Source organism: Dipteris shenzhenensis, chromosome 11, assembly GCF_047967505.1.
Source record: "Dipteris shenzhenensis isolate YYH24624 ecotype China chromosome 11, Dip_SZ_1.0, whole genome shotgun sequence".
Classification (NCBI taxonomy): Eukaryota; Viridiplantae; Streptophyta; class Polypodiopsida; order Gleicheniales; family Dipteridaceae; genus Dipteris; species Dipteris shenzhenensis.
Genome location: NC_141606.1, coordinates 22,884,244 through 22,956,332, shown reverse-complemented (window position 1 = coordinate 22,956,332; position 72,089 = coordinate 22,884,244). Strand labels below are relative to the sequence as shown.

Sequence of the window (72,089 nt, the reverse complement as noted above, 5' to 3'; positions counted from 1 at the left end):
ATCACACTTGAAGATCTGCATTCCTACAGTGATTTCTCTGTCTTGACTTGAGTCTATGCATTTCCATGCAGGATGGATTGTTTCTATTGTAGGCAAGAAGATTGCAGAGACTAAGGGAAGAACCCATTGTTACTGACCTGAAATCTATCTGTAAATGTGCTGTGCTGCTGATGAGTAACCTGTGCTGAGGATGAACCTATGCTGTTGGATAGGATGCTGATGTTGCAGAGTATGGAGGTAGGGAGGCAAGAGAGTAGAGACTGGAGGGCAAGAGGCCTGAAACAGGATACCATTAATAAGTGCAAATACAAATAAGGCATCTTCTAAATCCCACACGTGTGGAATGTAGTCGTTTTTCACACGTGTGGATGGGACCCAGATCTCTTGGAGTTTGAAATTTGGCACGTGTGAAAGGTACACTTTATGCCTTGAAACTTGTGCCATTCATGATTTCATAATCAATTCCACAACCACTCTTCCCTCCCCTGCCTCCCAATCTTTCATCCCTGCCATGACCCTCGCATCTTCCATTTCCTTCTCTCTGATCCTTTCCTACCCCAGCACACTCCATCCAGACTGCAACCTACCTGAAGACTACTACCACTGCCAGATCTCTAGGTTACCTAGAGTGCAGAGTTCAAGCTAGTGAAAGAGCAGGAGATTTACCAGTGCAACTCCAACAGCATGGAAAAGGAAAAAAAAGGTCAGAATTCTAGATTGGTTTCAATGTTTTTTAACATATATTTCTTCCATCCATTGGATTTTTGATGTCCAAATGTCTTCACTCAGCTCCACCCTTCTTGTTACATTTTCAATTTATACTGTCCAAGAATGTGGTAAATCACCCAGGAATTTGATTGGAGATGGATATGAATAGAAACTAGAAATTTGCAACAAAATGCGAGGAGAGTGGTTTATAAATCTCTAAATAGCCCATATCGCATTTTGCTGCAAATTCCTGTTGTTGACACATTCCTCATGAAAAGTTTCACTCAGCTCCAACATTTCTCTTGCATATGAGATCATAGTGTCCAGGAATCACTGAGATGAACCTAGTGTTTGATTTGACATGCACATGAACAGAACTGGAGAATTTGCAATAAAATGCGGGGAGAGTAGTTTATAAATCTCTAAATAGCCCATATCACATTTTGCTGCAAATTCCTGTTGTTGACACATTCCTCATGAAAAGAGAGAAAAAATAGGCTCTCAACCAATCAGGAGTGGGCCAACGTAACGTTGAAAATTCAATAAAAGAAGATGAAAATAAGAAAAAGAAATAGTACTATATGTTCGTAGAAGCATGTCACATTAATGAGGTGATCTAATTTGAATCTTTTAAAATTTTATTTTCTGTGTAGAATTTGGTGATTCTGACACCGTAGACGCGTCTAAAACTGCCCAAAACCCCAAAAACGGCACTGGAAACGCTGGAATCGGACATCCGGAGGCTCGGAAACGGCCAAAAAAGGCCGAAGAGTGAGATTTGCAGCAAAACGCGATTTGGCACCTTTTGAGATTTGCCAATCTCAAAAGGTGCGGCAAATCTCAAAAGGTGCCAAATCGCGTTTTACTGCAAATCTCACTTTTCGGTCTTTTTTAGCCGTTTCCGAGCCTCCGGATGTCCGATTCCAGCATTTCCAGTGCCGTTTTTGGGGTTTTGGGCGGTTCCGGACGCATCTGCGGTGTCAGAATCACCAAATTCTACATAGAAAAGTGCTGCTCTTATATGAACATTGAATGTATCTTATATGAACATTGAATGTAAAGCATGTGAAAGAATATATTTATTCCTTTTCACACTGACATTTCCCACGCAAGTATCCATATTTTCTTGCTTTTGTAGAGAGAGAAAAGAGAAAATAGTGAATTTCTTACAAGGCCCCAAAATGAGCTCCCTTTTTTCCTAATATGAGTCACTCAGCTCCAGCATTTCTCTTGCATATGAGATCATAGTGTCCAGGAATCACTGAGATGAACCTAGTGTTTGATTTGACATGCACATGAACAGAACTGGAGAATTTGCAACAAAATGCGAGGAGACTACTTTATATTTTCCAAATGGTCTCCCATCGCGTTTTGCTGCAAATTCCTGTGTCTGATTTGGTTCTCACTTCTACCTCATTAATTTTCTATCTTTAGCCCTGTGGAAATCTTTCTTGATGATGAGAAATGTTTTTGCTTTGGAACAGCTGGCTCCCAGGCCCCACCTTTCAAGAGGAAGCTGGACTTTTCTGTTGCTATTATTAGACCACAGCAATCACCAGGTGAGTCATGAGATGTCATGAAGGAATTATCTGGTGATATCCAATGCATTCACTGATTGCATATGTCTTTAGATGAACAAGGGCAGGAGATTGAAGAAGAAGACACATCTGAAGCAGAGGAAAAGGAGGATGTTTCTTTGGTCACAGAAATGGCAGAGCAAGAAGAAGATATCAACCTTCAGGATGAGCGGCTACAAGTGGCTGCTCTTGACCTTGTTCAACTGAGGACAAAAACTCTGAGGGGAGCAGAGCCAGTTGAAGATTTTGATGTTCAGAGCAGCAACTATGCAGTGCCCATGCTTCCAGGTGTCTTGATTGGTGGAAAAGATTATGTTTTCCTCCATGATATAGAGTGTATGTTCAATTTGAGGGAGGACTATGCCATTTCCCTTATTGCCCAGGCTTCAAGGCTTGACAAGGAGGTTGGCATAGAGGATGACCATTCACTACTGGCTTTGGAAACAATTTTTGATCCTGTAGAGGCCCTTACATTTTGTTTCAAAGAGGCTGAAAAGTTCCAAGAGCCAGATGAAGCTGCCTTCTAGCTCACACAAGAAGTTATGAATCTCTCAGCACTATACACAAAAAAGCCTAAAGAAGAGGCTAGACAAGAGGGGAGAGGGATAAATCTTTGGAAAGATGAACTGCTTGTTGCTGATGAAAATGAGAAGGTACTTCAAATCAAATACTTTGACTTTTGCTTAACTTTGTTTTTGTAGGTTGTGTATTGTCTCACTCCAATCTTTTGATAGCTACAAATTGAGGATGACACATTCCTCTAGAGATCAAGTGGAAGCAGGCCGGTTGGGTTTCGCAAAATGTCAGGCCTAGCTCATTATATTCATGATCTAGGCAGTGCCAAGATCTTGATTTACCATAGGCAGTTGAGCAACAATGGAGAAGCCATTGTTTACTTCTTAAAATGTTTGTCCAGGGCTTTAGGTGGACATGTTCTTTCATGGCAAAAGGAAAAGATCATTTTGATAGAGAGGTTGTCTGCCATAGATATATTTGGAGACTATGTGAATAAGCAAGCCTCTAGGGCCGCTTACTTTTTGTCTTACACTTCTTATGCATTAGCATGTGGTGTTAAGGAGCCCAAATGTCTGGAGGGCTATGGAAAACACCAGCTCATAAGGTTTCGAGAGCCACCCATGATTGCATCAGGCCACACAGTCCAAGAAGAGGAACAGGTGGAGACAGCTGAACAAAAGGATACCCCTCCCAGACAAGCAACAGAGGCAAGCATTGATAAACAGACAGTCGACATCAAGCCAATAAAGAAGAAAAAGACTCCAATCAAGATCAAAAAGAGAGTTCCGATCAGCAAGCCCTGGGAGAAATAGGATTTAGTCATCAAATATAGCACAAACATTATATTAAATTTGAACTGATTTGTACAAAGTCTTTGATATCTGGTATGATCTTGTATAAATGAACAATAAGTTGAAGATGAAATGATTTGTACATTTACATAGAGTGGTGTCGTTAAATATTAAACAAACAATATATTGAAATTGTGAAAAAATTGTATTAAGTTTAGATCATATGTTTCACAAAAGAAATACTTTTCATGCATAACACCAAGAGTCACTTGTTCCACAAAAAAAATTTCTATTGAATGAGTTTGAAAACATGTGGACATAACACCAATAAGTTACAAATGAATCCTATTCATGTTTACTTGTCCATTTATGGTTTCTAAATATCTTCGATTCCCTCCATTGTCTATGTCTCTCTGCTACAATTGAATTGTCTAGAGCTTGTCTTCGTCTTTGCTTTTGGGCTAGAAGAAAAGCAAGCTTGATTTTGGAGCTAGCAACTTTTCTTTTAGCATGCAGCCTTTGTAGTATGCCTCGGTAAAACCATTGGAAGACTTCCTTCAGACTATTTGCCTCCTGACTCCCTCCATAGTGTTGTGTGTGTCTAAAAAATGCATTACGTGCCATGTAGTGAGATTTCTCCATGCCTTGGGTACACCAAATTGCTGGGCATCCATACTTTTTGACAAAATAGGGAAGGTGGTTGTATATGATATGCTATAAGACATAAGAATGCATAGTAAGTAATAAAAAAAAGAGGATCACACTTAAGTAAAAGAAAAAGACAGAGCCTTACCATGTAGTGAGTTATATTGCAGGCTGTCCATGCGTCTTTCATTGACTTCCCAAAATGTTTAATTGCCTCCTCAAAGTTCTTATAATCACTCTTTGTCCATGTTACTTTGTCACAGAACATGAAGAGTTGATCAAGAGACCTCCACACCTCTGCCTTCCTATTTCGTGCTTCCCCATCTGCCTCATGATCTTTCACAGCATTATGGACTTGCTTCCACAATCCATAATTAATCTTTGAAACTGTTCTACCTTGCCTTACTTGCTTACTGTGTTTGGGTCGAGACAAGAATCTTCTTGCCTTAAGACCATCAATAGAGGGCTTGATTGGTACCTCCTTGCCATTGGTAGACTTTTTAAAATCCTTTGTGATTTGAACATCTCCTCCATGCAGACCTATATCGGATAACACTTTTTCCAATTATTGAAGAGCATCCTTTCTATTTTTTTCGGGACGGAGTTTCCAAGCAAATCCAATATATAAAAATACCAATTTCTCAATAATTCGACATAGACCATGCAATGTGCAGATGTGAACATTACATAGTGGAATGTCCAGAATGGCCTTGAAGTTAGGGTCAACTTTATCTCTATTAGGTGCTCTCTTCCACCATTTTGAATCCATTACTTTAGCTAATTCTTTGCAGTAAAGACAAGGAGACTTTGAGTTGCCTCCTTTACTAATGTTATACATGCACTTAAGTGTTTTAAGATCCCCGGCCATGTGCCACTCTACTTGAAAATCACCTTTTCCTGCAACATGGAGATTCTCGCCTTGCACTTGTCTTTTGATTATTCTTGGTATTTCCGTGTGGTGAAACACCCAATCTAGTGTTTCATGGTCTTCGGTCTTCACCTACCAGATTATAGAAAACAAAAGTATTACTATAACAGATTTGAAAACAATGACCAAAATCAAGTATAAAACAAAAAATGATCATACCTGGAACGAGCCTAACCACCATATGTGTTTCTCTAACTGCACACTAAAATACTTCGAACTCGCTTCAGTCAATGATGTATCAATTGCTCTTGCGTATATCAACCTTGCCACATTTGGAGCAGGGTGCTCTCCTCATGAGGAACAAACCTTGTGTTGATCTTCTTCTCTTTTAAGAAGAAGATTTGGAGATCATACATGGTCCAGGCACTTTTATAAATGGGTTTTCCTGCAACATCTGTACTATGGAATTGGATGCATTCTCTATCTTCTAAATAATTCATCCATGATGCAACCAATCACAAACTACCATGAGTGACCTCATACCATGTCTTGAGGATTGTCTCTAGCATGTTAAGACCTTGATTGAGTGCACAACAATTTGAGAGCTGGGAGTGGACATTCATTGCCATGAGCATAGACATGGCCACTATTATAGGGTAGTATTTTCCCAAAATAATAGGTTGCAGGGAGCTAATCTGCTCTTCTAGCTTGAGTGATTTGAGTAATTCCTTCTCAACCTTCATCTAGTTGTCGACACAAGTCACCCTATCCACGCTTATGATGGTTGCCAAGTTTGCCAGTCTTAGAGGGTGACAATCCATGGCTTGTATGATGATCCATCACTTCTTTAAATCGTAAATAGGAGGATGTCTCAGGCAATCGACTGATGCTTATACAACGAAAACTTAGCAATATATGGAATGTTGAGACATAAATCTATTTGATGATACAAGCAATGGAATAGTTTGTGCAAACCTACAAATCCTATGGGATTCCAATGCCGTTAACAACCAACGTATTTGGTGTTTTGATTGGGATGATTATAGCATTTCTCCAAATGATTTTGTTTTTCATCATGAGAGATTTTATTGATAAGGTAATGTTTTTCAATGAGGTGTTATACTTCCGCAAGTACCCATCACTGCCCATATGATTATTCGTGTCCATGCAAAATCAAGGGAGAAGCAACTGCAACAATACATGCTCAAATCATGGACAAAGGTAGGAAGAGCATGAAGGGAGAGAGGCAAAATCAAGGCAAAGGAAGATACAACCAGCAAAATCAAAGGCCACACCAAAAGGGAAAACACTTGAGAGTCACACGTGAACTTATGCAAATTTTAGATGCATGACAACCACACGAAAGCAACTAAAAATATTTTTTGTTTCTCGAGTCAAATCTTCACTAAGAGATACACTAAGGGTAGGCCAAAAATCCTCATTTAGGGTATAACCTTTGGTTTGTAAGATGGATAAGGCTAATCTGAAAGGCAAAAGTATTTGTTTTCTTTTGAAGATCACAATTAATCATTTGGGTATTTGGTCTTTGGTTTGACTGCAACAGTTAAATGGGAGTGACTTATTTTAATTAAGGATGAGTTGGGTTAATGTGTGACTGAGAAGAGCGAAAGAAATAAACAAAGATAAATGTATGTATGTGATAAAGGTGGATTATAATATATTAAATAATTTCACAACTTCCAATATTGTTTCTTCTTATTAAAGACTTATATCTTAAAATGTTTCTTTGTATTTTATTATGTGCATGGTAAAGATGATTCAAGAAAACTATCATGTACAAATGAGAATAAAGAAAAGAGAGATTGCAGGAAAATTGAGGGAGTATTACCTTGGCTTATACTTCCCTCCTTTCTTTAACAGTCTTTAGAATTGACAAAAGAGTACAACATTTAGTTATACCCATGATTGAGATCACCTCTCTCTCTCTCTCTCTCTCTCTCTCTCTCTCTCTCTCTCTCTCTCTCTCTCTCTCTCTCTCTCTCTCTCTCTCTCTCAATTTAATCACTACAAGATATGGGCCGCTTTTCGACATAGACAACAATGCTAATACAAAGAATTTTTTAAAAATTAAGTCGAAAGGGTCGGAGTGTCCGTCAGTGTGCGAATCGCAATAGATGAGTTGGTATACGTGTTGGTGTCAGTGTCGTTAAGTGAGTCTTTCTAGTGTTAATATTAGCATTGGTATCAGTTGACACTAGAACCGTCAGTATATACAAACTCTTTTATAGAATATTAAATATTTTTTTGTGGGATAGGATGGGGCTTGTTTCAACCCCATTAAATGGTAGTATAACATGTTACAAAAGGAGATGATACATCAAAAGCATGCTACAATGTTACAAAACAGGGCTACAAAATGATTTGCACTGCAAAATGGCAAAAGTGCCAAAGTTCAAAATGGCAAATTTGTCAAAGTCTTGCACTAAAAAATGGCAAAAATGGCAAAATACAAAATGAAAAAATGTCCTATACTACCACTACTACTACTCTCCTCGCCCTCCTCGCCTACTACTGTGGTGGGCACTTTGCATAGGCCTTCTCCCTTGCCCTCCTCCAGTTCTCGGAGTCTCTCCTATTGTGCTTGAGATCTATTCTCCAAATCTACATCTCCGGATGTGTCGAAGTTGCCTCCCTAAGAACAAAACAGGTTATAAAATAAGATAAGAGCATCGATTGTAAGACAATGATGGTACTCAAATGACAACAATGAGGATTAGAGTATACGCACATGATGCTTTTCTACCTTCTTCCATTCAATTTCATGCCATGCTTATCCATCTCCCTGAACCAAGGCTTGGCTCGAATCTTGTCTGCCCTTTTGTACTCGTCATCAGTTGGAGGCTTACTAATCATAGATTCCTATGGATCCAAATTCAAGGAGTTAGATATGAATGATGAAACATTTGAATGACTGAACATATTAGATATGCAGTAGAAGATAAATATATACTTACCACCCATGCATAGTTGGTGAGCATTCCACCGCTCCCAAGGTGCAAAACACCTATGATCTACTGCATTCGCTTCACCCCCTTTGCTGAGTCACCCACCCATCTAGATTGTCCTTGAGCTCCTTCTTTGCTTTCTTCCAATCTTTGCATCTACCCACCCTGGCTTGTTCCTACTTAACCTCATAGATTCTCTCAACTTGTATCTACTACGATGCTTTAGGATCTCTCCCATGCACCTAAGCATGCAATTCCACTCATACTCGTACACGGGAGGGTTAGAAAATTGTCAAATTAGGGATTCTAAGATGGCTTTCTTATCTCTCTCGTCCTTCTCATGCCAAGGTTTCTAGATATCCTTAGCAAAGTGTGTGCTCATCAACCTCCTCATAATTCATGACCTTCATCCCTTGGTGATCTCTACAACTTCATGAAGGTCATTCACGAGGTAGTAGAGGTCCTCGGGCAAAATATAGTCCGAAGGATGTGTGTTGAAGGGAGTAGCGAAGGTAGAGGGCAAAGTGGTGGGAGTAGTGGTGGAGCTAGGCCGAGGGATGGATTGAGGGATACCGCAGTAAGGGATGCAAAGGGTGGTGCGGCCTATGAGAGGGGTGGACAAGGGACCAGACTGGAGCTACGTCTCATGAAGAGGGGGGGACTGGGAGCACTGGGAGTGTGCAAACTTGTCTACATCTGTCGTGCCACCATAGCAGCCATGACCCTTCCTACTCTTGCTAGATTTATGATGCCGACCTCTGGGTGATGATCCCTTGAAAGCTATCATAGGGGACGCTTGTTTAGTAGAAAGAGCCGTCGATGGCATCAATCTACCCCCAAACGGTGCAGGAGAGGGAACATTGGAGTTCCTTTGAGAGGAGATAAGAGAGAAGTATCTGTCTAGCTCTGCGGGGCTCATGGATATGACAAACTCCTAAGGAATCACAAAGCCATGCGATCCTAGCAAAGGAATCTACTCAAGGGTAGTCGGCTGAGGAGTCGGCTAAGTGGAATCAAAGTCCTCTGGACTATAGATTCCATGCTCTCTCTTCCTATGAGGAATCTGCTGATCACAAGGAGTCTTCTCTCTAGACGTGTGACGTGACGACGTGGCTAATTTAAGTGGATTGGACAAATAGTAGACACAAACACAAACAATACAACCAAATAAGAAGCAAAAAAACCCCAATTACTTACATGTGAAAGAAAAATAAAACGAATAAATAAATACTTTCTTAAAGAAAGAGAGGAATGATGAAAATAGAGAAAGCAAAAAGAGATGGAAGGTGGAATGAGAGAAAAGGTGGAAAAGTGAAAATACGAAAATGCAAAAAACTAGAGTTGCGAAAACACGAAAAAGTGCCTAAAAGCAAAAAAGTGGAAAGATGAAAAAGAGGAAAAGACGAAAAAGAGGAAAGGCAAAAAAGCGGAAAAGTAAAAAAGCAGAAAGGTGGAAAAGGAGAAAGATGGAAAAGAGGAAAGGTAGGAAAGCAGAAAGATGAAAAAGCGCCAAAGCAGAAAGGAAAAAAAGCAAAAAAGAGAAATAGAAGAGATGCAAAAAGCTAGAAAAGCAAAAAAAAGACCGTATTAGATAATTCGGGAAAAACACAATTCCCAGAATGGCAGTTTTGGAAGAAATTGTAGCTCCCCTCAATGAAAAAACAAGAAAAATATGTGAAAATAGACTAGACAGCCATTCATGAAGTGTGAAATATCAACTACATTCTCAAATAATAAATAGAATATCAGTGTCTAAACTACATTATCATCAACAAAATAATAAACTTTGAAACCCATTTGAGTTAGATTCATCTCGTGAGCCATAGTGATGTTCAAAAACACCTTCATAATAGCTCTCTGGAATTTCCATTGATATTGAGACTTGCTTTGTTGTGAGCATTCTCATTTAAAAATCTCCAAAACACCATTTAAAAAATGTAGAGTGTAGTTAATAACCATGAGTATTGCAATGAAAACGCATAGGCTCTTTAACTTGACCAAGTGTTTTTAGAGGAGAATGAATGCAAGATATGTAGTTGATGGAAAATCAATGGGCAATGACAAGCATTTGATGTAATTTAGGTGGCAATGACAATCATTTATTGTGCACTTTCAATGTTTAGACTGACTAGCATTATTGTAAAAGGATAACTTTACATGTCATGGTGATTACTCATTGCAAAGTAAAAAAGTACACTTTAGGATGAAAACATAACAACTTGTTGATGCACCATTGAAATCCCTGAAATAAATTATGATTCCAAAGAAACTCTCAATTTCTAGCCCCAAAGAGAATGGCACCGGAAAGAATGGCACGAGAGACACTCCTTCAAAATACATTATGAATGTAGTTATGAACATGTTTGCATATTATTCACACACAACAATTACGCACCAATTTACATAGCTGGCAAGAAAGTAGTAATTCCCATAAGTAATGATTGTATAAAGAAATACAATGTTGTTATTCAAAACTCATAGTCTACAAATAGCTCCTCTCCTACATGTATATCATCTATGGATTCAATACAAATGTGACCATATTCTGTAATATCTATGTTCATCATGGGGTCATGCCAAGGTGGAACATTAGGGGAAGATACATAACAAACATTTGGCTTTACATTGGTATTTCTATTGCTATTAATAAATCCTGCCACATTGCCATATTGAACATCACCAACAATATGCACCATATCCTTCATAGGGACAGTAGGGTCCTCTTGGATAGAGTACTTCTTTAGCCTTGGATGAACTCTACATAATTCCTTCTAGTCTCTGTAGGAGTACTTGTCACCTCCATAATGGAGAATAGTAGTCCCTCTCTTGATGGAGTCATGCACAAACAAGCCCAAGCCAGCACCTGTAATGGTTGACTCATGCACCTCGAAAGCCACATTTTTTATCCAGAACACTTCGTTGATAGGGACATGTAACTTTGGTGGTCCAAATGGATCTCGCTATGGTATGTACCTACTCAAGCTTGATTTGAACATATATCTATCTACATCACAAAAGACAAATTCAATTAGCTGCAACAATAGTTATATAGACTTGAGATAAAATCAAAAAACACTTTGACATATGTACCTTCATGGAAAATACGCATTCTGTAGTCGGTTTATGTAGCCCTTAGCAATGTATTTCTTGATATAGCGACCTTTGTACCCTAGGTCTATAGCCAATTGAGAAACTTGCATAGCATTCATGCTAGAGAGTTGCGGAGCATTCCTTAAAAGTCTTATTTGGGATGCATTGAGTTTAGGCACCTAGCCATCACCACCATGGGTTGCCCTAGGGTGTGCACCCTTTGGTTCTATATTACCACCTATAGCCCTCTCTCTTAGTTGATCTGCAAGAGGAAGATTTCTTGTTTTATATTCCATTCTTGACCATGCATGATTTTCCTCCCTCCATTCATCAATTACTTTATGGACAAGGTTGAAATCCTTATGCCCCTCCATCACAGGTAATTTTCCATACCGATTTGTCTCAATCATGCTGCGCACATCTTTAGTTTCATCGAGTTGTAGTAAGTACGGCATCAACTCTCTCAATAGAATATTATCATCCTTGTCTTGTACATTAAACGTTGAAGGAAATATGCAATTTGATGGAGGGCTAATGCAAGCCTTGTATGGGGAGTCATCAACAAGGATTGCCCTTCTAGCATCACATCCAAATGCCTTTGAGATTTTTGCTAAGGGTTTGAACATTGCCCCAACACCAACCTTGTCAGGCCTATTTATCCTCGTCTTACTGTAAGTGTAGCATCCTTGCTGAGACCATATAACAAAGAAAGGGAGGCTCTCATTTGCATAATTTTGCAGCTTTCCTACCATATCAAGTACGTTATACTCCATCGCAGTTGACCAGATACCTATATTAAATCTTTGTAGCAAGATTTTAAGAAATTTTATGCACCCAGGATGAACAACCATATAACTATTTTTGCCATGCATAATAGACGGATGTATTGGAGACTTGAATAGGCAGCAACTTAATAACAAGCCATTCAAGTCTAATATGATTGTCATTCGTGGCATATCCAAAGAAATTGTATGTGGATATAGATCCAAATTCTCCTTGAAGTTGCTGGCTTCTGACTCATCCAAATTGTCAGGTGCTATGTTTTCATACATGTTTGCAATAACAATAAGATTATCTAGTCTTGTCCCCAATGTTGAGACAATACGTTCATCCATGTTCTCTTCTAAAAGTATAGGATTCATGATATTCCTTGCAATTTTCTCCATTTTTGGGGTTATGTTTTCTTCTATACCTCCTGTATCCATCGCGTAATTGATAGTCCCCATTTTGGGTGGTATGTTGTCCTCTACATTTGATGTCTCCATATCCTTCCATGCATCATTGGTCCCTGTGGAAGTTGAGGAATATAGAAATATTTTGATTCTTTAGAGTGTATTCAACAATGTCGAAGCACAAAAGCATATGAAACTAATAAATAACAATAAAGTACGAACATTATCCATCGCCGTTCACTGATTCCATTGTCTTTTTGGGGAATAGCACTGGTGCTAATCTCTCTAAAGGTCAATTGAGAATGTAAATAGTGCAACCTTTCTCTCTAAACTCATAGAGAGAATGGCACTAGTGCCATTCTTCTCTTTGGATGGTGCTAGTACCATTTTACATATAAGGTTATGGAGAATGCCACTAGTGCCTTTCTCTATATCCTCATTGGGAGGAGAGAATACTACTAGTGCCTCCCCCCATGTCCCAAAAGAAATGTACAATGCATGATCTGAAAGAATAGATATTGTATTACTTTGGTCCAATAGATTTGTAGAAAGCACCCAAATCCAAACTTTGGTAGCATAGTTAATACTATACAATTTTTAATCTCTGTAATGCTTTCAACTAACATAGATTCAAGAAAGGAACATAACAGTATTACCATTTCCACATAACCACAAAGAGAGAATGGCACTAGTGCCATTCTCCATATGAGGTCACATAAAATGTTAATAGTACCTCTTACGTATAACCTGACATAGGGAGAATGACACTAGTACCATTCCCCATGTCATTATGTCACACAATTTTATCATACCTAATGTTTAATCTCTTTAATATAATGAGAGTATGTACAATCGAGAAAATCCATAAAAGTCATATTATTCTTAAACTGAATACACAAGGCATAAATGAGTAGCTAAAGACCTTGCTCCAAATCTTCCAATGTAATCTTTGGGATAGCTTCAAGATCTGCTTCAGTTAAAGGTCGCAAGTCTTCAACGTGATGCTCACCCTCTTTAATTCCTTCATCGATAGGTGAATAAGCTCTATGTGTCTCAAGAGGCCTCTCAATGCTAGACCAAATCTTAATATGGGGATTATTTGATGCATGTGCCACACACATAGCCTCGACCTCTGTCGCCTGTTGGGATGTCTTCACCAGTGAGATCACTTTTCTTTTGCTTGACAATGCTTGTAATGCCACACATCCATTAGTAAAGACGTCAACAACAACTTCATGTTCCCTACTATAATAGCACCTGATGCACTCCTTGATGATGCCATGCTTCACAACTGCCTCTTTTTCATACTCATCGTCCTCATCAGATAAAGAATATTGTCCTCAATTATTGTTTATGGCCTTGTGTTTTCTAACATGTGCTCAAATCCATCAAACCCATCATGTGAGCTTACAAATGACAAAAAACAGAAGGTCTCAGACAAACCCTTTTGTGCACTCTCTGATTCATGGATAACACCCACAAACCTTCTATGCCAAAATCGAGCCTCTATCATTGCTTCCTTGAGATTTACCATCTCTGTCATTGTCATAAATTATAGCAATACATACTGTGACGGATTGGCAATGGTCTCCATCAAGCCACAGAGCAACTTCTTGAAGGCATCCTTACCCCAACACATGCCTTTGGAAGATCCCTCTGAGGTGTCAAGCACACACAAGCTGATTGGAAGTTGTCCCTTGGAGTGACGTGTTAGAAAGCTCTCCCCCTCCATCTCCATGTTCACTTGAATATGCTTTTTTGGATCTCCGTTTTTTCACTTTTCCGCATGTCCTCTTAGCCATCTTTTCGCATCCCCGCTCTTCTTTTTCACTTTTAACACCGTATTAGATAAAGTGGGACAAAATTTGCATTTTGGGAATTTCAAAATTGGGTGGATTTCATTAAAATTGGGAAAGGATTCATTAAATTTGGGAAATTTTTCATGGATTGTGGGAATTTCGCCAATATTGAATATGCTATATTTGGAAATTCCAATGATTATAAAAAACTTTATTGGTTGTGAAACATTTCAATGTGTATATCAACCGAAAAAAAGCATCTGTGGCAGAGTTTGAAAATCATGTATTTGGTGGTGTTAATAAACACTGTTTGGGGACAACATGTATATTTTACTTGAGGTGTTAAGAAACACCAATTGGTGGCATTAACAAACATCGTGCATAGTGAACCACTAGAAACAAAGTAGTTGGTGAAGGGTAGCTTTTGAAAATTGTCATATTAATAATATGTAAATATCCATTGACAAGATAACAACAATTGAGAAACATCACATGAGAACACACATAACAATGGAAGCTTGGGAGATTAACAAGGAGAAAATCGACATCATTTTCTATGCTCTGATACCAAGCAAGCTCTCCTATGCTTTAATACATACACTTTATGGAATCTTAATCTTCTTGGTTCTATTTATGGCTTTTGATGTCCATGACCAGAAGACCGCATCAATACACTCCCATACCTATGGATCCAACCTATTCTCTACCTAATACTTGTTCCAACAATCAACATAGGTTGCATCATTGAGCCCCTTTCTCTTAACTGATGGTGCCCAATATTGAATTAATAATTTCATGAAGTTAGGAGATGAAGCATCCATCTCGACACCTCATACGGCAACCCCAAGCCATATGGGGTATATAGGGTCTGATGGCCTCACCAAGACAAAGTCACCTTGCTTAACATCCACCATGGGTCTAAATGCTTCCCTTGGCTTACCTTTTAGAGGCCTACAATAGTGATCATTCCATTCCTCATAGCCTTGGAACTCATTAATGCAAGCATCTATATCATCCTCTTCATCAGGTGATTGTGTTCTTGGCCAAAACTCTCTGTACACTCCTATCTCTGATATGTTTTCTTATTCGAGCTCACCAATCATGGCTTTCCAATAGTCTATCACTGGCCTAATGTAGGACTCATATGATGCATTCTTTCCACTTGCACATCTCTCCCAAAACTTAATGTAATCCTTTATGCCTGATATTACTTGCAAGTGATCTCTCACAAATTCAGCGATTAGCAGTATATCTAGACAACTTGTAGGCAGCAATGGTCAACCCCAACTATCTTTCTTCAATAGCTCAATTCCTCCTTCAATGGGCATCCAATTCGATGATTTTGGATGCACCTTGTACTGCATCATAGGTCTATCACCTTGCATGTAAAATCGAAATTGTAATGGCTTTGAATGACCAACTAGAATTTCTTGCCATCACATAGGTAGCCATCCACATAATCCTTGAAGTTAGGAACTCGTGTAAGAAGAAATGGTGCTAGTGAAGATGATGTACATTTTTTGAATGTATCCATCAGATGTGGGAAAGTGAATGTTTGTCCCACTCGCAAGCTCTCAGAGAACCTACTGAACATTGCATCAATGTCCTCATGTGTGTGCCCTACCATCAAGAAGCCCAATGGAACTATCTTGAAAATGCCCTTTGCTACAAGAAGAGAAAGGCATGCAAACAAATATCTATTTTTGTTCTCATACCCACAATTATCTAGTTAGAGTAGCAAGTTCCTTGGTAACTTTTGGAATGGTGGCTCAATAGATTACAGTGCATGTGATCAATAGGTCACCTAGTAAGAGTTTGGATGGTGGTATTCCTAAAGAGACATGGAGTGGCAAGAATCCCTCTTACTCTCATTTGTGTATATTTGGGTGTGAGGCATATGCACATGTGCAAAAAGTGCTTCGGAAGAAGCTAGATCCTAAGTCTAGGAAATGCATATTTTTGGGATATGGTGAAAGTGGAGAGATGGGCTATCATCTCTGAGATCTAAAAGCAAACAAGATCATACGAAGCCATGATGTGGTCTTCAATGAGAAAAGGGTTTCCATTTTCCAAGCCAAAACCCCCGAGCAACGAGCGGACAAAAGGTGGGAGGGGTCAAAATATATAGGCTCAAGTCATTTTTGGGGAGCAAAAAATTCCAAAATATTTCAAGGAATATGTAAGTAAATATGAAATATTGATAAATAGATATAGAATAAATATACCTTTATATAATATACATATATAATGTCCAAGTGGTGACTTATTTTATGACTTTCAAAAATCCTTTCTTTTCCTTTCACCATTGATTGGATCCTGAAATTTTGAGTAGATATCCTCTTTAAAATCCTCAGGATGACCTAAGAAAAATATATAATACCTTTTTAATAGACCCTCTAAATGTATTTTGCTAGAGGAATATGGTTTGAAGAGCTTGCCCCAACCCTATTCCACCAGTGGAATACCCTTGGAGAGCCTCTGCAGAAGGGGTCATAACTTTTGCTCCTTAGCTCAGCTTGAGGAGAATAAAAAGGAAAAAATTTTAAAATTTCATGATCTATTCAATGGTAGGCTTAAAATTATACTTTTTATAGTTATAAAAGAGAAATTTTGAAAATTGCAAGATGTATATGAGAGTTACAACTTCTCACTAATTCATATTATGGTAGGAAGGCATTTAGTAGAGACCACATTTCCTTAAAAGTACTTAGGTTTGAGAATTGGGAATATTTTGAAATACCTTCCTTGCCTTCCCATATTTGATAATGTATTAGAGATTAATTTATGATCGATTATAATTGCTTCAAGTATGAGGTTTCCAATATATTTTTCCTACTCATCCAAGGAATATGCTATACATTGTTATATGATTGCTTCAAATATGGGATTGCTAAAGATTAGGGAAACTCCTTTAAATTTATTGAATTACCATAATCCTCAAAAGAGGGTATGGTAGGGAGGTATTTATAGGAGTTTCTATAGTGTTCACTATTTCTTCATATATAGATGACATTCTCTAAAATGAGGGTTATAATAAAAAATAAGTAAGTATATGGTTCCATAAATGAGAAATTAAAAAAGAATTGTATATTCCTTTGAGAAATTTATATACAAGCATGGTTGGTGTCAAAAATTATCTCTCGGACTTTTCTGCTCGTAGGTTTTTACTCGAAAACTATGCACATCCCATATGTTGATAGGCAGCAAGCTATCCATGCACCGAATGTGCAAGAAATGCTGCCACCAGCAGGTACTCCCATAGGTACACAATCAAGGGCAGATGATGGATCATCTATTGTGGAAATGATGAGCCAAATGTGGCTGATATGCAGGCAAGATAGCAAGCTGAAATTCCCTTGAGAAGATCAACTAGAATGTCTAGACCGCTTGATAAATTTATTCCAACAGCATACTATGTGATTCTTGTGGGGAGCTTTCTTGCTATAGGGAGGCTATGATGCGCAAGGATCAGTGCAAGTGGGAGTATGCTATGCAATCAAAGATGAGTTCACTCATGAACTCATGAAGAATAAGAGTTGGGACTTGGTTTCTTTGCCACATGGAAAGAAAGCATTGCCATGTAAATTGGTCTACAAGATGAAGGTCATAGGTGATGATGTGCCTAAGTACAAGGCCCGTTTGGTTGCTAAAGGGTTCAAGCAAGAGAAGGGTGTAGACTTTGATGAGATCTTCTCTTCGGTTGTGAATATGACCACACTTAGATGCGTACTTGGACTTGTGGCAGTAGAGGATATGCAGCTTATGCAGATGGATGTCAAGACATAGTTCTTGCATGGGGATTTGCATGACGAAATTTACATGTTACAGTAACCAGAAGGCTTTGAAGAAAAGGGAAAAGAGCATTTGGTTTGCAAGCTGAAAAAGAGTCTCTATGACCTTAAGCCAGTGCCTAGAGAATGTATCAAAAGTTTGATGCTTTTATTCGGTCATCCCAAGGTTTTAGAAGAAGTGATATTGATCACTACCTCTACATTAAAAGGGCTAAGGATAATAGTCTGATACTCCTAGCACTTTATGTGGATGATATGCTATTGGCTAGCAAGAACACTTATGAGCTAGATACATTGAAGGCCAAGTTTCATGAGGCCTTTGACATGAAGGATTTGGGACCTACAGGTCATAATCTTAGTACTATGCACATCACACGTGATCGGAGGAGGAAACTTCTTTGGCTTTCACAGAAGGAGTATGTTACAAAAGTGTTGTAGTGTTTCAATATGGAGGAGGGGAAAGCAGTAAGTACTCCTTTTCCTCCATATCTGAAACTGAGTTAGCTAGATAGTCCCAAATCAGATGAGAAGAGGGCTATTCGCACCAAATGTGCATTATTGGCCTCGTGGGCACACTCTCAGTTTCAAAATCTTCGTAGCTGATCAAATCCGGTTTAAGGTTTCGGAGACCACGCAACTACCACATGTGGGTGTGCAGGTGCCCGCCTTGAGCTGGGTCTCGAGTCTAAGCCCCCAGGGTAGCTCACGACTTTATCTTGGGCACTTTCAATTTCAATACAACGCAAAAGAGGGAACAAAAAAACACTCATCTCAGGCTGGGCTCACGCTATGTATGCTATGATAGCTACTAGACCGGACATTGCATTTGCAGTGTGAGCTGTTAGCTGATATATGGCTAATCCAGGAAAGAGGCATTGGGAGGCAGTTAAGTGCATCATGAGGTACATGAAGGGTACCAAGGAGATATGCATCTGCTTTGGTACAGGAGAGATGCATGTACTTGATACACAAATTCAGACACTTCTAGTTCTGTGTTCACCTTTGTAGGTGGTGCAGTGTCATGGATGTCTCGACACAAAAGTGTGTTGCTTTGTCTACCACAGAGGCCGAGTGTGTTGCAGCCATAAAGGGTTGCAAGGAGGCTATATGGCTTGATTGGCTAGTGGGAGATTTGGGGATTTATATAGGTGTACCGACATTGCATAGTGATTCCATGTGTGCTATTATTCAGCTAGCGCAGAATCCAATCTTTCATGCAAAGACTAAACACATTGAGGTCAGGTACCATTTTGTCAGGGAGGTACTTGAGGACAAACGCATAGAGCTTGTCAAGGTTCATATAGATGATATGTTAGATATCAATGCTCCACTCTCGTGTAACTACGCGGGAACCAGCTAACTCTACTTGTAAGCCCTTCATATGAGGAGAAGGCATTTGAGTAGCTCGGTTATCCGGTAGGTCCTGGTTTGGACACTAGATGGGGTCCATGTGTGGCCTGATGGCTAGACGGCTTCAGATAGAGTTGGAACACTACCAACTAGGCTACATGCAAGTGCGGGAAGGCATCCCTTGACTGACCGCATTGAGGGTAGATGGAGCATTTCTCGAGGCAGCCCACTCTCAGGTTGCAGGGCCCATTTGGAGCGCCTGAGATGATCCGGGATGGCTCTAGGCCGAACAATAACCATAGGTTAGTTGCTCTGTTTTGCATAGCAGTTCTATCGTATGGTTGGTGGCCTATTTCAAGACCGACCCCTAGTCGACCATTTTGGGTGGACTGGGTCGGTCACCCAATTGAGCCTAACCGACTACGACTGGTGGCTATATAAGAGCAAGCCCATGAAGCCCATTTCATCACTGGCTACAGCAACCCTGATTCCTTAGCATCTAGCCTCCGTCTTCTACTATTTCCAGCATGCCATCGAAGCTTCTTTCACAGGAGCGCACGGTTGGGAGGTAGCGCCATCTATTGTATCAGTTCTACAATAATCAAATTTTGTATTCTCCATACTATCTTATTTTCTCTCTTGTGTACGAGATCCTGTTATCTGTTGAGCACAGACATTGTATTATTTTCTTACATGGTATCAAAGCCTGGACTCTAGCAAGAAGATTTGGTAGTGTATTTTCTGTTTGCGAGCAGATTGTGAGAGATGGACTAGCCCACAAGACTACGAATCCCACCATTCAGCGAAAGCAAAAAGTTGGGCAGCTCTAACTATCCACTCTGGAAGTTTAAGATGAAGACCATCCTAAGCACATACGAGCTTTGGGAAACTACTACTGGGGTGGACGTGAGGCCGGTTGCAAGTGGATCCAGCCAATGCAGGAAAATAGATAGTACCAACTGCGGATGAGATTCTCGAATGGACAAGAAGAAATGCAAATGCACTATGTTCTATTGTCTGTAGTGTTAGTGATTCCGTCATGGCGTTAATTTAACATGTCACCACAGCGGAGGAGGCATAGACGGTCTTGAAAAATCAGTACGAGACCATGAATCAGATGTGGATTCAGAATCTGGAGACTTAACTCGTGAACGAGAAGTTGTCTGAGTCTGAAGCGGTAGAGAAGTTCATCACCAGGGTGAAGAATCTGCGCGATCAGATGACTACGATTGGCATCACCATCACCAGTGAGAATCTAGCACGAAGGTGCATACGGATTCTCCCACCAAAGTACGATGGTCTTGCTATGGCGTTGAATACATAGAACAAAAATTTGCCCCTCAACTTTGAGGATTTCAGTGCGATGCTTCTGGAGGAGGAGATGCATCAAAAGACGAGGACTGGAGAAGATTCGGCTTTCTGGACCGGATCAAAGAAAGGTAAGGGTAAGGACTCTGGTAACCCATCTTCTTCTGATGATAAAAAGAGAGAGAAGAAGATCAAGTGCTTCTATTGCAACAAGGCAAGGCACAAGCAGAATGAGTGCCAAAGGAAGATTGCAGATGAGAAGAACGGAGTAAAGAAAGAGTCCAGCAATAGCGCGCAAGCAGTACCAGTAGAGTTGTTCATCGCAATTGAGGAGATTTGCAGGGAGGCAGTTTATGTACCTGCGGATGAACCGTGGATCATTGACAATGGTGCATCATGCCACATGACCAGTCAGAAGGATTGGTATACCTCTCTATAGCCAGTAGGGAATGACATCCTGGTAGTAGTCGGCAATGATGCAAAATGTCCAGCAACAGGAAAAGGTACGATTGCTCTCAAGTAAAATGGAGTTGTAAAATAGTTCTCTGATGTTCTTTATGTGCCAGATATCAAGAGGAACTTGTTGTCCATTTCTGCGATCACGGATCGGGACCTCAAAGTTCAATTCGATAAGAATGGTGCACAAATCTTGGATCTTCAAGGAAAGGTCGTTGGTAAGGTACATGGCGCAACAACATTTATGAACTCTCAGCTTTCAGTGCTCGAGCGGATGTGAAGAACACTAAGCTGTGGCATGAGAGGTTTGGTCATCTAAACCTTAGTTCTTTGAAGGAGATGCATAAAAGTGGAATGATTGCAGACCTACCTGAAATTTCAGATGTACCCGATGTATGTGAAGCTTGCATGATGGGGCAAGCAGCATCGGCAGCCCTTTCCTAAAGAGGCCAGCAGGGCAAAGGCTCCTCTAGAGCTCGTTCACACGGACCTCTGCGAAAAGATGGAGACGGAAGCTTTGGGTGGTTCCTACTACATCATGACGCTGATCGACGACTATAGTAGAAGGATATGGATATACTTCCTGAAGACTAAAGACGAGGCTATTAGTAGGTTCAAGGAATGGCATGTAATGGTCGAGAAAGAATCAGGGAGGAAGGTGAAGAAGTTGAGATCAGACAGAGGTGGAGAGTTCACATCAATTGAATTCGAAAGTTATTACAAAAGTCACGGGATCAAGAGGTAGAAACCCCCGCCACATACATCACAACAAAATGGAGTAGCAGAATGCAAGATGTGCGTCATCTACGAAATGGGTTGGGGTATCATGAAAGGGAAAGATTTGCCAAAGACTTTTTGGGTTGAAGCATGTAACACTATAGTTTACATCCTGAATCGTAGCTACACGAAGGCTGTGAACGGGATGACTCCACTGCAACCCTTTTCTGGTAAGAAACCTTCAGCTGCACATTTCAGAGTTTTTGGATGTGACTGTTTTGTGCATGTCCTTGATGCTACCAGGACCAAATGGGAACCGAAGAGCCGGAAGTGTATTTTCTTGGGCTACAGTGAAGAGGCGAAGGGTTACCGTCTCTATAACCCTGTTACCAAGAAGGTAATTGTAAGTCGCGATGTGGTCTTCTCAGAATAGCTGCATTAATTGGAGGAGGATGCTTCCTTACTAGACAACCAAGACCAGGATATCCATCCAGTACCGCCAACAATAGCAGACCCAACTCCCCCAAGGGTGCTTGGGAGGATTCAAGACAAAGAAGATGAAGAAGAGCCTGCAGAACCACAACGGCAATGACCATTCCCGAAGTGGGTAAAGCAGCTTTTGGATGACAAAGAACCTCCAACCATTGAGGAACCATCTGAACACTGCCGGCGGTCCAAGAGATTAGAGGAGCAAAGAAGGGCACAGGAACACTTGGTCAACTATGCTTTGATGACAGAAGTGATCCATGCTGATAAACCCAAGTGTCTTGAAGAGGCACAGGGGGCGATGATAGCTGGATTGAGGCTATGTAGTCGGAGTATGGCTCCATAATGAAGAACAACACTTGGGACCTTGTGGATCGATCACTAAAATGCAAGGTAATTGAAACCAAGTGGGTGTACAAGACCAAGTACAAGTCCGACGGCACGTTGGATAAGTACAAGGATCAGTTCTTGGCAAAAGGATTTGCACAGGTACATGGTTTTGATTATCAAGATACTTTTGCTCCCACAGCTCGACTAACCACAATTCGCAGTGTTCTGGCTTTAGCTACCCAGGGAAGTTGGCCCATGTTTCAGATGGATGTGAAAGCCGCCTTTCTGAATGGAGATCTCAAGGAGGAGGTATACGTGGAACAACCACCAGGTTTTGAGATCCCCGGTTTAGAAGGTAAAGTTTGCAAACTGAAGAAGGCACTTTACGGGCTGAAACAGGCCCCACGAGTGTGGTACTAGTGAATTGATGCCTACTTTCTGCAAAACAGGTTCAAGAGGGGCCCATCTGATGCAAATTTATATATCTTCAGAGAAGGAGGTAGGTGTATGATCGTGGTCCTTTATGTGGATGACCTTGTCATAATAAGGAACCACGAAGAGAAGATCTCGCAAACAAAGCATTTGCTAGGAAGAGAGTTTGAAATGACAGACCTCGGACTGATGCATTTCTATTTAGGGATTGAAGTTTGGCAGGAGCCGAACAGATCTTCATTTCACAGCTGAAGTATGCTGGAGAGATACTAAAGGGATTTGGCATGGCTGAGTGCAAGACAGTTGGTACCCCTATGGAGGTTGACGCGAAGCTCTCAAACGAGGATTCATCACCACTGGTGGACGAAGCGAAGTATAGAAGGCTTGTGGGTAGCTTGATTTACCTATGCAACACACGGTCAGACATCAGTTTTGCAACTGGTGTACTAAGCAGGTTTTCCAATAAGCCCCAGGAGAACCATTAGAGGGCAGGGATGCGGGTGCTGAAATACATCAAAGGCACACTTGATTATGGCATCACCTATACCAAGGGTGACATCTTGACCAGATTCTGTGACTTGGATTGGGCAGGAGATGTGGACAATAGGAGATCAGTGACAAGTTACTGTTTCTCACTTGGATCTGGAGCTGTGTCATGGGTCAACAAGAAGCAACCCATAGTTGCTCTTTCTTCTACCGAGGCTGAGTACAAATCTGCATGCTTTGCTTCTTGCGAGGCAGTGTGGTTGAGAAGGATCTTGGGGGACATGGGTGCAGTGCAGAACAAGCCTATGCAGTTATCATGTGACAACCAGAGTTGCATGGCGATTGCAAAGAACCCGGTGTTCCACGCTCGCACAAAACACATTGAGATTCAATATCACTTTGTACGGGAGCTCATCATAGATGGAGAGGTCGACTTGGTGTACTGTCTGACTACAGAGAATGCTGCGGACATCTTCATGAACGCTCTTGGAAGAGACTTGCTAGAAAGGAATCTTCATCGACTTGGCATTGGGCCAAAAAAGTAAGTTCACTTGCGGGTGGACATTGAGGGGGGGTGTTAGATATCTATGCTCCACTCTCATGTAACTATGCAGGAACTAGCTAACTCTACTTGTAAGCCCCCCATATGAGGAGAAGTCATTTGAGTAGCTCGATTATCTAGTAGGTCTTGGTTTGGACACCAGATGGGGGCCATGTGTGGCCTGATGGCTGGACGGCTTCAGATAGAGTTGGCACACCACCAACTAGGCTACATGCAAGTGCGGGAAGGCATCCCTTGACTGACCGCACTGAGGGTAGATGGAGCATTTCCTGAGGTAGCCCACTCTTAGGTTGCGGGGCCTGTTTGGAGCCTCAGATGATCCCGGATGGTGGCTCTGGGCCGAACGGTGACCATAGGTTTGTTGCTCTGTTTTGCGCACCGGTTCTATCATATGGTCGGTGGCCTATTTCGGGACCGACCCCCAATCGACTATTTTGGGTGGACTGGGTGGTCACCCAATTGAGCCTAACTAACTACGGTTGGTGGCTATATAAGAGCAAGCTCGTGAAGCCCATTTCATCACTGGCTACAGCAACCTGATTCCTTAGCATCCAGCCTCCGTCTTCTACTGTTTCCAGCATGCCATCACAGCTTCTTTCACAGGAGTGCACGGTTGGGAGGCAGCACCATCTATTGTATCAGTTCTATAGTAATTAAATTTTTTATTCTCCATACTATCTTGTTTTCTCTCTTGCGTACGAGATCCTGTTATCTATTGAGCATAGACGTTGTATTATTTTCTTACATGATAACCTTGCAGATATGATGACGAAGAGTCTACCTCATTAGCGGTTTGAGTATTGTCATGTATTGATGGGCATTGGATAGTATGTCCATTGGTTGTTCTCCCTTAAAGGCACAGTGGCCTTTAAGTGTGGTAGGTTGTGGGATTTAAAGCTAGAGGACCTTAACACCAGTTATGCACAATACTCAAACACACATATATATGAATGAAATAGAAGATTAGGGTGTTATAAACCCACCAAAACTTGTGTGGACCTCTCTTTTGGCTCTCCCTCTCTATCACCTTCTTCCATTCCGCTTCCATTATTAAGATCTCTCACTTGATGTCCTCAAGGCCATTTCTACACACCAGGCATCCCAGCAAGTCTTATTTGGGCTAACCACCTCCCTTTAATCAAATAGGCAGCTTTTTTGAAAAAAAATTAACTCACACACCACGTATTCATTATTTCTACAAAATAAATGTGAAGTCGTTTTACAAATATTGCAATTGCAAGCAAGTAACTTAACTTTCAATATTAGAAATGAGAGTTGAGTGTTTGCCGCACAAGATACACAATTTGTTTTAATGCTTGATCATTCAATGACACTTTTTTGTTGGTGAAGTAGCATTGGCAACATGGTCATGGAGAGAAGAGAGGGCTAGTAGAGCTTCTTTCATGCTTGACACGAGGCCTTCCCATGCAACAAGGGTGGGTCTCACCCTAAAGAGACAGAGAGTATCCAGTGAATTGTCATCCCTCCTAGTGAAGTGATGAGTGCAACGAATAGCAAAATGAAAGAAACCCCAAATGAGGTGGAGTTGGTAAAGGAAACACAGCCCAAGGATGAAGACAAGTAGGAGCAAGACCTCGCCTCCTATGCTGTAATGTTGGCAAAAAGGTTCTACAGTGGCTTTGAGCCATTGGAGAAAAATGAAGCGTACTCCTTCCTACAGGTCGAGGTGGAAAGATGGGCTAGAGGCATGCAATGCAAGGAGAGGTTTGAGGTCAGCCATAAGCATAACACGGTCTGTGACCTTTAGGTTGAGGATGTCCTCCCATTTTGCTATATCTATTTTTTATGGGTAGGGTCCCATCCATGGAAGAACAGGCACAGTTCCTTCTCTTTGAGTGTGATCTACCTATGACTAGATACTCGGTAAAATTTTTGGGGAAAGGCTTCTTCATTATTAGGTGTATCTTTGAAGAAATTAGGAATGAGCTTGTCAGGAAGTCCTTTGTGTTTTTAGGGTCCTCAGTGCTGGTGGTGCCATGGAGTCCGTGTTTCAGTATTGATGATTTCATATTTCATGATTGCCCCATTTGGATCGAATTCCCAAACATGCCTCCCTAGTTGGGAGATGCCATGGAGCGTATCGCAGCCATGCTTGGGAAAATTCTCCTAGTACCCCCAACCTTTCATGCTCCAATGGCCCAAAAGTGAGTTTGATCCAACCTACTCCTGACTTTGTTCATATCAGATTTCTAGAGGGGATGGTACTGGCTCAGCAAGAGGTTTTTGGTCCGTACCCTGACGCATGCTTCGTTTGCAGGAAACTCGGACACTTTACAAGGAGCTGCCCATGGAGAATTGCCAACTCAAATCTAGCCACAGGAGAGAAAGAGGTGGTGGAAGTCTCATCACTTGAATAGCCCCAAAGTGTGGATAGTGCCATGCATACAAATGAAAAGCTTGAAAAGATGGTGGAAGAGCAAGCTGTACAAATGCTATCACCCCAGATGTCAAGTCAGATGAAGTGGCATTTGAATGCCCATTGCGGGAGGTTTGGCTTGTGGTGGGAAAAAGAGGAAAAGCCACAACCCAGAGCTACATGGCTGGGACGAGCGGTGCCTCTCTACCACCCCCTAGCGATGGATCCAAAGGGTGTATCCATGGTGCTGCAGAGGATGAAGAAGTTCAAGAGGTGGAAATGCTAGAGGCCTATCATCTAAAAAGGTTGTTGGGAAATAAAGATAAAGAAAAGGTCGTGCAAGATAAAGATGAAGCTAGGGAGCTATCCCAAACCTTCAAAAGAGGCCTAGTAAAAGAAATCAAGGAGGAGGTGGCTTGATAAGCCACTTCAATCAGAGACAATCGATTTAACTTCTTTTGAGATGCACGCAAACCAAATGCACAATGAGAAGGTGAAGGGATGTAGTGGAGGTAGCAAGGTTAGGAATCTCTCAGTATTGTCATGGGAACCTTAGAGGGGTGTGTGATCATAATAAGCAAAAAGGTTGCCTTAGGATTTTTGGTAGAGTCAAACCCACGGTGATATTACTACAAGAAGTGAAATGTGGTGCCATTGTGGTATTCATGCAACAATATAGGGTATGAATCTTTTATTAATTGTCCAAGTAGGGGGAAAGGTGGGACTGTAATTTTAGTGCAGAAGGAGTGTAAAGCCAAGCAAGTGTTTAGGTTGGAAGAGGGATGGGCAATAGCCATTGTAGTCATAGTTGAAGGTTTTGATTTTCGAGTAGTGAACGTGTACAACCCTAAGACCTCTAACAATAGAACTACCTACTGGTCAACTCTTAATTCCAAAATGGATGGCAACAATAGGCTTCTAGGAGGTGATTAGAAGTTCATCGAGGAGGAACAATACAAGAGTCACCATGTGGCCACACCTTCATGCACAGAGCGAGAAGCATGGGACGAATTCTCCATGGCATTCGGATTGGTGTTCTACACCAAGATTGGTCCAATAGGGTTGAAAGACTTCTCATGGTCTAACCAAAGGAAGGGTGCAGAGTTCAAGGTAGCAGGAAGGCTCGACATATTCTATGCCTCAGAGGAGGGGTGGTGGATGAAGGGGCCAATGAAAGGTGAAAATGTTTCGAGGACCAATCTTTCAGACCATACCCCAATTCTCTAGAGATTCTATGTTCCAAGATGCATGGGATGCTCACTTGACATCCCTTTGAAATTCAACAAAGAGCTCTTGGCATTGAGAGACTTCAAATCAGCTATGTGGAGAGTGTGGTGTAAGGCAATGATGCAAGTGCAAGACCCATGTAAGAGGTGGGACAAGGGGATACGGGAGGTCATGAAGCTAATCAAGGCCAGTCAGAAGTGGCATCGAAATCAGAGAAGTAGTTTGGAGACGACTTTAAGCTAGAAGGTTTAGGCCCTAAGGTCAACCATGGCGGCGAGCCTAGCGGACATGGTACTATCTAGGCTTCTAGTGGAGACAAAGACAGATCATGAGTAGTTAGAGCTCCAATCTATGCAAGCAGCTTGAATTAAAAGCAAACAGCTCTGGCTGTCAGTAGTAGGCGACTACCCATCTAAATTCTTCTTTTAATCCATTAAATGGAAGGAGATGACGGAGAACATTGATAGAGTGCAGAGGAATAAGGAGATCTAATTACTGAATTTTGGTATGTGGCGTAGACTATCTTGCACGAACTGGGGGCGATAGTCAGTGAACTTGCAAACAGAGACAAAGAGTGGCAGCATGACTTCAATGAGCTGTGACCAAAGACTTGTAGTGCAAGGTGTCCAAGTACCAAAGAGAATCCATATCCAAGCCTCTCACTGCGAGAATTAAAAGAAGCATTAGATAATCTGGAAAACAACAAGTCTCCAGGCCCGCGATGGGCCGATAGGCGAATTCTTCAGAGTATTCTGGCCCCTCATTGAACATGATCTGGTGGAGCTCGCCAATTCAGCACCTGCTGCCAAGGGCCAACTATTAAAAGATGTGAATGTGGGCTTGATGAAGCTATTCCCAAAAATACAGAGTAGGCTTAAAGTTGGCAAGTGGTGTCCTATCACAATGCTCAATATATCCTACAAAATAATCACCAAAGCTCTATTGCTCCAAATTAGGGATATCTGCTCCAGCGTGGTGGATCCATAGCAAAATGGGTTTTTCAACGGAAGAGACATCTTTGAAAATATCCTTGTTGGCTCTTTCCCACGGCTTTCGTAGGAAGAGTAGGGTATTCTTAGTATGCAAGGTTCTGAGGCTTTTTGTCACCTACAAATATATTGGGGTTGTCGTTTGTAGTATACATGTAGCTTAGGACCTTGAGTCGTATTCCATGGTGAGAGATGTAGGCTTAAGTGTGGTAAGCAAACATAGTGCATGCATGTGTGAAAGGAACCTACATCATCATGGTTGAGGTAATGAAGGCTTTCGCCTTCATTGGGGGTTGCAAGGTTTAGGAGGAGTTTAAGGGTTAGAAGGAGGTTCCAAGGTTTAGAAGGAGGTTCAAGGGTTTGAAGGATATTCCAAGATTTAGAAGGAGGTTCAATGGTTTGAAGGAGATTCCAAGGTTTAGAGAGAGGTTCCAAAGTTTAGAAGGAGGTTCCAAGGTTTAAAAGGAGTTCCAGGGTTAGAAGGAGGATCCAAGGTTCAGGGTAGAGTACATGGTGGAGAGCTCGTCTCCCTCATAGATCATGGAGGTTAAGGGTTAAGGAACTAAGGGTTTAGGGGGAGCATAGGAGTGGGAGAGGAAGAAGGTGTAAGAGCATGGGGGGAAAGAAGAGAGAGGAGGAGGAGGAGGAGGGAGGAGGAGAGGGAGAGGATGGGTTGCAAGGTTGGAGGAGACAAGAGGAGAAGTTGCAAGGTTAGGACATGCTTTTGGACATGGAGTGCAAGGAAGCATGGACACTTGAGACAATTTCTTGCAATACCAAAGTGGAACTCAACACAATGCCCCAAATAGTGTGGGCTTCAATCCATTATGGGGTATTTATACACGTTGGAGAGCTTCTCTCTCTACATGTATGAATTGTAAGACATTCTCTCTCTACATGTAGAACTTGCATATAGAAGTTGCAAGTTGCATGTAGGAGTTGCATGTAGAACTCGCATGTTGCATGTTGCATGTAGGAGTTGCATTTAGAACTTGCATGTAGGACTTGCATGTACGAGTTGCATGTAGAACTTGCATGTAGGACTTGCATGTAGAACATACATGTAGTTGTTGCATGTAGAACTCACATGTAGAAGTTGCATGTAGGAATCGTATGTAGAACTTGCATGTAGAACATACAAGTTGGATTTCTAAGAGGGATTATTTCTAGCCTTATGCAAGTACAAGCAGAGCTTTGTCGCTACTCTACACACACATTTTGTACTACCTAATTCCATGTTTGCACAAAGACAACATACTCTCGGATCCATTTGATTACTGGTCCTCGGGTTATGGCTTATTTTGATTTCAGAGTTGGGATGCCATGTGAGTAACCCAGTGGCTGTTGAGCTTATGACATGCGAGTCATTACTACTGTAATGCTTTTGCACCATACAATTTGTGGTCTATAGTCAGGAAGCTTATCTACTCTTAAGGAGGGGTAGACTTAGCTTTGAATTTCAAAGGGGATCTCGTTGCTAAGGCTGCAGTCTCTGTCATCAAATCTTCTTGGGAAGAGGTTTAGCAGGGGTCTCATTGTTAAGGTTGGCATTTCTTGCTTTCTTGCATACATGTTGGATGCAATTGCACCCATATCATTGAGCTTGAAGATAAGTTTATATGCAAGTCTGATATTTTTGCATTTAGGAGACGGGTGTGATGTTTGGCAGGGGTCTCGTTGTTGCTGAGGCTGTTTGCCAATTCATCTTGAGTTTTGGCATAGCTTCTTATCTTGTTTGTGAATTCATTGCATGCTTTGAGAGTATGGAATGAAAGTTTGTGATACTATTATTGATGCAATCTATTATGTGCCTATGCAAAATCGTGTGAATGCATGTGATGTGTCGATTAGGTAGGGACTAACTATATGCTTATTTGTGGGATTTAATAGGGAAACCAAGACTCAATCATCCCTAATATGAAATTGATTAGGTCTTCCTAAATGTGCAAAAACATGCATAAGCTAGTGAGTGTGCGTGTAACAATCTGATATATGTGCAAAAATGTGCATATGCTAGTGAGTGTGCATGTAACAATCTAGTGCAAACTATATGTGCAAAAACGTGCATATGCTAGTGAGTGCCCATGTAACAATCTAGTGCAAACTATTGAAGACTTGGGGTTCCCAAAACTTCAGCATTGTCAGGGATGGCTTGCGTGATGATGTTGTATTGCTTCAATCGGCTCCTGTTTATGCTTGTGTTGAATTGGACTCCATCCAATGTTTCTAGCAGCATAGCTTGAACTTTAGATTCTTTTAGTGGTCTTGGCATTACTATGGGGACACTACCACTTGTGTAATTCTTGAAGTACTCCAGCACTTCTTGAAGATCGGCCTCTGATGGTGTTGAACTAGCCTGACATGTGCCATATGTACTGGGTGGCATAGTTTCATTTACCGATTTGTTAGGCTCTTTTTTACTTTCTTTTTTTGAAGTCTCTTGATTGAGTTTCATCCGCACATGTGGCTTATATTTTCAAAACTTCTTACATTGGGAACTGTGTGGTAACTTTTCCACTGGTAAGGTGTTTCTTAGTAAGGGTTCATTTGCTGTGCATACTCCTTCTAGTCCCTCAGGGGACCATTCAAGAGGTGGTGGTTCTGATTCTGAGGGAGCTAGCTTTGCAAGATACAATTCAACAATCCTTGTTTGGACTCGTTTGAATTCATTGAAGTGTGCAGCCTTGGCTTTTCTACGATTTCCTCCAGCATTCTTGCAGGGCATTCTTGCAGGATCTTCTCCTATTATTCAACTTTGAAGGTTCAACTTTTAGGGAGCTCGACTGCCATTAGGGCATGCAGAATGGCTAAGTCATTATCAAAGATTTGATCTTTAATTTTAGCATTCTCAACCTCAGTTTCAAGGTCCCAAGGAAAATCTGAGTCATCATTGGTATGGGTACCTTCTTTAGGTTCATTATCCCATAGAGGTCAGCCATAAAGAATGGCACCTCTAGATTGATTGGTTCTTCATGTGTGAGTGGAGGATCTAACTATAGCACCTTCGCATCTATCTGCGAGAGAAGATGGGGTCTAATAAATGGCAGTTGTCAATGGTTGCCAATGACTGTATCCAGTTATTTAAATTGCTTTGGGAATCACCCGCTATGGCATGCTATTGCAAGGGAGCTGATTTGCTTCAGATTGTCGTTGAAGATGTGTGCTCTAGGCACAATTGGTTTTATAGCTCCTATTCCCACATTCACCCTGACTGTGGTGTTGTGATTCTAGATTGTCAGTCTATCAGTTCCCTAGTCATGGAGGACTGATGCTTCCCATAACCAAGGACATCCCAGTAAGATTTGATAGGATTTTTTGGGGAGATCCAAGATTGTGAATCGAAGGCAAAAGCGCACTCCTGCGACCTTTGTGGACATGCCATTTACTATTCCCAAGGGTTTAGCCTGTGAATCATCGGCGGTAAGGTGTATGCTAAAATTAGCCTTTTGCATTGGTGGGAGACCCCATTCTTCATAGAGCTCCTTTGATAGGACATTTACACCTGCCCCTGGCTTGGACTTCATTATATGCCTTGTGGATCAAAGGCACAGTAATGTTGCATATGTCCCCTCTCTCACCCATCTACATAGGGATATCTTCGATGCCGTTCATAGGTGGAGAGGGATTTGTGAGTTCAATCCATCCTTTGAAACTCTCCCAGAGATTGGGACAATTTCGTAGGAGGATTCTGATGGGAATTGACATAAGGCAACTCAAGATGCTAGAGAGTGCGGCTCCTTCAAGTAATGTGGTGGTACATTATGTTGTGGAGTTTGTTGTTGGAAGAAAGGCTCGAGTACAGTATCAATACTTTGTGGGGCCAAGTCATGGATTGGGTCTTGAGCTTGTTTCTCAGCTTCAAATTGAGCTTGTTCCTTTTGTACCCATTGTTGAAGTGCTTGAAAACGAGCCTTCTCCACTTCTACATTTGGGTATGCAGCTTCTTTTATTTGAGGCTCGGGAGCTGATGTGGATGAGCTTCGCTGCTCATTGCTTGGCAGAGGTGGAGGCACTTGTGCTTTCTTTTTAAGAAGTCGCTTTGGTTGGATTGGAATGTTAGGGTCCTTGGTTGCCTCTTTCTGTTGGCGTGTAATTACATTCACAGGTTGTGATATTATGCTTACTGGCCCGAGGCTTTGATGGTCCAGCCCAATGATGCCGATTGGGACGTCAGGCTTAACCTCTGTTTGTTGTGGGACTTTATTTTTCATGGTACAATCCATACAGGCGTGTCCTATGCCACAATCTCTGCAGAGTGGTTGGAAAGTAGTGGGGCTACCACGATGAGGGCACTTTGCAATTCGGTGATTTTCTCCACAACCGTAGCACTTGATATTGGTGCTTGATATGTGTTGGGATGTACTTGATTTGTATAAAAAGTAATCGTGGCTGTCCCAACTTTATAACCTGCTCACCGTGGGAAAAACCTCCCACTCCAAGGGATATGGGCTGTCCCTGCATAGAATTCAGAGGTATCAGTGCACTTACACCCTCCTGGAACACCACTCTCCTGCTATCCACAGTCCTGGGCTGTCTAAACATAGCATCCTCTCTGAAATAGACATTATGGCTGCGTATCAACTCTCTAGTTGAAGAATCGCATAACCTATAGTCCCTATTGGACTCACTGTATCCAAGGAAGATACACCTCCTCGATCGGGAACCATGAGCATAAGCCTCACAAACCAAACACACGTAAATGCTCATAACATGGTGCCCTGCCTGTCAAGAAGTCAAATGGCACTCTACCATTCATAGATCTCCTGGGTGACCTGTTAAGCAAGTATGCAGCTGTCTTACATGCCTCAGGCCAATAGCATTCGGTAAGACTTGCATACCGTAGCATGCTACCAATCTTGTCCAATAGAATCCGATTTATGCCTTCTGCTAAGGCATCGTGAGCAGAAAGATGAGGAGTGGTTAACATCCTCCTGATACCAAGTGTATCACATAGATGCTGAAATCTAGAAGAGGTAAACTCTGCATCGCCATCAGTCATCAAGCTCAATAGCTTCTTTCCTGACTGATTTTCAGCATTACCCAAGAAGCGCTGAAATGTATCATATACATCATGCTTCTGCCGAATCGGATATACCCATATGTACTTTGTAGCAGCATCAATAAATGTCACAAAGTAAGAGGCACCACCCAGTGAAACGGTAGGCATAGGCCCACAAACTGCACTATGAACCAACTGTAATGGCTCAACATACCTCTCACTGACTGTCTTCCTCACAAAGGAGGATCCTGACTGCTGACCATCATCACAATTATGACATAAAATTTGAGAGACATCCATAACAGGAATGTATCTCAATGTTGTAAGGGCTTCCATACCTGCAGTAGACATATGTCCAAGTCTGGCATACCATAAACTAACTGATGGCTGCTTACTAATCATAAGCATCTTATCCTGGACACCTGATACATGCAATACATAAGAGAATCCAACCCGTGATCCCCTAGCCATAACCAGATTGCCTCTAGCAATCTTCCATGCATGATCACCCAAAGAGATATGATAACCTGCCTCAACCAACTGTCCAGTACTGATCTTGCTTGTAGCAAGTCCTGGTATATGTCTAACCCTCTGTAGAACAAGAATAGAGCCACTAGGCATAACAAGGTGGATATCCCCATAACCATAGACATCCATAGAATGATCAATGCCCATCAAACTACTCTCCACAATGCATTCCTGATATGCACTGAACCATGACCTATGAGGGGTCATATGACATGAAGCACATGGATCTAACATCCAATCACCGAGAATGGGTACATCAGTGGCCAAGAAGGAGGTGTCAGACATAGACAAAAGAATGCCTTCATCACTGCTACTATCAGTGGAAACCCTGGCATCCACGCCTTGAAGCTCATTATGCTTCTTCTCCTTCTTCCTGTCATTCTTAACCTTGCTCTTCTTCTTGTATTTTCTCAGCCATTTCCAGCAATACTTTTTCATGTGGCCATACTTTCCACAATAGAAACATCTAACACAAGTCCGAGAGCTAGACTTGCTCCTGGAATTCCCCCTTGAACATGACCTGTTTCTACCAATTGATCGACCTTTGGAGTAGTGCATATCAAGGCTGTATTTCAGCCCATCATGCTGTAACATAACACTGTCATGGTCATACATCCGGCATATATGAGTGTAGAACTCATATGCATGGCAATCTACACCCTGTACACCATCCTGTACCTGCAAGTAGACTGACTTTGAGAGTGATGACTGAATGATAGAGCATGCTTGCTCATCCATGTCATCCCAATCACTCTGTTTAATGCTATTAGGCTTGACACCTTTGCATTGAATGGGCTTATGCTGCCTCTTCTGCACTAACACATCATAAATCTGCTCTTTCCAATACTGAAAGTTTGATCCATCCAACCTCTCAATATTAAAGAGGGCACTACCAGCAGTAGATGCCATATCTGTGGCACAATAGCTCACAACCAAAGAGCAGTATAGTGCAATAGGCAACCCAAATGACCAAAAAATATAGTGTTGTCCAGACCAATTAGGTCTCCGAATAAACTGGCTGATCCAATGCTCAAAAGCACTCAGCCATAAAGAGGCATAAACAAGAATATATGCAGCCCAGTAACCTGCCAATGCCTGGCAATCCAAGTAAGAAATGCACTGAACCAAATGAGCAATGCCTGCTCAACCAGTGGCAATAGGAGCCCAGCTCAACTATCCATAAACATCAGTGCAGCATCCACCAATGCAAATCCATAATGCATCGAAATGGCATTTACTGCATCACCAATGCATCACCTCAAGCGCACAATTGTTTGGCAACAAAATCAAGCATTCACCACTTGCCAAATGTGCCAAAGTGACTTGCCAAAATGCCAATAATGCCCTTGGACTGAAGTGAGATCCCAATCACTTTCTGTAATTTACTGTGAGTTCCCAATTCACTGTTGTGCAAGAGAAATCCCTACAACAATACCTCACAGGCACTTTGGGCAAAATAACACGCTGTCCCTGTTTTTGAACAGCGATATCTTTTCACTGAAAGACCTGATGCCAAAGCTGTAAACAGCAAAGTTGTAGCTGTAGAAAGATCTACAACTTCTCAGTTGACTTCAAGAGCCAAATCCTTCTGGATTCTCAGATATTCTCACCTGAAAAACAGCTTCCTGCACATTGGTCACAAATACACAGCAGACTGCAACTTTTTGTGGTCTTGCAGAGGCTGTAACTCATGCAGCTTATACCGGATCAACTTGCTTCCAAAAGCAAAGTTGTAGTATGTTCTGTGAACTACAACTTTCCAGTTCGGCACAAAGTGCAATTCCGCACCAGGAAAGAGATATTCAGTCCTGAAAATGACTGTTTTGTCATAAAAACAGCAACAGCAGCTTCCTTGAATGTTTGCTGCCCTTTACAGCACTCATCTGCTCTGGCAAAAAAAACAGCCCCAAAAATGGTCAAAATACATCCAGCAGATCACCCAGCATGTCAACTGCAACACCAGCAAAATGGCAAGTACAATGCCCAACCAAATCAGCCCCAAGAATGCTCATAGATCAGCAATTAAATAGCCCAAAAGCACTGGCAAAACAGCCCCGAAATGTGCTCCAAATGATGGTAATCTGACAGGATCTCAATACATCACCGTACCACTGTATGTATCCAACATAGGCAAATAACCATGCATCCAACAAACTGTCAATGCATCTCAACCAGGCATGTACCACTGTCAAAGCATGTGTCACTGCCACTGCCAAAGTGATGTATCTGCAAAAAAGATATGCAACCCACTGACTAAATGTAACGGAATGTTCACAAGGCGTACTTCTGCAAAATGTCCCGCAAAGAGACCAAAATCAGCCAATGCTCAGCTCCAAGACCTCAAATGCAACACCGGCTATCCCCAAGCATTCAACTGCATCAAACATGCAATCCAGAGGCTCCCCAACAGCTCCCAGATGATCCCAGATGAGCTAGAGACAATGGCAAAGAACTATGCCAAGACTGGAACATCTCCAAAGACTGAGGCAGCTCCAGCTTCATCAATGTGAAGCCTCCACAGGAATACATGCTCCAAGCGCCCTCTCGGCACAGCCACGTTCAAGAAGGTGACTCAATAGAGCAAACAGCTCTACAATGGTTCCTCGGCATCGTCAACTCTTCTCTCCATGCAGCTTGCATCGTCCAACGCCATCTCATTTTTGGCACCCTGAAAGCAACCATGACTCACAATCGCCACGAATGGGCTCACAAGACAAGCGAAGTCCCATGATCCAAACAGAACAAGCAATAAGAGTGCCTCTCTAAGTCACAACACAATAGTCAGGCTCCCAGCCACCGAGACACTTCAGCGCCTCAAACTTCAAACAAGCGCCCATGCGACTCAGTCGATCTCAAAGGAGTTTGCAGTAGCAAACATGCCTAGAGTGGCTTCAGCTTCTCCAATGAGCTGCAAGAAAGCGGCCGCCATGACGATTCCTAAGCCGGCCTCTATGCAACAGTAGCTCCATTGATGGAACTACAACGAGCACCTAACGCAAGACTCCCGGCTCAACCCACAGTGCACCTTCAACGCCTTCATAGCATCTTCAATGTCAATGCTTCTCTACCATGACGAACGAGCTCCACGAGCTCCACCATCGCCATAGCCACCACTCCCAACAAATAGCTCCTTCCATGCCCGTGCTCTACGGCCATCAGCCTCCCGACAGCTCCATTGCTAAGCTTAGAGAGCTCCTCGTAGATCGAACGCCATGGGCTCTGATACCAGTTGTGGGAGAGGAGAGCACACACAAAGGGATAGGGAGACACCAAAAGTGGTGGAGCAAAAGCTACTCCAGCTTATTCCTCTATCATATATATATGAGTATACATGGGCACTGTACAAGTGGGTGGGCACACTGCCCTTTACCCCAACAGGACTTAGGTAGTACAGAATGTGTGTAGAGTAGTGGCAAAGCTCCACTTGTACTTGCATAATGCTAGAAATAATCCCTCTTAGAAATCCAACTTGCATGTTCTACATGCAAGTTCTACATGCGATTCCTACATGCAACTCCTACATGCGAGTTCTACATGCAACTTCCACATGCAAGTCCTACATGCAAGTTCTACATGCGAGTTCGACATGCATGTTCTACATGCAACTCCTACATGCAACTCCTATATGCAACTTCTACATGATGCGATTCCTACATGCGAGTTCTAAATGCAACTCCTACATGCAACATGCAACATGCGAGTTCTACATGCAACTCCCACATGCAACTTCTATATGCAAGTTCTACATGTAGAGAGAGAATGTATTACAATTCCTACATGCAGAGAGAGAAGCTCTCCAACTTGTATAAGTACCCCATAATGGAATGAAGCCCACACTCTTTGGGGCATTGTGTTGAGTTTTACTTTGGTATTCCAAGCAATTGTCTCAAGTGTCCATGCTTCCTTGCACTCCACATCCAAAAGCTTATCCTAACCTTGCAACTCCTCCAACCTTGCAACCCATCCTCTCCCTCTCCTCCTCCCTCCTCTCTCTTCTTTCCCCCCATGCTCTTACACCTTCTTCCTCTCCCACTCCTATGCTCCCCCTAAACCCTTAGTTCCTCAATCCTTAACCTCCATGATCTACGAGGGAGATGAGTTCTCCACCATGTACTCTACCCGGAATCTTGGATCCTCCTTCTAACCCTGGAACTCCTTCTAAACCTTGGAACCTCTTTCTAAACTCTGGAACCTCTCTCTAAACCTCGAAATCTCCTTCAAACCCTTGAACCTCCTTTTAAAGCTTGGAATCTCCTTCAAACCCTTGAACCTCCTTCTAAACCTTGGAACCTCCTTCTAACCCTTAAACTCCTCCTAAACCCTACAACCCCCAATGAAGGCCAAAGCCCTCAATACCTCAACCATGATGATGCACATTCCTTTCACACATGCATGCACTATGTTTGCTTACCACACTTAAGCCTACGTCTTTCACTGAAATACGACTTGAGGTCCTAAGCTACACATATACTACAAACGATAGCCTCAATATATTTGTAGGTGACAAAAAGCCTCGGAACCCTACAAACTGAGAATACCCTGCTCTTCCTGAGAAAGCCGTGGGAAAGAACCAACATTTGGCACTGTGTCTCTATGCCAACAATCCTTAACGTCTCCACAGCCTTGGATTTGGCCTCAACATCTAGTCAAAATGTTCTCCTGTTAGGGTTGTTGTAGCGTGAATACATCCTTTGTCATTAAAAATAGCTTTGGCACCATCCCAGCTTGGATAAAAGATCTAAACATACAAGTGGTGTGACATGGAAAAGTGATCAGATACCTAGGATTGGGAGTAGGCCTTGGGAGTAGGCCTTACTCTTAGACAGCGATTTGACTGCTTTAAATCAAAAATAAAAGAGAAACTAAGAATTGGAACAGTACCGTTCTTCCACTTGGGAGCCCTGCAGGGTTTGATGTGTTTCATGTTTCTCAGCAATGGCTGAGCCCAATCACACCCTAGGTTTAAAAGGGCTTTGATAATCCAAGTAGCAAAGAGCTTTTTAGCTACAATTGATATATCTATAACTCCTAACCCCTCTTTTTCCCTGGGTATAATGCAGTAGCTCCATCTTACCTTTGAAATCTTGTTGCTACCAAGTTTATTTCCTATTTAAGAATGCCAAGATTTTATTCATGTGAATTAACATAGAGTGACGTGGATAACAACTATGTGCTAGCATTAAATCCTGGCTTCCACAGCTTGAATGAATTGTACCAACTTTCATTTGGTTATGATGGCACCAAGTGAGTTGGCACACCTCTTTGTCTTGGGCATGATATTACGAAAAAGGACGTTGGTAACCTTGAAGAATACACTTGAGGGACTTATAATGCGAGATCTAGTACCCTTGATCCTGTTGTACATACTTAATTGTATCCATTTGCAATGGGAACTGGAATATGAATTCTCTTCAAGCTTACTTAACTTAGAAATTGTCTTATGGATTTTACCATTGCAAAAATTGACAAGAAACTGTTCTCTTGGATTCTTAAAATGCAACTAGAGTAGGAAAATGCATTTCTCTTTGCTACATCCTTAAATAATAACTTAATTGAGAACACAGTCTTGATGAAGAAATGGTTGCCAGGGGCCGTCCGAATCTTTGACTAAGATTGTGGAATAGTGGAGATGTAGATTCACTGAAGTAATAAGTCACACACACATCTGTGTGCATGTGTGTCTCTATATGTGTGCATGCACATGCACACATGCATGTGCGTACGCATTCACATGCACGCACACACACACACACACACACACACACACATAAAGAGAGAGAGAGAGAGAGCAACAAATAAGAAAGCATGAAATGAAAGGGTCTTCCAACATTATACAAAAAATAAAGGTTTTTGCACCAACCATATTGAAACTAGTCCGAAAATCTCCATTAGGACATTCCTTTTCTACCAATGTACGAAATGCAAATATCTAGTGCAATTTACATTTCACCAGCCTATGCCATGGTAGAATTTGCATAAGGTCAATATCTTAACAATAGACCATCTAAATAATAAATATTGCATGTTCACATGATTGTGAATTATTTGATTCTTTGAAAATATGACCCAAGGGTGGACTACCATAGCAATTTCGTCTAAGAGGCATAACTAGACTTGCATTAGCACTTTGGGTATTGACATGGTCTAATTGTGGTGGAGCACTGTGGCTTCTTTGGAAGAAATCAAACTTGATCCATCAATTGGTAGCCAGGGACGTTTCTTGACATTATTGATCATGAAAATGAGATGGCATGATGCTAATGCTTGAAACACCATATCTTAAAAATAAAAAAGGTACGCTTGTCTGCTTGTAACATGCATCTATTTTTCCTTTTCAGCATCCTTGCAAGAAGCTTACCAATTTTTTTCCTTTATACTATTTCATTGTGAAAACGTGAATTTATAACTTATTGCTCATAAGTAGGCTGGTATTGGTTGATTCTTTGTTCGAACAATTATGTCTAGCATTGCAAAGATTTCTTCTTTAATTACTTCTTTGATGGAAGGCTTATGTGAAGATATTCTACAAGTATGCTTCACTATGAAAGGCTTTTGCTAGATTTCAATTGATAAAACATGTACTAGAGGGTAGATATTCTTTAATTGAAGATTGGTGATGTAGAATGAATGTGTGAGCATGAAAGTGGAATATTTCCTTGAGTTGATAATTTTTCAAGGATCTTTTCTAAAAGATAACCTAAAATTGCACTATAGCAATTGTACTCAAAGGTTATCAAGGCTAAATCTTTGTGGAGCATCAAGAATCCTAATATTAAGGAGTGATTTTTCTAGATATCAAGAATCCTACTACTGAGGAGTGTTTTTCACAAACTTATAAATGATTCAAGATAAGGTTTTGTAAATCTAAAACTATTGATCTTGTGGGATCACATTCACGTGCTTTCTTTTTTAAAGAAAATATTAGCATAAATGACCAAATTTGCTTGAACGAAAGTTGATGAAGCTACTTTGAGCTTGTAGTTTCCAAAGATTAGGGATGACTTTTAATCTAGATGGTTGATGAGTTTTATCAAAATGGTGCATCATAGAACCAAAAGGCATGGGACATAGCACCCATGCATCATATTTGATGTTAGGAGCTTGATAAATTCTTATAGAAGCTTGGGAGAAATTCCTTGCAACTATAATCATTGTTCATGAGAAACTTTTTCTAGATTAGATGTGAATTGGCAAAGATATGTAGATTCAAACCTATGACAAATTTTCATACATGAACTAGTTTCCAATCCATTGGAAGTTGTGGTTTGAAGTTGACAAAACTATGTTGGTGGTGGACAAGAGGACTCAAAAGCTTTAATCAGTATGGTTTGACAATGAAGAGCTGACCACTTGCTACACCTCTAAAGGATATCATTGAGTCGTGAGTGGCATGGATCACCAATTTCTTTTCCTTTTAGATTAATTGATCACATGAAATAAACACGAGCATATTCACAATGTTCTTTATGAATGTGTATAGGCTTAATCCTCACTCTAACTAACACTCTAATATTGATGGTATGTTCTTGCCAAAATTTTCATTTTAAAGGGTATGAAGAAAGAATTTTCCTTTGTAAACGATATGAATCTCTATGGTAAGACTTTTGCATGGAAAGGACTTAAGGATTATTGAATAAGCTTGATGACGGTCTGCCCTTCTCAAGGTCCAAATAGCCTCACAATATGGAAAATTGGAATGGGTATTCTATGGTCTTAATCATGGAAAAGCATGTAAGTTTTGGAGCCAAGAAGGATGTATGCAAGTATTAAAGCTAGGGATAGGGCATGTTATTATGCACGGCAAGGAATTCCATGTGAGTTGGGATTAAAGGCAATCAGGTATTGTGCCCCAAGCAAGGTTCATGCAAAGTAGATGAAAGTCAAAGGATTTTTGCGAGCTAATGTAAGCAAGGCCAATGAGTGACTTAGGAGACCATGTAAACAATTTAATAATGAAAGATTATTTTTTTATTCCAATTGAAATGCCTTCTATTAAGTTGGACAAAGACCCTAGGAGCAAATTCTCATGGCAAGAGTACTTGAGCATAGCATCAAAAACGAAATTCCCTGAGCATGTAAAAAAATTTATCATCAAGAAAAGCCACTAAGGCTCTAATGTTGAGGCTAAAAATGCCACCTCAAAGCTATAGGGGCTCTGAGAAAAAAGGGGAGCCACCACTTTTTAAGGAAGATAGTCCACCTAGCAAACACACAGTGGAAGGACCTCGCATGCTCAAACAAATCACCATTAGAGTGTGTACAATGTCTATCCAAATACTGGCCAAAGTGTGAGATGGGTGGACTTAGGAGGCAACAAGTCCCCTTATTTGAATGTTTGATTCTTCGATGGAGATGATACTTTACACAAGATTTTTCCTTGTTTTCACCACACATCATGCATGAGGTTCAAAAACATGCGTCAAGATGCATCATTCAAAGGTGGTGTCTTTGATGGATACATTACTTTACATGGCCCTCAATATCACCCAAATAAGGCTTGTGCAAAGTACAATGCCCATTGGATATCATTTGCGTCGTGGGGGATGCAATTTTCCTTATTTCTCATCACCCATCTCAAGGTAAAATGCATGCCCAAACATGTAAATGATATCCCATGGGCAAGGTACTTTGCATAGGCCAAAAAGTAGGTAAGATTAAGGCGAGTGCAAAAAATCATACCTCTCGAAGGTTGGATAAGGGTTTAGAGTATAGGGTTTCGAGTATAGGGTTTAGCGCTAAAGCTATAAGGATAAGGATATTAGGTGTAGGGTATAGGGTTTAGGGTTTAGGGTATAGAGAGTAGGGTTTATCCTATAGGGATTAGGGTTTAGGGTTGAAGCTATAGGGATTAGGGTTTAGGGTATAGGGTTTAGGCTTTAGGGTTTAGGGTAAAGGGATTAGAGTTTAGGCTATACAGAGTAGGGTTTAAGGTTGAGGATCTAGAGTATAAGGATTAGGGTTTAAGGTATAGGGCGTAAGTTATAGGGATTAAGGTTTAGGGTATAGGATAAGTTTAGGGTATAAGACATAGGGTTTAGGGTTTGGGATTCAATTTATGGTATAGGTTTTAAGGTTTAGGCTATAGGGATTAGGGTATAGGGTATAGGAATTAGGGTCTAGGCTATAGGGATAAAGCTATAGGGATTAGGGTATATGGTGTAGAATCTAGGATGTAGGATTTAAGCATGGTAAAGCTATTTGCAAAGTTTTATGACCATGTCTTATATATAATCTCTACAAAAGGGGTCAGAAAGGAAGATAGACTATAATCTGTGTTCGCACAAGGATTTATTTTATTTTTATTTTGAAAAACTAAAATTTAAAAATCACACGATTGTGGGAGGATAGGGAAAAAATGCAATTGATGGAATGGAGGAGAGGGGAAGGGAAGGGAGTGCAGATGTGGTGGTAAGGAAAGCAAGGGGAGGGGAGGGAGGGGAGGGAGGGTAGGGAGAGAAGGGGGAAGGTAAGGGAGGGGAGAGGAGGGGAGAGGGGGAGGAAGGGGGGAAGGGTGCAAGGAAGGGCAGGGAGGGGCAGAGGAAGGGAAAGGAAGGAGAGGGGGGGGAGTGGAGGGGAAAGAGAGAGAGGAGAGGGAGGCATGGGGTGGAGGAAGGGGGAGCGTGAAGTTTGAATTCTAGAGGGGGAAGTTTGAAATTTTTTAGGGCTATATATTGAATCTCACCTCTCCCATAACTCATTTTCGATCAACCCCTCCCTTCTCCAGCTACTTCCCCTCCCCCTCTCTCTCTCCTTCTCCCTCTCCCTCTCCCTCTCCCTCTCCGTCTCCCTTTCCTTTGTCCTCCCTCTCCCTTCCCATTCTCCTCCTAATGTGTGAGTAATCTCTCATTGTCCTATGGCATTTCATTGAAACCCTTAAGCACAAGCCAAGCTATCAATGCGAATGGGGGTCACATTTCAATGACTTCATTATGGGTTGATTTCTAATTCTCTTACAATCCTTTGATGATTGAGCAACACTATTACAATCCATCTGTTATAGTAAGTTCATCATCTATCTTAGATTTTTTGTTCAAGTACTTCTAAACATAATATGTATTTGTGAATATGGCCTCCTTCAATTTGACTGTCACCACATATCCATGTGAGCCTGGCTTTGTTAACATGGCCTCAGTCAATTAGAATTTCATCACATATCCATAATACCTACTCTCATTCTTGTTTAAGGCTAAATCTATGTACTTGATCATGATAAGATCTAATGAGCATGCCACCCTATACTATGAAATTGGATGTGGTGGTGACACATCCTATGCACGTTCATTTCTAACTAGTGGTGACATGAATTCTCTCTGATGCTTCTCAAATCTAGTTTTAAAATGTGGATGGACAATCCATTTTTAAGCAATTTCTAACTATAATCACTCTTTTTCTTTGAAGAATCTTCAAGTAATGCACACTATAAATCATGCCAAGATCTTACTACTTTTCTGCTAGTAATGGAAACAATAAAAATTAAAGGGAACTATATTTGTATTTACTTTGTCCACAAAGATTTAAAATTTTAGTCTCTTTTTCAAAACTTGTTAAAATGAAAATATATCTTTTGCATTTTATTTTTCAAGCTATTTTCTAAAAAACGTTTGAAGGGATGAACTCCACCTTGAAGGACAAATTGATGTATGTGTGTGTGTGTGCTTATGGTCTAGGAATCCTATGCAAGGAGTGTGTGCGTAGGTGTGCTAGAAGGTTCTAGTGACTTGGCAAGTTAGGTATGTCAGGTTAGTGTGATGTGTGGATTTGGAGTGATCATAGGAGGTGACTAAGTGAGATAATCATGGAGATGATTGTGGATCTGGGATCCACCAACATAGTTGCCTATATATGTAACCACTCATGAATAAAGAAGTGTTCATTGTGTTTCATCTTTGCTTCATCGTTCCATCTATGAACCAACATGTTGTATCAGAGCTTGCTGAGAATCCTAGTGCCTAGGAAGAGAATCCACAAGATTCTTTAAAGATTCCCTCTTATTCCCCAAATGGAGTTTCCTTCCACCTTCCTTCCTGAAATGCCTTAAGCCTATTCTCCACCTACAAGCCACCATTGCTCCTACCCTTTTAGCTATAGTTTCCCCTCATTAGGGCACACTTACACTTGGGAGGAATTGATGAAATAGAGCTTCTACAACTCGTGCCGATTCTTTCTTCATCCTGCACCATTTCTATCGGAATTGAGCTTGCTAGAGATACCATTCCTAAAATGATTTGAGGTGTACTTAGGTGACCCTATGGGCTACCTATTGGTGAAATCTAATGCAAATGGTCAAGAGAATGAGGAGAAACTGAAGAAAAACCAGTCAGCTTTAGAGAAGACATGGCTTTCATAGTTGAAGAAGATGTTGTTGCCTCGGGTAGTGTGACATGCCATTTTGCCTGAGATTTTGTACTGAGCCTTCTCCTCTTATGTACCTTTGATTGTGTAGCAAAATCCCTAAGCTTGATGCTATGTGGAGTGAGGTATCAATCCTCCAATGTTCCTCTATTTTCTGCAAGCATTTCTAGACTTTCCTTGAAGTTTGATGCTACACTAAATGCTAAGGTGATGCTTGAGGAGTTAAAGCACAGTTCAGAGATTTAGAGACTGCTTTTTCAGTTCTGAGAATGCTCTTTGAAGTTCAGTTTGATGCATTTTTGAGATATCTTGTTGACTAGTTGACTAGTTGATTAGTGAGGTTGACTATGACAAGAGCGTACATGAAGAAAGAGTATATCATGACTTACATGATGGTTTCCAATCTTGACCTCCTCTTTTACAAGATTAGACACTGCCCTTGCATGAAAATTATTAAGACCCTCTTCAATCCATATGATTCACAAAATATTTTTAAGGCTTGGACACTCGAAAAAGGTAAAGGACTACAAAGATCTTGTATTGCAGAATATGGACAAGATGCATTAAAGAGTGTGGAGAAGGACAAAGAGAAAAAGAGTTACATCAACATTGATATGTTTGTGCTCTTGGAAACTATGAAGACCAGGAAGAAAGAACCAGACCAAGATGCTGCAAAGAACTCTATCAATGAGGAGACTTTCATCCAGGAGGGCATTGGCCTTGCCTTCTAGTTTTATGTTGTGTGTTTGAGTCAATAATGGTTCTCTGCCATGGATAGTCCATCCTTAAATGATTGCTGGTCTTTTTGAGTTCTTACCTTGTAGGACTAGAGGTGGGCAAGCCATGAAGTTTCCCATGGACTATTGCTAGGGTTGAGGTCATAGATTTGTGGGGGGGAATGAAGGACAAATTGATGTATGTGTGTGTGTGTGCCTATGGGCTAGGAGTCCTATGCAAGGAGTGTGTGAGTGTAGGTGTGCTAGAAGGTCCTACTGACTTGGGAAGCTAGGTATGTCAGGTTGGTGTGATGTGAGGATTTGGAGTGATCATATGAGGTGATTGATTGAGATAATCATGGAGATCATTGTGGATCTGGGATCTACCAACATCGCAATTGCCTATATATGTAACCACTCATGAATAAAGAAGTGTTCATTGTGTTTCATATTTGCTTCATTGTTCCATCTATGAACCAACACACCCAACATGAGTAGGAGACTCAAAAGTCCTTGAGAACGCCTTAAAAATGCAATGTTAATAGCTAATGTGAGCCCATCCAATCATGTTAATAGCTAAGGTGATCCCATCTAATCATGATACAACACATTATGGGTTGCATTCTCATTAGTGGATATCCTACCACACTTGGCATATGCAGGGGAGAACCATTATATCCACAAGGTCTTTTATTTCTTGTTGTACAATCTAGTCCCAAAGGTTGAGATTGTGCATGCTTGTCCAAGTAGAGTAACAGTGGCTATCTTGGAGAGATAAGTAGACTATGATTCAAGGGACAAGTTGACTACAACACCTTTAGCATATGAAAGCTTTATACTGATAATGGATTCTTTGCACAAAGAGCTCCATGAAAGGCCAAGAGAATGAATATGCACCAAATAGAGAGTTGATTTCACAAGTCTCACACCCTTCATCTTTGTTCTTTGTTATTTCATCGTATTACTTTTGTCATGATACTCTGAAAAGGGTGATAATTTTTTTTGGGAAAAAAAAGGTGATTTAATAAAGATGATGGGTGGGAGTTTTATTTTCCTTCAACAACACTTGTAAGAATTAGAAATCAATGCTCCACTCTTATATAGTTTGTAGCTACTGGGGCTAACTCAATTTTGAAAGCCCACCTTTATGAGGAGAAGGCTTGAGTAGCATGGATGCCCAATAGGTCCTACCTAGTTTAAACACTGGGATGGAAGTGTGGCCTGATCCTCAAAGGTACAAGTGTTAGCTAGGGACCAGGGCATCACCTTCACATGGGGGTCCTTGGGGGGTAGGAAACCCCTTTGGCAATTGTTCAAATACAGGATCCCCTGACCTAACGATATGGGTTCCCTAATAAGGGTGATGCCCTGGTCCCCAGCTAACACTTGTACTTTTGAGCACACTAACATAAGCTTGGCGAGTGACGACTGAGCACCAATCGAAAACTGACCTCCCAATAGGTCATACATAATGGTAAGATGCATAAACCATAGGAACTCACTTTTTATCACCCTTGTATTTGCCCAACATAACAACTCCATCCTCCAGGAAGAAGTTGTCATGTACCAATTTGAATGCTAGAATTTTATTCTCATTCTCTATACTCTCTCTCTCTCTCTCTCTCTCTCTCTCTCTCTCTCTCTCTCTCTCTCTCTCTCTCTCTCTCTCTCTCTCTCTCTATGTGTGTGTGTATGTATGTGTGCATGTGTGCATGTGTTTGTGTTTGTGTGTGTGTGTGTGTGTGTGTGTGTGTGTGTGTGTGTGCATACGTGTGTGTTTGTGTGTGTTTAAAATATAAAACGTTTTAACAACACGGCACCCAAAGCTCAGATAAGGGTGGATAAAAATTTATTTATTACATGGGTGTTCATAAAACAAAAGTTGGTACAAATGTGTAAACAAACATAAAAATTCCGCCGGTGAAGTCCTAACAAGCATCTTATTTACTGAAGAGGAGAATCTGCATACCCGCCACCATCCAACAAGAAAACATGATAAGAACCAGTTTTAACTTTAGCTGGGAAGATAAGTGTCATAGACCCTCCTCCCTTGTTACAGTCGAGAAGATGGATTTGCATGGTTACGGGAGGTAAAGGATAGCTACGATGTGTGTGTCTTGCGCGGGTAGCAAGCCGCACAACAGAGTTGGCCCCAGTGTGGGAGGTGCAAGAAGCGAGGCACCATGGAGTAGTGAGACGACCGTGCATGGTTAGGACAGTAGTGTGTAGAGCACTAAGAGCAGTCGTGCTAAGAGTTACGACACATGTGTGCCACGGGAAGTGAAGGAGCTGCAGCAAGAGGACCGAGCTTTTCGAAGTCAGTGCAACAGTTGAGGTGAGGGAAGCTTGGAGAAATAGCAACACAAAAGGCGGGAGTGCAGAAAGTACGGGAGCTCTAGGGCGACCCAACCAATTCGGACAGGCAGAGGGGAGGAAAGAGAGCAGAAGGAATAGGTTTGTGAGGGAGTACGTCCAGTGAGGGGGTTTAAATAGAAGGGTCTGATAAGTCGGTGGAATTTAGATAGTCGAGGAAATATCAAGGGTAAAAAAACCTTGAAGTGCACACCAAAAAAGTCAGGGGATGGGGAGGACGGGTTTTGTTAAGAACTAAATAGGGGTTTAAATAGGAGGTCAAGGGTTGTCTTAAAAAAAGGATAGAAGGTTTTAGTAAATAAATGAATTAATACAAAATAAAGAAAGCAAAAATAATATTAAAGATAGCTTCTTTTTTTTTAATTAAGAAAGAGCATAAGAGGATGACAAGGATAAATTATAAATGAAAATTTTGGGGAAAATAGCAAAAAATTACAAGAAAAACTCAAGGAAATTTGGTGACATTTTTAGAAAGGAGAAGTACTAATGAAAAATAGAAAATTTTAGAAAAGAAATTAAATGAGAAAAAGAATTGTAATGAAATTAGGCTATAAAAAGAAAAAATTAGAGGAAAAATAGGAAAATATTTAGAAAAAAGTTAAGAATTTAGGAAAAAAATAAAAAATTAGGGACAATAGGAAAAATTAGGGGGAAATGGGAAATTTGGAAAAGAGGGAATTTAATAGGAAGGTAAATTTAAAAAATAGAAAAATAAAATTGAACAATGAAAAGAAAATAAGGGATAAGGGGAAAAAATTTAAACAAGGAAAGTGAGGGGAGTTTAATGAAAGCAAAATTTACAAAATTAAAAATTAAACAAACAAATGAGGGGGGTAAGGTGGGAATATAAGGGATCCAGGGTTTAAAAAGGGAGGAAGGGGTAGGAAGTGTGTGTGTGTGTGTGTGTTTATGTGTGTGTTAATCCTCTATGCTACCTCAATGTCTTCGCCTCCCAGCATCTTAGCCCAGCTTCCTCTTAGCCTCTCAGCTCACCCACCTCTTAGTGTCTCATCCCACTGCCTCTCAACCTACTCGCCTTCTCTACCTCTCAACTCACCCAATTTCTCTTAGCCTCTCTGCCTTCTCCGTCTCTCAGCCTTTTCTTTGCGAACAGCAATCGGCAACTAGCAACAGCAATCTATAGTTCATCGTATCATTTCATGCCACCACCAAGAGTACTAGCCTAGGTCATATAAAAAGCTTTCACCTCAATTGAGTTCTTAGTTTCTACTCGAGTTCCAAATTGGTAGGTCATAGTAGCTCTTTGTTTTGTCTTCTAATTCAATTGAGTTCAGATATCCCAATAGTGGGATACGATTGTGTGTAGTCCATCATGGAGTTTCCAAGGTAAAAACATTTGTCACCTCAACTTGACTCGTAGAATTTCAATTGTTGTAGCTTTTGGATTGACTCCTAGCACAAAGACATATCAAAGAATGAAGAGCATTTCAAATCCACAAGAGCATATTTATTACCTATAACTTGAAGTTCAATAGATGAAGCTCTGGCTTGCAGCTCTAGAAAGGAGAGTTCATGATATGAAGTGCAATGGAAATCAAGAAGTCATCCATTAGGTACCAATGCCTCTAAAGTGTAGGAAATGCTCACCACTCAAGTGAAATTAATGAAGCAAGAGATGATTTTGCTGATGTAAACAACAAAGTAAGCAAATTTTATCTTTACATGAAAGTGAAAGAGTGAGAATCTAGAATTAATATAATGATATTATGCATTGGGGGGTTGAGCCTTCATGATGCTAAGGGCGAAAACATAGATGATGTAATCATATGCCTTACTAAGGAAATACCACAATTTGAATGGGACGATAATGATATATGTGACATCATTCAAAATGGTACACAAGCACAAAATGGGATGATAATGAGAAAACAAAAGAGAAGGAAAAACGAGGTAACAAAAACTTTTTGAAAAACAAAAGGAAGACATACTTAGCAACAAAAACAACACTTATGTCGTCATCAGTGCCCAAGTATTTTTTATTATACTGGGTTTCTAAAGACCCGTGGAGTTTCTTGGGCAAACTAGTGCTTACTAAAATACGTCAAATAAACAAGAGAGAAAGAAAACAAGAACGGAAGAAGGTGACTAAGAAAATTTAAACAAGCAAATCAAGAAACGAAATGTTCCAAAAAACAGGAAGAAAATTCTCTCTCTCTCTCTCTCTCTCTCTCTCTCTCTCTCTCTCTCTCTCTCTCTCTCTCTCTCTCTCTCTCTCTCTCTCTCTCTATCTCTCTCATTTAAAACATAAAGAACCAAAACGGCCCCTAATACTTATGTACCACTTCATACAAAGATGCAAAATTACATTCCTAACTTAGAAAGCACATACTCAATCAAACTCTCTTTTGAAACTAAAAGAAAAATAAGCTATTCAGCTTCCCGCTTTTTGTTTTCAGCTTATGTTCAATCATTCTAAACATGCCTAAGGCTGATACACCATAGATAAAAGACTTCATATCTAAGATTTTGTGTACTTTTTTCATTGTTTTTCTTTGATTATACCTCTTGTGTATTAGTAAAGTGATAAATTTGCTACATTACAAAGGGGGGAAAATCTATGGAATTGGGAAGAGGCAACTCCATATTTTTCCAAATCAAAAAAAACTTATTCAATGTGAGGCATTTACATAATGTGTAAACCACTATATTCAGGTTGTTCATGTTTATCATATATATCAACTGCTTATCCTACGATAGATTGAGAAAGTCTAAGATCTAAGAAATTGAGACATTATCCTATCGTGGGATGTCCATGGAACTTTAAGAAAATATTGAACTAAAATCAAGGCTGCAACTATCGATTTAAAGGAATCGACTTGTTTTTTATAGTGAGATCACTACTCTATAGTTATTTTGCATTCTCAGTTTGTTAGGGTGCTAGTTATTTCCTTAATTGCAAAGGAGATGATATCTCTTTATGCCCATTTATAGGATCTACTAAAATTGGACTACTATTTATGCAACTTGAGGATTCTAGGAGAGGAAGTCTAGAAGGATAGATCTTGAGCTCAATAGATTATAGAGGTCCTCAAAACCAAGTTTTGGGCTCAAATGTTTCAAGTTTCAAGTTCAATTGTTTGGGTTTTGAGTTTAAGTGCTTCACATTTTAGGTTCCAGGTTCACTTGTTCAAGTTCTAGGTTCGAGGCTTCACTTGTTCTGGGTTTCGAATTCACCCAATCCTTCAAGATCCTTGTTTCATGTTCCTCATTCATCTATTTTTGAGTTCTAGTTTTTGGGTTTACGCGTTCCAAATCTTGGGTTCACTTGTTGTAGATCTGTGTTCCAAGTTTCAGCTTCACTTGTTCCAAGTTTTAGGCTTTGTTAATAAATTATGTCTACTATCTTCGGCATGTCTTGCAACTGCGTCAGGAATGTAGGTCCGCTTGTTCCAAGTTTCGGCTTCAATTATTGTTCCAAATTTTAGGTTTTACTAAATTCTAGCTCACCAATTCCAAGTTTCAAATTCTCAATTCCTTTATTCTTAGTTTTGGGGTCCGAGCTCACACTCGCTTTGGGTTTTGAACGTTGGGTTTGGGTTCACGTTTTTTTGAGTTCTAAGTTACTGGTTCGATTTCACTTGTTCCGAGTTTTGGGTTCACTTACTTATTTTGGGTCTTAGGTTTCAGGCTCTTTCTCTCACCCCCTCTCTCTCATTTCGTTTCATGCTGTCACCAAGCACCTTTCACAAATGTAAGCCCACAGTTTAACCACCTTTTACCTCACTTCACAGGTTTAGTTTAGTCCACTCCTCCCTAACCCCGAGTTGGGTACCCGAACCCAACTTGGGGGTTAGCTCTTACAAGGGGGGTGCCTAGGGCATGATGGAATTTCCCAAGGTCAAGACCTTCACCTCGACTTCAACGAGCAATGTCTCTTACTTGACCATTGCAGCCCTCCCATCGCTTGCCTCCTATGCAAAGATTCAAATGCGGAGAATCATTTCGAACCCGCAAGAGCAAATCTATGATGTGCAGTAGAAAATACAAGAGCTCAAGCTCCAACACATAGCTCTTGGAAGGAAGGTACACACAACATGGAGACCAGTGGAAAATAGGAAATGGTGGCAAAAGTACTTCACAAATACAATGTATCTCTACTAGCACCACAATTGGTCTCCACAGTCAAAGAGATGATCACTAGTCAAGTTCATTCTATCAAAGAAGAGGAATGCTAGCAACAAACTAAATAAAGCTAATCTTTATATGGAAGTAAAAGAGCAAGAATCTAGAGTGAAAATAAGAACAATCTTACAGATTGGGGGGTTTAAAGATGGTTGCCTTCATGAGATGATGAGGAGAAAGACATAGATGATGTAATCATATGCCTTAAGTAGAAAGTTCTGCAAATTGAATGGGATGTAAATGATATATGCAATGTCAGTCAAACTGGCACACAAGCACAAGTCTACTTTAGAGGGAGGGTAGCAAGAGTTAAGGTCCTCAAGCAAACACATAAACTAAAGGGTACAAGATTAGCTCAAACAACGAACACGCAAAGCAAGAAATTGGGCAATTTACCGAGATGGGCAAGCATTGATTAGGGACTTCAATTCCAATCCAAAGACTCTCTTAAACTGATGTTATAAAGGCCACCTTGTAGTTGTATTAGAATGCAATTAAGCCCCATAATAACTCGGGAGGAGCTAGCTTTGTGCATGGTTATCCAGATGTAGTAAGTCACTTTTTGGTTGTTTGTACTATGTCTCATAGACCCATGAGGTCTTCTGCATATGTTAATAGATCTCTCTCTCTCTCTCTCTCTCTCTCTCTCTCTCTCTGTCTCTCTCTCTCTCACACACACACACACACATTTCAACTAACCCATGTCCAAACCAAATTTTGGGGGAGACAATCCAAATGTTTGAAAAATAGCAAGTCGCAAATTATCAAAAGTTTTGAGGAAGATGATCCACATATTTGCATAGTTGTCAAGTCACAACTGACCATGACACCCTCAAACACCATACTACTACATACCTCATATGCTACCCATGGCCCTAAGTCCTTGTCTACACTTTTAAGCTATATTTTATCAATCACTTTTCCCTTCTCATAAACATCTCCATTACCTTAGTCTATAAGCGACATGAAGTCTAGTACTTCTTTTGCACTTTTGTTCTCATAGGCCGTCCTAGTAGGAGAATCTACAAAAAGTTGGTAGGAATACACATTACTTGCCTTCTCTTATTCACATTAAGCCACCATCAACTTCAACAATTGCTCTCACAACTTCTAATTTTCTTAGCTTGCCTTACCCATATCCCCATAATTGTCACCTGCTCCCCATATAGATGAAAGCCAAGAACTCCACATCTACTCAAATTCCCTAAATCTAATTCACACTGGTAATAACTGGAGTTTCAAACATGAGCCTCGTTTCTCAAAGTCCCCATGATTTTTAGACGTGTGTCATTAACCCAAAGTTGTCCGTCCTTTTTTCTTCTATCATCACTAGATTATACACCCTTCATTTTCTTCCACATTCTATAAGGTCAACCTATTCTTCTCTTCCACATCTTTTCTACCCCTCATTTTCTTCAACCTATTCATTGCTTGAGGTGCCCCAAAAGGTAGGAAATCCTTAAAATATTCAAGTCTCACTTCCTCTCAAAGGCATGCTCTGTCGACACCTACAAGGCAACAATGACTTCATAGTCTAATGTCTATTCCCAATGGGAGGTTGCAAGTCCCCTAGAGCCACCACAATCATATGTCAACCTGAAAACTTCTCTTCTAAATCGTGCCTACTACTATTGCTCATTTGCCCCATTGCCCCAAAGAGCCTTGCCTAAATGTCTACTTGGAAATTCTAAGCTTTCTTCATATCTTTGCTCAAATGTCAATTAGCTATGTCAACAATTATTCTTCTTATTAGCATGGAACTTGAAAGCTAGCGTGCCACATGAAATCTTGAGCGAGATTTTCAATTGCTTTTCCAAGTTCACACAAACCTAATGAAGCCCTAGGGTAAACATAGCTCACCCACCATCACCACTTGTTCAAGCTTGATGAATATTGGAGCCCAAGTAGAAGCCTCTCTTTACACAGTTATTACAATCCTTCACATTGATCTTCTATCCCCTTTCTTTCAACAAACCACTACCAAGCAAAAAAACTCATTGAAACATGTTTTTCTATGGTTTGTTCTAAACAAATCTACATGTAGATGCAAACGTTTAATCCTATAAATGTCCTATCCCAAAACTCCTCCAAAGTCATAGCTTCATAGGTTGTTTGACCAGCCTAGAGACCATTTACGTCCATTGTTATGCCAACTATATCAATTTGTCTCGACATACCCGCTAACCCATGCCTAGGCATTCAAGGTACTTTCCAATCAACAACTAGGCCAATGTGCAGTCCAATCTGTCTAGTTTGGTCCCTTGAGGTTGGTTGGGTGGGGTGTGGTTGCTTCCCCTTATCTTGGGTACTCTGAATAACGCCTGAGGGTCTACTCTTTGCACTAGGCCTAGATAGATAATGTCCTATTGGACAAAACAACAACTAATCTAGGAAATAAAAACTGTTATTCAAATAATTCAAATGCATAATAAATATATCTAATACACACATGGGTACAGTGGAGGAAGGTGACAATAGCTAAAGACTTTTCAATGAATTTTTTTTCCCACAATAAAGCAAAGCAAAGCAGTCCAGAGAAAAGCACCATAGTGGTAACCAGTGTCAGCTCATAACAATTTTGACAAACCTGGATGATTAAAACCCCTTCGTAAATATCTTTTTGCTTCCCCACCTTCCACAAATAACATGGGATAAACAAAAATAAGAGAGAAAAAAATTGCAATGTGCTATATATGAATTTTCCAAGAAAATGGTGTCCTCTCCGGCCAAAATCAATGCAGACTTTTGCATTAAGAAGCCTGGTCAATATGACCACAACCAATACTCAAGGTTCTGCTAAGCGCCCTTGAATTGTGCCAAAAGAGCAACTGGCCACAGGAGGACAGCCCTGATCTTCTACAACATTGTCCAGGGAAACCCTCCATAATCTTCTTGAATGTTGACTTTAGATACCACAACAGTTTGAAATTGGGTGTGGAGCATAATTTATGCACATCATCTTTGTGCATTTTTGGACCTAGCTTCCAGAATCTTTTCTACCTCCTCCCAGTTATGAACGCGTGTGATCAATGGATGATTGGGACCCTCAGGAGTTTTACTCCAAGGATAGCTATTATTATAATCAAATAAAAGGACCTCGATGCCATTTGTAGCACAGTCCAAGGCATACCCTGGGTTGTCGTCCACCAAAACCTGTGCACCAACGCACCTGCATTGCTCACTATGCTTCATATTTTCATTCCATCATGCATACATAGAATACAATCTACAACTGCATTTAAACAGGCCACCATCCTGGATTTTTCCAGCTCTAGCACAATCAGCCACATACAGAGCCAACAATGTAAGAGCCAAAGCTTGGGGGGGTCCCCTGACAATGCCATTCCTATACCAGCAGGAAACGAATAATATAACAGTCATCGTTAAACTTCAGAGACATGATTTGTGCTTCAAGAGAAGAGCTTCCTGTAACGACTTGTATTAATACTATACAGACACATGGAATATACCAACTGATCTACACTTTAGGTTCAACAGAGAAAGAAAAGAAGAGTGATAAGGAAAAGAAGACACGTCTATAAAACAACCAACAGTCCTGAATTAAAAAACAAACCCTGTCCAACTCCATGAACATATCCACAAGTTAGGGAATTCCTCTGCAATTTTTTCGCATTTGATGCCTAAGATCACAGCCATTTCTAAAGACAGTCTCCTGGCTATTATACATTACAAATAATTTGTATGTCTATTCAGCCCGACGCGTCTTATGTCTGAGAATTCTTTTGAATCTTTCAATGGAGATTCTGAAATGGGAAAAAAAGCGTCCAAAACATATTCGACTTCTACCCTCTAAATCAAGCATTTTGAATGTAAAAAGACCAATGAGAATTGGAGATAGACAAATGCTGCATGGTAATGATCCATGTAGCATACAACTTTATAATGTCCAGTTTGCTTGACAGGAGCTCTCAGTGGGGCAGCTCTCACTGGGGTAGCCATTTCTAAGCTATCTTACATGTAATCATAGAACTTGAATGTGTAGAACAAAATAGGAGCTTTTATTATCATAGGAAAGAAAACCACAAAGACAGGAGTGAAGAAGGTGGCAAAGAGAGAGAGAGTTAGCAGAAGAGATCATAAAACGTGACTAGAAATTAGTATAGTAATATTCAAGTTCTCCCCAATACAGATGAAGGCACTCGCACACATTTCTAAGGAAATATATACATCTGGATAAATCCCAAATTCATCCTACAAGAAAAACAAACAGTTCAGCTTTAACCTCATTGCAATCACCCACTCAGTGAAAAACCCTACCCTTCATCACGCATGACAATGACTAGCTATTATGACAGGCCCAATGGCATGGGTGTAGACTCTTGAAAACACACATGCTCCCACATACACTCGCCCACATAAACATAAGCACACATTTATCCAACAAACACCTATTGAGAGGGATGAGCTTATATATATATACCTTTGTAAGACTAGAATAAGTCCAATCATACAAATTTAGATTTTTTGTTGTTCTAAAGATCAAAAATCTACAAAGAATATAAAAGAGAAAATGAAAGAGAAGAAAAAAGAGGTAAACAAAAACTTTTATGACAAACAAAAGGAAGACATACTTATGTTGTCGTCAGTGCCCAAGCATAAGAAGCTATACTGGGTTTCTAAAGACCCGCGGAGTCTCTTGGGCAAACCCAGTGCTTACTAAAATACGTCAATAAAACGAGAATGAAAACAAGAAATAAAGAAGAAACGAAGCAGGTGACTAAGCAAAAATAAACAAGCAAGTCAAGAAACAAAATCTTTCAAAAAACTAGAAACTCTCTCTCTTATTTAAAACATAAAAAGCTAAATGGCCCTTTACACTCATGTATCGTTTCTACAAAGAGGCAAAAATACATTTCTAACTTAGAAAGCACAAGCATACTCAAACAAACTCTCTTTTGAAACCAAAAGAAAAACGGGCTATTCAGCTCCCCGCTTTTTGTTTTCAGCTTATGTTCAATCATTCTAAACATACCTAAGGCCGATACACCATAGATAAAAGACTTCATATCTAAGAATGTGCGAACTTTTTTCATTATTTTCCTTGGATTATACCTCTTGTGTAATAGTAAAGTGATCAAATTACTACATTGATTGATAAAAGACTCCTTAGTTGTACAAAGGCGAGAAAATCTATGGAATTGGGAAGAAATGACTCCATATTTTGCCAAATCAGAAATGTTTGAGTCAATGTGAGGCACTTTTATAATGTGTAAACCACTATATTCAGGTTGTTCATGTTTATCGTATATATCAACCTCTAATCCTATGGTAGATTGAGAAAGTCTAAGATCTAAGAAAACACAAGAATCCCCTCTTGAAGTGCAGTTCAGTTCACAAGAGTCACGAGGATAGATTCCTTCTCCAAAAGCTCTAGCATCTTTGTACATAAAGTCTTTGAGCTTATATGTCAAGATAATGAAGCACCCATATTCTTCACATAAGGAAAAATCCGATCAAGTAAAGTGTACTATGCTCAAATTTTCTCGAGAGTTGGTCTGTTATTTTTGTCATGACTTGTTGGTTGATAGGGCCATCACCTTTGTGCTACCATGTTCTTTGGACACCATAATGCAAGATGCTCTTCTATTGGAAGCCGAAGTAACACTCACAAACATCCATAACCCGTGGCATGCTGCCTACAGGCTGAAATGCCAGCAATTACCGCATCCTCAAAAGACAACGCAGGTCAAAAAAATGCAGAGTTGTCTCGTCGGTCAAGAAGTCAACACGACTTCTAGTCGACGTTGAATTCTGACCGACCAAGGTCAACGGTCGCCATTGACCATCGGACCAGGTCGGCCAGTCTGCCCTGGGCAACCCCTTGGCCCCTTCATTCATCCACTCTTGCAGGCTGTTCAGGGCTTCAGTTCTCAGCAGCAACCTTAGGGAACAGCAGCACTTCGAGCCAGGTTCAGGAAGCAGCAGATCTGCCCCCATCCTTGGCACCTACAGGTCCATCCACAGGCTCCCGTCCGGGTTCAAGCAGCAGCAGGGTTCTGCATCAGAGCAGCCCCTTTATTCCTTCAATTCTCAGGTTCCCTCATCCCGGTTCAGTCCGGTACAGAAGCACACAGGTACTGCCCCATAGCAGCCCTCAGTTCCAGCCCTACAGTGGGCAGACAGATATTCATAATTGTTTCCCTCTTCATAGGCCCTTTATATTCCCTCCAATACTGTACTACAATCGTGCGCATACAATAACTTTTCTCTAAACTGCTCTAGCAGTCTCTATATGTACTATGACAATGTCATAACAATTAGAATCACTTTGCATAAACCGTATACCCAAGTCATGCAAAAGCTCCAAATATGACATTTCAAATGTCAACTGCACTTTAGCTTTGCAATCTGCAATTTTCTTTCCATAGGTGCCTGTCAGCAGCATATTATCCACATAAAATAATGATCAGCAAATCCCTTCCATCCTTCTTGATAAGAAGGTGCTTTCAATAGGACTACTGCAAAGACTCTAGCTGGTCCAATATGCATCTAGCACACAAGAGCCTATACCTAAATAAGTCCAGGCACATGCCCAAACTCATCCTCTAAAAACACAACATAGTGCAGTTTCACTCTCATGATAGTCACTCATAAGGTTGAAAACCATAAACTCCATCACGCATGTGAGGGAAAGAGAGAGAGGGAGTGGAACAATGGAGACAGAGAGAGGGAGACACAAGAAGTGTGGGTGTGTAAAAGTGTTGAGCCACACCACAAACTCATAGAGTTTTATTAGGATTAGGGATTCACCCTATGACCAGTCATAGGTATCATAACTTTTATAAAAAAAAGGGTGGCAATGTGCCTTTACCCCAACAACCTCCCACCTAAAGGCCAATGTGCCTAAAGGGGAGAAAAGAATAAAAAATCACAGCAATATACAGTTACTGTATACAAGACCATAAAATAAGAATGGTCTCATCCTAATCCCATGATGTGGCGACAATGTGCAAACCGCTCTGTAGGCAAGCTCTTAGTGAGCAAATCTGCAGGATTATCATCAGTATGCACCTTCACAAGCTCAAGCCGCTTGTCTTCCAGTACCTCCCTGATGAAATGGTATTTCACATCTATGTGCTTGGTCTTCTGATGAAAGACCGGATTCTTTGCCAACATGATAGCACTCTGACTATCACAATGCAAAACTGGCATATCTCCTGTAATGCCCAAATCTCCCACCAGCCGAGTAAGCCATATTGCTTCCTTGCAAGCCTCAGTGGCTGCAACATATTCAGCTTCAGTGGTTGACAGTGCAATGCATTTCTGCAACCGAGACACCCATGATATAGCACCTCCTGCAAATGTGAAAATATAACCGGTAGTAGACTTCCGGTTATCTGCATTCCCTGCATATTCTGAATCTGTAAAACCATGCACCAATGCATCCTGCCTACCATAGCATATGCACAAGTCGTTGGTACCCTTGAGATACCTTAAGACGCCTTTCACTGCTTCCCAGTGCCGCTTGCCTGGATTTGCCATATACCTGCTGATGACTCCCACCGCAAAAGCAATATCCGGACGAGTGGCAACCATGGCATACATCAAAGAACCAACTGCAGATGCATACGGAACCTTGGCCATTTCAGCCTTATCATCATCTGATCTAGGGCTGTCCTTACTGCTGAGTTTTAAATGTGGAGGCAACGGGGTACTAATAGACTTCCCCCCCTCCATTTTAAACCTCTGCAGTACTTTGTCAATGTACTCCTTCTGTGACAGAAACAAAAGTCCCTTGGACCTGTCACGAATAATCTGCATACCAAGAATGTGGTTTGCATCACCCAAGTCTTTCATGTCAAAAGACTTATGCAGTTGTTTCTTCAAAGCACTAATCTCCTGCTGAGATTTGCTGGCAATCAGCATGTCATCTACATATAGAATGAGTAGCATCAAACTGCCATCCTTTGCCCGTTTGGTGTACAAGCAGTGATCGGTCTCACACCTATGATACCCTTGGGACTGCATGAAGGCATCAAACTTCTTGTACCATTCTCTTGGCGCCTGCTTGAGTCCATACAAGCTCCTCTTGAGCTTACACACAAGCTGCTCTTTCCCTTTAACAGCATATCCCTCTGGCTGACTCATGTAGATCTCATCATGGAGATCTCCGTGAATGAAGAAAAGCAGTCTTCACATCCATCTGACATAAATCCATGTCCTCATGAGCAACAAGAGCTAACACTGCTCTCAAAGTAGTCATCTTGACTACAGGGGAAAAGATCTCATCAAAGTCAATGCCCTTCTCCTGCTTAAATCCCTTGGCAACCAATCTGGCCTTATACCTCGGTAAAGCATTTGAATCCACTTTGACTTTGTAAACCCACTTGCACGGCAAAACCTTTCTGCCTGGAGGTAGCTGCACCAAGTCCCATGTATCATTTTGAAGTAGGGAGTCCATTTCTGACTGCATGGCTTGCTCCCACTTCTTTTTCTCTGTTCTTCCCATAGCTTCCTTGAAGCTGGAAGGCTCACCACAATCTGTCAGCATGATAAAATCAGCCACATTATTGGCTCCTGGAACAAACCTCTCAGGAGGCCGTTGTACACGGGTGCTCCTCCTAACAAAATGTTCCGTAATAGGCTGCTGTCTAGCCTGTTCGTCATGCATGACGGGTGGCTGTACCACCATATTTGGCTGTCCTACAGCGCCATTTGCTGGCATATCCAGTGGTGCATCATTGGCAAAATTGCCTGGCTGATTTTCAGCCTGTATACCCTCTTGAACAAGGTTATCTACAGCAGCCTGCTGCTGCATATTAATGGGCATTCTTTGCTGTCCGACATCATCATAAACAACCCTCCTGTATTCCACAGGTTGCACGGGTTCTTTGTGTACACAATCCTCTTTAAAGATGACGTCATTGCTGCGTATAATCTTCCGTTTGACAGGATCCCATAACCTGTACCCCATTTCACCTTCGTCACCGTAACCCATGAAGATGCATCTGAAAGACTTTGGCTCCAGTTTGGTGCGCAGTTCTTTGCGTACGTGAGCAAAGCACTCGCAGCCAAACACACGTAAGTGCTTGTATGAAGGTGGCTTGCCAGACCACACCTCCTCTGGCACTTTCAGCTCCAAAGCCTTGTTCGGCGACCTGTTAATTAGGTGAACTGCTGTTTGCACGGCTTCTGCCCAAAAGCCATGGGGCAATGCAGCATAAGACAACATACATCGAACTTTCTCCTGAATAGTTCGATTCATCCGCTCACTCACACCATTTTGAGATGCATTATGAGGGGCTGTGAGTTCCTGTTTAATGCCCTTAGCTTCGCAAAACTGTACAAAAGCATGTGACACATACTCACCCCCATTATCGGATCTGAGGCATTTCAGCCTGCGTCCTGTCCGATTCTCAACCTGAGCGACAAACTTCTTGAAAGCATCTAAGGCATCGCTCTTATGCTTCAAGAAATAGACCCACACTTTGCGTGTGGCATCATCAATAAAAGTAATGATATACTTTGCACCTCCTAGTGATAGCTGTGGCATCTCACACAAATCAGTGTGCACTAGATCAAGCGGTGATCTATTCTGGGGAGTTCTCCTCTTATGAGGAGTCATAGAATGCTTTCCAAAAATGCAATGATCACAAGTAGGCAAATCTGAAAATGAAAGAGACGGCAGATAACCCAAACGTGACAGTTCTTGCATTCCTAACAAACATGTGTCCCAACCGGCTATGCCACAATGAAACCTTCGGCAGCTCGGTTATGGCAACAACATGATTACCTACACTGGAAACATAAAGAGGGTACAAGATATCACTCTTATAACCCTCAGCCACTACAACCTGGCCATCAGTAATCACCCATTTGGAATCCCCAAATGTGGTGTGGTAACCACTGTCATCCAACAAGCCAGTGCTAATCAGATTTTTCTTGATTTGCGGCACATGGCGAACACCATCAAGCATAAATATGCGTCCATCAGGGAATACTATATGTATACTGCCAATCCCTGCAATCTGACATGCATAGTTTTTCCCAAGGTGAACAACTCCATGACTACCTGTGTAGGAAGTAAACCACTCCCTATGAGGAGTAACATGAAAAAAAGCACCTGAATCCAAGAGCCAGGTATGCATGTCAAGGCCATCAACAACCAATGTATGTGCAATTACAGCAGAAGAGCATAAAACATCATGTCTGTCACTGTCACTGTCCTCTGCTGCAACATTCACTGCATCCAAGTCATCTGCCTTGGCCTTGCCTTTGCCTTTGCTTCCACTGCCTGCATCCTTTGTATCAGCCTTCTTGGCTTTCTGATCCCGTATAAACTTGAAGCACTTAGACTTCACATGTCCCTTCTTGCCACAGTAAAAGCATTCAATATCCTTTTTGCCACGAGACTGACTGCGGGATTTGGACTTGCCAGCAGATCTCCCCTTCTGCTGAGTCCTACCTCTTTCCTGTACCTGCAAAGCATTGGAAGACTTGCTGCCCATATTATTCTTCCTGCTCATCTCCTCCATAAGGAGAGAGCTCTCCACATCAGCATACATAAGAGTGACATTTGAATTTGACAGAGTGGTCTTGAAAGTGTCCCAACTCTCAGGGAGGGTACACAACAAGAAAGTAGCCTTGAACTCCTCATCAAGGTTCAATCCCTGTGCAATAAGCTGTGTAAAGATGGCATTGAACTCACTCAAGTGTGAGGTCATAGCTGTACCTTCCTTCATGCGAAGGTCGACAAGCTTCTTCAACCAATAAACCTTACTGGCTGAACTCTTTTGGGCATACAACTCTTCTAGCCTCTGCCATAGGCCATAAGAGGTCTTTTCAGCCTGAACATTGAACACAAGAGAATCAGTGAGAGTAAGCATGATAGCAGCTCTTGTGGACAAATCAAGCTCCTCCCACTCATCATCTGCCATCCCAGATGGCTTGACACCCTTCACCCTTATGGGCTTAGAAATCTTCTTTAGCAGAAGTACATTCAAACACTGTTCTGCCCATAATGCATAATTGTGTGCCCCTTCCAATTTCTTTATGTTCACTATTGAAGATTCACTTCCCCCTGATGCCATATCAGATAAGGAAAGTGCCTGACTCCCTGTAAGTCAAAAAATGACTAAATAAAATTCTGATTTCTCAGAAAACCTGCTCTATCAAGAGCCAGGAGCACTCACAATAGTGCTCTTTTTTTACTGTCAAAAAATCTGCAGCAAAACAGAAAAATTTTCCCTCCAGTCACTGTACCTTCTGACACACTGTACCGTGCTCAAATAGGCATAAAACAGTAACTTCAGAATGCTGCAGCTGTTCCACAAGTGCTTTATCAGTGCATCATCATCTGACGAAGCACAAAACACTGCTGTCCTGGACACTTCTTCCACCTCAAATGAGGTATTGCACTGATTTTATATGCATAAAGCGCTTGTCATACACTGTTTTGTCCACTGAAGAAGGCTCCAAACACCTCAGCCTGTCACAAACCTGCAACAAAGTATGGGACAAATCCCAAGCAATCACCCTTCTGCCAAGGGGATAAAAGGCATCTGAAGGTCTCAAACAGTAACTCAAGTGCTCACAAGCAAAATCTGGGCAAAAGCCCCTTGATTTGACACCTGTACCAAGTGAAAAACACCTCAACACTGAGGTAGCATACAAAATACAGCGCTCTCCTGGCACTTTCACCTGACAATGTAATGCATAAACGGCCCTGTGTACACAGTAACAACACAGATCCCAACGTACAAACACTGAAGAGAAAATCTTTTGAGCACTATCAACGATGGACAGTTAGGGACCGAGTAAACTCGATGCGCCCTTACCAAGCGTGACTCAACTGAGATTTTCAAAGTGTCGTACACAGAATGTGACCTGCAAGAAATGTCACTGAATACACTGCGGAAAACAAGACCAATGTGGGCACCCTTGCTCCGCACTGCCTCAAGGCATACACTGCATACACTTCCAGGCAAAAGCCTTTTGAAATTGTCACCCGAAAACTGAGATTTGCACTACCTTTTGATTAGCTTTCTCCTCTAGTGCTAGCCTTTGTCATGGCTGAGTCTGCCCTTCACCTACGAAATGCCGATAGAAACTCAGTATGAAGACTTTGTATAAATGGATGCTCAAGTATGTGTGGGTGTGTGGATTTGTATGTGTGAGAGATATGTTTATACTATGGTCTGCACCCACTGTTGGGCGTTGATGACGTCAGTGGGGATGTCATAGTAGCTAGTCCTTGCTATGTGTGATCAAGTTTATGGTTTTCAACCTTATGAGTGACTATCATGAGATTGAAACTGCACTATATTGTGTTTTTAGAGGATAAGTTTGGGCATGTTCCTGGACTCATCTAGGTAGATAGTATACGGTGCATGTGAATGGTGTGCTTGCATTGGCTTTCTATTTTGTTCAAATTTCATATGTATACATCGTCAGTGGGGATGTCATAGTAGCTAGTCCTTGCTATGCGTTGTTGGGGTAAAGGCACATTGCCACCCTTTTTTTTTAAAAAGTTATGACACCTATGACTGTCTTAAGACAGTCATAGGGTGAATCCCTAATCCTAATAAAACTCTTATGAGTTTTTGGTGTGGCTCAACACTTTTACACACCCACACTTCTTGTGTCTCCCTCTCTCTGTCTCCATTGTTCCACTCCCTCTCTCTCTTTCCCTCACAAGTGGTATCAGAGCCTCTACCCCTCCCTCCCCCTCCCCTCGGGCCTCGTGCCCTCAGCAGCGGCAGCAGCAAGCAGCGAGCAGCGCGCACGCAGCGCGCAGGAGCAGGTCGCGCGCGGGCAGCTACAGCTGCAACAGCAGCTAGCTGCTGCTAGCTGCTACCCGCTACCAGGCGGGCGCAGCCAGCGCACGCGCACCGCACTGCACCGGCCGTGCGCAGCCAGCGCGCGCAGCGCCGGCCGCGCAACCAGGCTGCACACAAGCAGCTGTACTGGAGCGACCAGTACAGCCAGCCGTACCGACTGTACGGAAGCCGTACAGGCCGTCGTACCGGCTGTACGGTCGCGTGACCAGCAGCAGCCGGCTGCACACAGGCAGCCGACCTCCATCAGCGGGCGAGGACGAGTGCAAAACCTTCGACATTTTTTTTGGGATCTGTGCCCTCGCAGGTACAGGGTACAGCAGGTACCCTGCGCAGGTACAGAAGGTACAGCAGGCACAGATTTTTGTTTTGGGGGAAGAAAGAAAAGAGAGAGCACTCTGCTCTGCATTCCCGGAATTTTTTGCAGTTCTAAAACTGTGTGTTTGAGGTACAGCAAGTACACTCGTGTCCCTCGTGCTTGAGGTGACTAGTGCCACAGTGTGTGGTGGTTGCACAGTTATTTTGTTTCGGGAAGGTCAGATGCCTTAATTTGCAGAGGGCTTTTATGCTATTAGAAAGAATTATCACAAAATCAGCAGGCCGCAACATGGACAAAAACTTCACAAGGTAGTTTGCACCGTCTACTAGCCTGTTACATGACTATTGTATCAACTTCGTCAAAAAACTAATGAAAGTTTCAAAATCACAAAATTGTATAGTATGACTATACTAATATCAAAGTTGATCAATACAAGATACCTGCAAATCTCAGATTTTGAACGAGCTTCACCCTCCAATGCAAAATGGTTTCCAAAATGGACCTCCTTAAAGATGCCAGAATAGTGTCTCTCAATCCAAGCAAGAGTTGCTTCCTTTATGATGTTCTGCCGAGATCTACATAAGATAGTCATGTAATTAGGAAAACCATCATTCACAAACATACGTGTTGCACAAAATCTTAGTATATGGAAACTTACGTCACAACATAAAGGTGGCAATATGACGCTATTTGCAACAATGATTGGTAAGCTCCAGGAATTGGAAGTATGCCTTTATCAAAGTGTTCAGACTCAAAGAAGGCATGGACTCGTAGGTCCGCTGCAACACAATATGTAGATGAGTATGCAACTCAATGGCTAACCTAGATCTTACATGCACAAGAACGCACTAAGATCAGTTTTTATTTTAAAGAATTCAATGTATGTAAGTACGCTGACCTTAAAATATATAAACGTGAGAATAAAAATCCAATAACAAACACAATTGCCGGTCAATGAACTTAACGTTGAGAAAAGCAAATAGTAGAGATATATCATTGCCTAGAAGTAAGAAGCATGAGGACAAAATGTCTAGATGCATAAAGACTTCTAACTTCAATTAGCACTAACAGATTTAAGGTCCATAACGTTTATCAAGCTTAAATGTTTTCCAAACTCAACTCCATTTGACGAAAGATATCAAAAAGATCAAGATGGGGAATAAAGAGCTACGATCTTTTTATATACATTTCCTACCAATGGCAAGAAGATGAGTTTGGCACCAAGAACATAGCTCACCTAACTTTGGTACCAAGAACATAGCTCACCTGAGCTTGGACTTCAGGTGATTTGGTGGTTAGCATTAATAAAAGGTATTGAGAGTATAGGTTAAGCATTCGGGCAAAGGCTGGATCACATGTCATTGATAGTGTTAATCTATTAGAGCAAAAGAATGCAGTGGAAGCCTAACCCCAGAGTTAGTTAAGTGGCCCACGAACTCACACAATGGTATACTTGGGAATCCAAACCTTCTTTCCTTATTGTGTACTTAGATATATGTCCTTGTCTGCTGCAGTTAGCCACCTCCCTTGCTGCACCAGTACCTCCTGGATTACCTGCTGCTCCAAACTACTCATTGAATGGATGATGAATGAGCCATCTAAGGCTCCTTCTTATAGGAGCCACAAGGCCCCCAAAACAGCCGACCGGTCAGGCCCAAATTGGCCAACCCAGTCAGCCCTTGACTCAGTCTCTAGAACTGACTGGCTGGTCTGTGAACCAGCCCCAATTTCAGCACCGCCTGGCCATGTGGCATCTAGCCACTAGCCCAAGCCTTTACCTCTCTGACCCAGCTATGTTCCAGGCCAAACCTCTGCCAAGCCGTCGCCTCTTTGCTCCAGGTGTCCTGCCTCTGTTCTGGCCCAATTCCTGCCCTGGAACCTCTTCCTAGCTCCATACAATCTGCTGCAGCATTCGTACATATCCATACATAAGCGCCTACCATCCGTACTGCAGGGTCCTGGGACGCTGACTTCATGCACCAGCCTGTCAAACCTGCACAGATCTGCCCCATACTGTCCCTGACTGACAAGTGGCAGTTCCATTCAGTTTCAGTCTTCCAGGGAAGCTCCAAACTGCCAGGTACTTTCTTGGATGTCACATGGCAGCCCATATGCTGCCCATGTCGCAGCCCCATGCTTTGTCTTCTCTGTGAGCTTGCTGCCCACATGAGAGCCTATGTGCTGCCTAATGCGGCAGCCCTCTCTCTTGTTTGTTATGTGTAAGTTTGCTGCCCACATGACAGCCAATGTGGTGCCCATGTGGCAGCCCCAACCTACGCTGGTCCACCTCCCCCATGCTGTTCTTATATGGGGGCTCACAACTGGGAAGGTGACCATCTAATTTCCAACATAATCTTAGGAAAATACATCCAATGTGATGGAAGAAATAAATGTCACACAATGGTAAAGTTAAGAGTGACTAGCTCAATTACATTAATGTCACCCCCAACAACACAGTTTCATTTCCATAGGTAGCTTACAATCACGATAGCTTCTTTTCAAGGGCTTTCAAATGAGTGCCCCTCTTATATAGTTTCGATTCTCGACCAAAGGAATATTTACCAAAAATATTACTTTAAATCCTCTAAGCATTGTTCATTCTCATCACGAGTAGCAAAGGTCACAATATTGTTTTTTTAATCAAAGCCAATATCGCTAAACTATCAGTTAGCTCTTCCTAAACTAAGAGGCTTAGCACATGGATGGGAACAGCATGGTTTTAGGATGGGATTCTATTCATCATCATCACTTCCATCCTAGACTAAGTAGTCTAGATGGAAATAGCCACTTTTTCTCCCATCTTGGACCATGTGTTCTGATTCCCGCCTCTTAAACAAATGAAATGATGCCATGTGTCCTCTCCCACCTAACCCATCCTTAGTTCCTTTGCACCGTGTGGCAAGGGAATAGGATAGAAATACATTTGAATATGGATGGGACCACTTTTTCCCACTCCCATCCTATTTCCTCACATGTGCTAAGACCCTAACATTCTCGTTCTCTTATGGAGTAGCAGTTGTCACCTAAATAAGACCAAGAGTCTTCAATCTCTTCATTTCTATAAAAGCAATGGCAAAATCATATGTGAGGAAACATTCACCAAAGGTTATTAATGGATGACACAGCTGAAACGTCGGATGGCATACCTTCTACCCGAGAACATCCCCAAACCTGGAAACAAAAAACCCACATTCAATTTTGTTTCTTTCTAGCAATAAGAAGCAGAAATACGAGTTATCAGATATGCAAAATCGTCCAATTCTGAGACAATCTAACAAACTAAACGGCCATCGGCCACCATGTTCGTCTAATGCGATTCTGTGAACCACATCTATACGCCTCCTCTTCCTAACTTTCGATTCTCGCAAGGACCTCAAGTAATCTCACCTCCGTGAAGTTGTACACATGGTATTCGGAAACAGAATGCTCGTGAAAGTACCGCTCGGCCACAAATGTGTTCAAGGCTGTGAGAAAACTGCCAAGCACTGCAAAAAGAAAGAGGATGCAATCCATAAGCAATAGAGCGTTCGCAGATAGCTTGCAAGAGAGTGTCACTAGAAATGAGCTACTCAGTTCGCGTTTCATGAACTTTCGGGTTGAGAAGCAGCCTGACCAAGACGGATCAAAATGTGCCTGCATCAGGTGCATTGCCTATGGTGTCGCAAGGCGTGGTTGCTAACCTTCATCGATGTCAACAGCCACAGTCAACTGAGGCTGTTTCGCTCTTTTTTTTGAGCGAATAAGGCTGCTACTACATGCTTCTGCGGATCCGATAGCACCATGCTGAATGTGATCCAGGAGAGCCGTCCCACCGGGCGAGCTCAGACGAGGCAGAGGGTTTTGGTGTGACAAAAGATGGCGAAGTGCATGGTTAGGCTTGGGGGGTGGCAATTGGGCATTCTCAGGTGGATATCGTGGAGGGGGGGGAAGGAAAGGCGAGTAAGAATTGGGGAAAGAAGAAATTGTGGAGTGATTGGTTCTGGAAAGAAGAAGGGAAAGGAGATGTTGAGGCGGGATTGGGAAGGAGAGGAGGGAAGACGAAAACCGTCTACTAAGGAAATGCGATCCGCAACACATCGTTGCGGAGCAAAAGAGAGTTTGTAGAGCTGAGAAATGAAGCCAAAAGGGGTCATACTAGGTCATACAACCCCATGCAACTTCCCAAGAGGACATAATATTTCAAAATTGCGAGCGCATCCATGCTTGGATCCATGGATTCATCGTTGGTCTCGTTTGCACACAGGAAAGCTAGGGCATTCTCCAGAATTCTACCTTGATCACCTCGTATAGGGGCGTTTTTTTGGCACTTCCGAGAGAGGAGTGCACAAGATATATCAAAGTGGGAGGGGGGAGGCGAATCATAGCATATGATGGATGGATGGATGGATGGTTGGTTGGTGACACACAAGAAAATTAAGACATTCTCGAGATTCTATCTTGGTCACCTTGTATGGGGACGTTTTTCCCACTTTCAATTTCAGTACAATGGGAGTGAATTAGATTCACCGGGCCTACCCTAAGTCTTTAAATTTGGATGTTAGTGCACATATAAATAATTGAATGGTCACTCCAGTAGTTTGTTCCATACCAATTGTCTTCAGTTTTTGCATTAGTCCTAATGTGATCTAAATTGGATCCATATATTGTTGTTGGAACGTTAATGTGTTGTTTCATTTGATGTTGTTCCATGAAGTTATTTAGAGTTGATAGTTCTTTTCTTTTCTTTTAGTAGTCGATGTTGAAATCACCTAAAATATATGTTATTGTTTTTTTTCTTTATATTTTGTAGAAGTTTTGCTATGTTATTTAATAAGTCTTTTGTTTTTGCATTTGGTTTTTTGTAAATGTCAATGGTTGCTACTTGTTTGTGCGTTGATGTTTTGAAAGTGGTTAGCAATGCTTCTGTCATGTTTTCATTAATGTAGAATTCTTGTATAAGATGAAGTTTGTTGGTGTAATGCGTTGCAATTCCTGCACCCTCATTCTCGTAAATGCTTATGAAAATTTTTAGTTTTGTTTATTTTTTTTGGTTGTCATGTGTCTCTTGAATACATAGTATTGTTGCTTCCATTATGCTTTCTGTGTTAATAATGTCATTGATATGTGTATCCAATCCCTTGTGTTGATTGACTGAATGTTTATATGTTTTAATTTTAGTTCTTTAATGTTTATTTGATCAAACTTCCATTGTCTATGGTTTCTTAATCTTTTGATCTCATCTAACACATTGTTGCCCACTTTGATGTGTTTGTTTTGGAGTTTGTTGATTAAGTACATTTGTTCAAGGTTTCTTATTCTTGATAGCGTTGTGTAGACTAGTCCATGTGATTTTATTTGTGATGGGTCAAATGCTAGTGAATTCATTGATAGTCCTTGTGAACTATGTGTTGTTCGGTAGATGCTGGCTGAGTAGGAAATTGTGTTCTCGGTATAGTTAGGTATGTCTCCATCATAAAGTTCTCTGCTTTTGTAGCGTGTATTTTTTCATGTCTTTTCATCTGCAAATTTTATCCATGCAATGGCTGGTTTTTTTCCCATGTTTAAGTGCATGAATGCTACGTCTGCACCATTAACAATTCCATCCATTACATCAAAGTTTCCTGAGCAAATCTCAACAATCATGCCAACTTTAAGTGATACTTTTGTATGTAAGCCTGCTGTACACTTTGGGTCATTTGGCATTTTTCTTGTTTTGCTACATGTTTTGTGCCTTTTGTTTATTGCTTGCAGAAGATGTTCTTTACCATCGAGTAATTGGAAAACATCATCATTGTGTTTATCCTTTAATGCATTTGTGTAGAAAGTGTGGTATTGATTTTTTATCTTGTGGTTTTCTTTCAGATAGCATGTTTAGATTTTGTATGTCCTTGTGTGTATGTTGTCCTACTCTTATTCTATTCAATATTTCTAGAAACCCTTAGTTGTCTTGTTGCATTGGTATTATTAGTTCATAATATTTTACATGATCACTCCAGATTAATGTTGTCGATGTGAAAATTGAGCTCTTTGTAGAGAAGACCCAGATATCTTTAGTAGGGCTTGCCTGGCATAGGTCTCCACAGAATATGACATTAACTCCTCCAAATGGTTGTGAATGGTTATGCTTTATTTCCCTCATTCGCATGTCTATTGCTTGAAATGTATTTTGTCCTACCAATGATATTTGATCGATCACTAAAACCTCTACTTTTGAATATAGTGTTGCTAGTGCTTGGAGTT

At 41.3% G+C, this 72,089-nt stretch overlaps 1 protein-coding gene across 1 annotated transcript; it reads right to left on the bottom strand.

Annotated features, from left to right (window-relative positions):
* Window positions 1–55,307: 55,307 nt before the first annotated feature.
* LOC147896780 (uncharacterized) lies at window positions 55,308–70,060 on the bottom strand. The gene is made up of 6 exons (XM_087381411.1): window positions 69,551–70,060; window positions 69,258–69,355; window positions 69,017–69,041; window positions 66,529–66,649; window positions 66,311–66,445; window positions 55,308–55,923 (listed from the first exon to the last, which is right to left on the bottom strand). The coding sequence occupies exons 1-6, from the start codon at window positions 69,945–69,947 to the stop codon at window positions 55,710–55,712; spliced, it is 990 nt and encodes a 329-aa protein (XP_087237537.1). The 5' UTR covers window positions 69,948–70,060; the 3' UTR covers window positions 55,308–55,709.
* Between the last annotated feature and the right edge of the window lie 2,029 nt (window positions 70,061–72,089).

What these genes read in the sequence shown, in the direction of transcription:
- LOC147896780 (XM_087381411.1), bottom strand. Translation starts at nt 69,947, where the DNA reads ATGTGTTGCGGATCGCATTTCCTTAGTAGACGGTTTTCGTCTTCCCTC. An exon ending in TGCCACCTTTATGTTGTGAC is followed by an intron (nt 66,446 to 66,528) that starts GTAAGTTTCCAT and finishes TATCTTATGTAG; the next exon opens with ATCTCGGCAGAACATCATAA. An exon ending in TCAAAATCTGAGATTTGCAG is followed by an intron (nt 55,924 to 66,310) that starts GTATCTTGTATT and finishes TGAGCAATGCAG; the next exon opens with GTGCGTTGGTGCACAGGTTT.